Below are 72,089 nucleotides of genomic sequence, written 5' to 3'. Positions count from 1 at the left end.
TACTGGTGTAATTTGACAGCTCGAGAAGTGTTTATACACCACAGGGCATGATTAAAAAAATAGTAATTTTCACTTCCTTGTTGTTTCATGATTGTCATCATTTGATGAAACCAGCATGGCATCAAATATAATTGTGATAACCTGTATAGAAAGTGGAGTTAGATGGCTGCTGATCATGATTTGTTTCAACAGCAGGTTTAGAACAGATAGGTTGTCAAGATTCCTTCCCAAAATTGACAGAAGAGTCCCATCCCCAGTTTCAGGGATAAAGGTATAACTGTGGAGTTTAGGTTGTTCATGTAGTATATTTAAGAAATTGGGAAACGTTCCCCATTTCAGCAGTTGTGCAACAACAATAGTATTGTACTGTAGTTCCCAGTTCTGCAGTACTAGTCACTTTATATCTTAAATATACATGAAGTATCCACATTAGTATAAATGAAAGTCAGTCTTTTTCAAAATTTGAGAACATATCTTCAGAAAACTTGAGTTGTAAGCATTAAGGTACTTAAAATTAGGCGTGTAAAGTGTCAGGTTTTTAAATGGATTAAGAAATCTGAATGATAATAAATTTTAAACTTTCAAGGAAGGCAGATTAGTGAACATTAACTGTAGTGATCATTCCATAAAACTAGAAAGTAAGTTTAAATGTACAAGTTTTATTTTTTTTTTTATTTTGATATGGCTTGATTTTTAGGAATGAAATCAAGGAAGTATACAAGCTCATGAATCTTGATACTAAATTGATTTAGGTTATTCAGGTACAGAGTTTGCGAAACTGGATGTTAAAAAAACAGATTTGGGAACGTAAAATATTTTAGGAGGCCCAAAGGTCATCAAATCTGTACTGTATGTGATCAATCTTTTGAGAGTTGTTCAGTTAAAAGATGACAGATTGAACTTGAAAACAAAAGTTTCTCTAAACTATCGAAGAAATTGGCTGTTACCTGTATTTTTACCCAAAGAAAATAATTTTGCTCCTTTTTTAAAGTTGCATTCCAGCAACTGCATCTTGCTTAAGTATTAGAACTAACTGCCTTAATAGTTCCTGCATATCAGTGGGGAGGGCTGGGCAAGATTTGAGACATCACTTGACTGATAACAACTGAAAACTGCTGCAAGGCAGGTGTTCAATTGACATGGACTTTGGTTTCTTTGGGAAATTTATGAACTTATCACAAAGGTGTGTATATTGTATAAAAAAGGGGGGAGGGGGAACTGAATACTGTACTTTTGTGGTGGGAGGTTGAAGTACACATTTAAGCATGTTGATTTGAGAAACTCTTGAGTGCATTTTTAAGTTGTGGATAGGCACTGAGAATGACAATGAGAAACTGAAGAAGGTGATTTCAAATATAGAATAGTCTTGACAGGAAAATCAGTTTCCTGAAGTAACCAGTCTTTATGGCAAGAAAATGAGTGAGTAAAAGTTTTTTTTACTGCATCAGTTAGATAATAATAAATTTTTATTAGGATATATTAAGTTTTTTTAAGGTTGACTTCAGAGGGCGTTAATCCTCTGTTCTTTGCAAGTTTTGATAGGATATAGTGCTAGTCCCATGCCATTTCTGTCTAGGTTGCAGCCCACATTGTTAACAAACCATAAGCCCCCTAACTCACGCTTAGGTGAGGGGCTGTATGGATGTGTCATGAGACAGAGCTACAGCTATTTCTCCCCTGTGGGTTATAACTCTGGTCGGAGAGGCAGAGGTCATTAACCACAGATACACTGTAATGCTGTAATAGTAATTAGTTTGTATTAAGAAGATCCATTTTGTCATAAAATTTTTATTGTCAATCAGAATTATTGTTTCTACTTATATCTCAGAAATGTCACAGTGATTTCAGCAATGGCAAAAACTCCATCTTTATCTCTCTTACTAGTAGGAACCAGTATGAAGGAAGTGAAGGAAGCTTGAGGCCTGATTGTAGATAATTCTATCCATATTCTAAAACAGTACCTTGTAAACTGCCAGACCTGAATTTTCCATAATGTATTTTTCTTATTTCAGGTTAGCTACAGCTTAAAAGTTCTTTAGAGAAATAATCCACGAATTCTGAAGAAAATGGGTCCTAAAAATATAACTTTGTACCCTATAACAAAGGTTGGTGTTTCATAAACTTGCAATTAGGCTTCTGTTGGGAACTTTTAAGTGGTTTATAAATACTTTAGTTATACAGGTGGAGCCACAACTACTGATTTACAGGCTTATGATTCTGTTGAAATTCAAAGATAATGTAATTTAAAGTTAAGGTCTAGAACAGATTGAGTATTGAAATTGGGGTTTATTGGCTAAAGCCGTCAACAGTTTCAGAAAACCTTTTGAAACTTAGTTCAGTCAAATTTACCAGTAATTACTATGGAAAAATGTGATAAAGGAGGAGCTTTTAGCATTCAAAATAAACAGTATAGTATGTCATGGCACTGTATTATAAGTTAAGCCTGTCAGTGTCATTATTTTTATTTATTATTGATCATTTGCTTGTGTGTTATACAAATTAGTTTGAAATCTGGCAAGCAGCATGCAAGAGCAAGTTACTTAGAGTACTAAACAGTTTCCCTGAAAATGATTGAGCCAACGAAAATAAGAGCATACTGTTCTTGGAGAATGTTAGACTGATCAGAGATGGGTGGGACATTGTTGGTGCTAATGAATATAAATAGATTGCGAAAATGTTGAAATGGTCTTTAGCTTAGCCCAAGTAGCAATAATACAGTAATATTCATCACCACCTCCAGTGTACAGTAAGTAATAATGTCGAGAAATTACGTTCTCTCCATTTTCTGAACCATTGTAGATGGAGTTCAGAAAAATTTATTGGTGTTCAGTTGTTTATTATACCAAATATCTGAATGTTTTCAGATTGTCATGTTGTATGTCTGTATTATTTATGTTTATGTATTTGTATATTCATGAGTGAAAGTTTTCATTTTCCTTTGTAAAGGAAATGCGATTACCTTGATACTCCCTCTTAGTATTTATAACTAAAGCAATTATCCCTTCTTATCGTTGTTGGAATAGTTACGCATACGCCCACCAGTCTTACCTTTATGCTTTTTGACAGGAAGCAGGCAGAGACGGTCGAGAGCTCCGGTTTATCCGTGTTCCTTTGAGGTTGTCTTAAGTGTATATTAAGACCCAAAGGGATCTATCGGAAGAATTTGCGACCTTTTTATTGTGATGGTTGTTAGTGTTAAATTTACCGTAACTGTAATATGTGTAATTTGGATTAACCTTTAGTTTAACGTAAGTTGTTTATTGCTAGACAGCCCACGGTGATTCAGTTGTGATTCAGTTGTTGTTTATTAGTAATTTAATTAATTTGATGTGTTAAATATTCGTTTCTTGTATTAAATTGTTAAATTTTACATAGTGATTGATTCGAGACCCCTTTCCTTTTCCCCTGTGAATCAGTTAAGTAAGGCCAGTACCGAATTAGGTACGCATTATGGGTAGGAATTGCTCCCCAAGGTGATCTGCAACAGATCTATCAAGTCTCCCTAAACTAAGGGTGTTCGAGTTTTATAGTTCAGAGAGGGAGGAACAGATAAAACTCAATTGAGTGTAGTAGTCTGCATATCGAGTAATAATTTCCCACAAATAACAAGAATTCACTTGAACAATTTTTTTTTTTTAATTGGCACAGCAGCGCTGTTTTCAGTTACTTGTGCCACTAGGTATAGGATGCGTGGGGCCTAGTTATAACTTATTGTCTTTATTTTAACACCTTGTAAATTTAAAAGATCTGTGGGTCACAGAATTAGTTAACTTGTTTCTCATTTGCAGAAAATAATCTTCAGCGCTTTGAAAGCAGAACTCTGACAAGTTTTACAGACGCGAGTCTCACCTTAGAACTCCTGATGGATCTGTCGTGAAAGAGAATCGGCTTCGAGAAATAACTTCACTTCTTGTATCAGCTGTGTATAATTTGTTGAAAAAGTGATTATTCCCGTTATTACAAATCCAGCTGTTGATAATGGAAAATATACAACAGAAAAAGCAGTCATTTTATCATAAATGTTGGAGTTTATTTTGGTAAAAAGATTGATTTTTCCCGCTTTTCACCATTTAACTAGAGAGGATTAGATTAAGTGGAAGTGTTAGTTTTGAGGAAGATAAGAGTCCCTTTCAACACTTCTTACTGTAGTTTCGTATTAACTCCTGGATTCTTAGTACTGTACACTGTGTACTTCATGATGTTTCCGAATACATCTTCAACATAATTTTTTTTCTCTCATTTAATATCGGCTGTCAATTTGGTCATTGTTTCAAGATGCGCAGTTTACACCTGTGTGGTAGTTCAGTATGTTACATAGTGTATAGATTTTTCACTCTATTTCAGTCGTAATATCAGCCACCAAGTAGCCTGGTATGTTAGAGTTTGCACAGTTTTTTTTTTTTCTGTCCAATATCAACCACAAGGTAGCCTTCGATATGTCAGAATAAAATATATTTTTTTTATAAAAATAATTAATATCTATCATGTGGGTTTATATGTTATAGAATGCACAGTTTAAATTTATGAATTTACTATCAGCTATCAAAGTGTCTCAGTGTATGTTGTATTTACACAAATGTCATAACAGAGTGTAATGTCAACAGTATAAGCATGTCAGAGAATACAATATATTTTTTCACTTGCATATATTATCAGCGTAATATCAAAATTTGATATGTCAGTAGGTTTTAAGGTCCATGGTGTTTACGTAAATTTCTTTAATATAGGCTATCAAGTAACACTTGTGTTGCAGAAGATAGTTTAGTTTTTAATCTCGTTGCTATGGTATAACTGATTATACTTGAGTTATTTTATGTAGCTTAGTAGTCTAATATTACTGTAGCTATTCACAAGCTCAGTATTTTTTAGGGTAAAAGCAGTTTTTTTCCTTGAATTTCTTAGCAATTTGATGTTTGCTGTCAGGTAACAACATATTTCCGGAGACATGGTTTTCCCAAAATTTCCTGAGTTTAATATTAGGTACCGTGTGACTCGGTACTGTAAACAGTATTTCAGGATATATAGATTTTGACTTACAATGATCGTTATTTGAATATCAGGATCCCCTAGTTTATGAGGTGTCAGGCTACGTATTATGTTATGGAAATTTCCTATCAGTTTATTATCAGTTAAAAGGGTAGTATTGGAATTGGTTTAAAATCACTTGCAAAGTACTATAATTAACCCATTTTCAGATACATATTATTCAGTGATTCATTGTTTAATGCATGCTCTTGTGGGTGCAGGAATTTTCTATTCAGGTTTTTGAGGTTAGTAGGTTATAATTTCTTGCAATTTTCCTGAAGTTCATATATGATTAATAGCAAGCAGCTTGCTTGTTAGAAAGAATAGGTTTTATTGATTTTGGAAAATTTTTTGGTGGTAGTCAGTGTATAGTAGTTATGAATAGTTTGTGGCATAGAATATGCGAGGTGTTACAGTACCTCCATAGAATAGATATATTTTACTAAACTAGTAATGTTTAATGCATTTTTTCTGAATAAGTGGTAAAGATATTGTTAAATTATCTTCCTTCATGCTATGGACTTCAGTCAAAGCTTTATCTTGTTCTTTTGTGGCCTTAATCTTTAGTTATCATTGCAAATATGCAGCCATTGATACTTAAATTTAGAGATTTGGTTAACATACTGTTTATATATTAACAGATTTGGGTAACATAATTGCTGAATGTAGAGACACATTAAAGACTGAGGTATTGACATGTTTACATTTTAATGTATGAAATGGTTAAGAATTTAGAGTAACTCAGATTTCTGGGCAAATACTGTAGAGAAGTTTTTGTAATTTTCAAAAGCTATTAAAAAATGACCTTGTATTTGTACAAATGTTGCCACGATGATGAATCTTGCTGAACATTAAACATAATTTAAAGAAATATGAATACAAAGTACTGTTGAGCATCTCATCTTGAGCATTATCATCATGACATTTCTGCATATTTCAAGACACTGTTTGCATGTGAAGATTCCAAGTTGGAAGTGTTAATTTAAGGGGGTTTTGTATTTGAAGTACAGTACTGTATATGAATTAATAGTTAATCTCGAAAATACTACTTATGGGGAGATATGTCATACAAAGGTTTTATTCATACATGTATGAATTAAAGCAAACAAATAAGGGTTTGTCAGGCTTAATGTTAGCTAATTATTCTTTCTATTCTTGAAAACTAGTAAAAAATTTTCCACCAGACTACTACTGTACATATATTCCAGGTCTCTTGTAGAAGGGAGATTCAACTAGTTATGAGGATAGTAGGTATTTACTTAACCGTTATTAAAAAGGCTGTTTAACTTGACAATTCAACTCCCATGTGTCTCTTTTCTTGGAGGTCTCTCACAAATGGTTTGTGCTTCAGTGAGTGAGAGATGATAATTGGAGTAAGGTTAACTTGTCTGTACTTTGATGAATGAGTGATGAAAATTGGAGTAAGGTCGAGTCAAGGAAGACAGACAGCTAACTGAAAGAGAGAATAAATGGAATTGATGGAAAGTACAAAAAAAGATTTTAGTATATGATACTATTTTTTCTTTTGTAAATATGTGTACACTGAGAATATGTCATTGTAAAACTGTGGACGTCAGTAGCCATAACATGCACAAGAAATCTCAGGGTACAAATGAAATTTTGAATAGCATATAGAAGCAAAATTTTGACAGAAGAGTTTTCCCCTGCATTCAAGAGCTAAATCATTCTAGTCAGTACTGTATTTGCAAGTATGTTTTAACGAGGCAACATTTTACACATGTAGTTTTATTAATGGAAATGGCTTGGGAAACTTACATCTATTTCAGAATTATAGATTTAATAAAATAAAATTCTCATGCCACTATGTCTTGGAGTATGGAGGTTTTTCTTATATTAAGGTTTAAATGTTTGTATGTGGTTGCTAACACATTCCCTGCAGTTCTTATTGATTGCTGAAAAGTTATATGATCAAACCAAGATACAGTTATGGTAGCTACTATTCTTAAAAATTTAAATTTTGGATTATTGTTAAGTAATGTAATGCCAAATTGAACATGTATTTTTTTATACAAGGACTTCTGTATTTCAACTTTCTGCTCAGTTCTCTTCAAATCTGTAAACCATCATTTAGCTTGGAAGGGTAAACAAAGGCCTTTAGTAATTCATAACACAACAAAAAAAAAGGTTAAGATTTTTTTAAACATTGGTGTTGTTAATTCAAAAAAATTATATTAGCATTTCCTTGGTTATGGTATATCATGTGACCATTACAGTGTGAGTTAGAGAAATCTGGAATTTGGGACTCATAGCTATAAAAATTGTTCCCATCAGCCAATGTGTGCAGTCTATAGTAGCATAGTAGTAGTCATCATTTTCACTGCTGTTAACCACAGAAAGAGGGGATCAGGTATTTTGTGAATATGTTTTAAAAATTGTTCCTGCTCTTCCTTTTGACCCTTCCATTCGTATTGGACTTCAATCATTGTGTGCTTGAAGGTGTACACAACACTTTCAAAGGTATTTCTTCAATCTCCTGTACAAGCTTTCACAAATAAACACACCTAAAATTCATACTGTAGAAGCAGCTTTGTTCACCTTTCACTTGGCAGCAGTTCTTCTCAACCTTCACTTGGCACAAACAGTTCTGCTAAGCTTATACTTAGCAGCAGTCGCCCTGCTCAGCTTTCTTTAAGTACATCTGCTCACCTTTTACTTAGAAGAAACTGTTCTGCGCACCTTTCACTTGCAAAAGCAGTTCTGCTCAACTTTCACTGGCAATTGCAAAACTACTCAGCTTTCTCGTGCCAGAAGCAGTTATATTCACCATTTTCTAGGCAGGATCAGACTGACTAGCCTTTCACCTGCCAGATTCAGTTTTGCAAACCATTCACTTGGCAGCAGTAGCTCTGCTGTGTTTTCATGTGACAGAAGCAGTTCTGCTCACCTTTCACTTTGCCACAGTCCTTTGTTCCCTTCCAGTTGGCAGCAGCGGTTCTGCTCGCCTTCACTTGATAGAAGCAGTTCTGCTCACCTTGACTTAGCAGAAGCAGTTCTGCTCACCTTTCAGTTGAGATTGTTTTTTGCTAACTTTCACTTGCCAGCAGCAATGCTTTTCACTGATACAGATTCAGTTTTGCTAACCTTTCACTTGCCAAAACCAGTTTTGCTCACCATTTACTTTGCATAATCAGTCCTGCTAGCCTCTTATTTGGCAGCAGTAATTTTGTAGCAGTAGTGGTACTTACCTTTCACTTGACAGTAGTAGTTCAGCTCTCCTTTTACTCCAGATTCAGGTCTGCTAACCTTTCACATGGAAGAAATGGTTCTAATAACAGTTTCACTGGGTAGGGGTGGTCCTGATGATCTTTCATTTGGCAGAAGAACTTGTGCATACTTTTCACTTGTTAGGAATAGTCCTGCTCTACATCATTCAGCAGAGGCAGTTCTGCTCACTTGAACCTTCAGAAAACCTCTCTCTCTCTCTCTCTCTCTCTCTCTCTCTCTCTCTCTCTCTCTCTCTCTCTCTCTCTCTCTCTCTCTCTCTCTCTCTATATAAAATTAGTGGCCTCTATTGTTTTACTGAAGTAGTTCGGCATATTTTGTGTTGTAAAAACCTTTTTTGGTTCTGTTAAACATGATTTCACACCAAATACTTGGCCAGAGAAGTATTGCACATTAAATGTGCTGTAATAAAATTAAACTACAAACACTACATGCCATTAAGGTGCTTTTGCCATACGTTGAGATACAGGAACCAATTATTTGCCCTTCACATTTTCATACTCGAATTCTTGCTTTAAAACATTTTCACTTTCAATACTCATAGGTGTTCAGTTGTTCTATATAGTTTTTTAGGGTATGAAATTTTGATAAAATTTTGTATCAAGATGTTTGTGTCTGTGACCAAACATTTAACTAAATATTTATCAAATTTTGAACAGTTAATGTTTTGTTCCATGATATAAAAAGTAAATTTGTCATAATTTTTGAGAAGGGAAACCAGAGCAGTGTTTTTAATCATTAATTGCAAACTGGGAAGTTAAAGTTTTGAATTTTATTGCTCTTTATTCAGGGAGACAGGTTGAAGTACAGAAGTCGTCATATGTATACAGTGCTGTGCATTGTGTAATAGAAAACCTGTGGTTGAAGTACAGAAGTCTTCATATGTATATTGTACATTGTGTAAATAGAAAACCTGAAAGATTGTACAGTAGTTAGAAAATTGGGAAGATTTGAAATAAAGGACTCCTTGGAGTCAGCATTTGCAGTGCCCTGAGGAGGGAGTAGGTCTCATCAGGAGGCAACCAGTCAGTTATCAGCTTCAAAACCAATTCAAAGAGTTGTTTTCTAAGCTGACAGTTGATTGCTGAGATTGGAAAAGCTCTTTACTTCCTTTGTGTTTTCTTAGATACATTGCCATTTTCTCTTTGTTGCTGAAGAATGTCTGTCCCTCTCAGATAGAAAAGTTACTATTATGCACTAGGAGTCCAAGAGGGCAAGGGGTAAGGTTATCACTGAGAGAGGCCTTGGCTTACATTCTCTGTTAATGGCTGTGATTTGTATAGAGGCAAATGCTTGCTTGACATAGTGTTTTTTACTGTCGAAGTTTTCTGCAAAAATGTTGTATACTGTAATGGTCAAAAAAAGGCTAATTCACTTTTCTATGAATGATACGTAAGAAAATCTTTGATTTTCATTCATTTCGCCATTCGGTCTTGCTTTAAGTTTTCACATTGGAGTTTCTCCCAAGTCTTGTTATAAAAATTACTTGTATTTAATCTTGTAGAACTACGAGAAACATAAGCAAAAGGTATGTGGTTACAGTGTGTATATTTTCGAAAGTGTAAGCCATTGCGTAATTGGCTCTATAGCTGACAGGCATCTTCCCTTAGAGTCTGTGAAACCATTCAATTGTAAATGTTTGTGGATAGGGTTTTTCAATTTGTCTTCATCAGAGATCTCTATTTTCACTGTGGGTAATTTAATAAAATTATTTAGTATAGTTGCATGTAAAAGTACTTGACACGATTGACTACAGGTTTTTATTCTTTTTCTAAGAAAAATTTTCGTTTTGAAGAAATGTTTATTCTGAAGCGTTTCATTTTACTTCAGAGTTAATTGTTAGACTCCATTCTTTTTGATAACTGCTTCCTGGCCAAGTTCATGAAAATTAACAGCAGAGCAGCATTCACTAAGGTTAGAAAACTTATTTTCTTAAGCAGAACTTGTAATTTTTGTTGATGAATCAGATTGACTGGATCATATGCTGTTTTTTTTTTTACAGTAGTTTACATGAAACTTTGTTTCACAAAATTATTGTTAAGTGCTGAATATACAGTAATATATATCTTGCCAGATGTCTAAAAATATTGAAATTAAGTATATCAAAATATTTAGAAAGTTCAAAGTTATCTTTTTGGCTGAGTATATGACAAGATTTTTAATTATATTTTGGACACATGCAGCCATTTCAGAAGGGGGTACCAGCTTGGGGCTCAAACACCTTTTCGTCTTAGGCTAGCATTTTATTCTTGTATTTGACATAAAGAAGGGATTAATACCACAATCGTCATGTTTTTAGGGGATGGGTAAGAAACCTTACAAAATGATAACATTGCCAGTACAGTAATTAGACAAAAACAGGTGTACAAATACTGTGTATATCTTTAAGGAATTTTGATGGGAATGTATTCCCTAGAATGGACAGAAACCTACTAACAAGTAAGTCTTTGGTGCGTTGGAATGGGTATTATACTATCACCAGGTATCATACCAAATGACATGTTGAGAATTTCAGGGCTCTTTGAAATTTAAATGAAGGCTTAACAATATGAGATCATTCACATTAAAAACTTGGTCAAATTGGAGTGAAATCGAAGTTGTGAAGAAGTGGTTTTCATTTCCTGACAGAAGATACCCAAATACTGAATGTAAATTTGTAAATGGTTGCTTCAGTTTTTATTAATTGACTTGGGATGTTTGTAAGGTTCCTCTGAAAGGGGATTGTCAATGAAAGTGTTAAATTTGTTAACTGAACTTCATATGAAATTCGAAATGCATTTCTGTGATATATGATTATGTACTGGTGGTACTGTTTTGAGAAATTTCATGGCCTGGAGGGTGTGAAATGAGATTTGATGTAATAGCTTTGTAGATGAAATTAAGATTTAATACTGCTGTAGCTTTTCCATTGCTCCAGTTTTGTTTAGGTGGGCCTTACTCTAGACTTCATTGAAGTCATAACTGATCTTTGGTACTTTACTTTATGGCAGGTGTCGAGATGCATGAATTTTATGTTTTGCACTGACATGCAATTTACCTTTTAAGATGTTAATGGAATTGTGAGGTTTTCCAAGTTTTCTTGTGGTGTTTTTCCAGAGGTTGAAGTTTACAGTATTTATATTATAAATGCACTCAGGAACCCTACTGAAGATACCTGATTAAGGATTAAAGATATAATCTTCATAATGGTGGTTGATATTTTAATGAGGTTGTTGCTTGTGATGCTTTGTCATTCAAAGAGTTAGTTTATGGTGGTAATGTCCTGTAATGAAATATATGAATAAGATTAAAGGTGGTGGTAAGAGATTAAGAGGTTTCTGTTTCTTGATAGTAAATTTAGGTGTTCAGGAGATCTTGATGCTGTCAAGCTTCAGACTAATACGGTAGATCATGCCGGAATTTTTTACTAAGTATTGCCTTGTGATAGTATAAGAATCATAGTGTTTATCTGTGATGGTCAAGTTGTGGAATGTGTAGGTTATTGGTTTAGTTCGTGATGAGAATGTTTGGTATTCAGGAAATTAATTTGTGAAAGTTTGGTTTTCAGGGCACTAAACCCTGCTTGTCTTAGCCTAGACTTGTCTTGTTAGTGCTTCATGATAATATCAGCACTTACCATTATCATGAACACAATTGGAGTTCATGATATGAAGCTTTAAGACCAAGATATGTCAGGTAATGTTTGAAAAGAGTTTGTTGCAGAAATGTTTGTCAACTGGGATCCAGAAGTCTTTGTTCTTGCTATATGTTTGGTTTACAACGTTCGTTAGTTTTGACAGTTTTGGATTTGAAAAGTCTTTTTGTCCCTGATACTTTGACTTTTCAGGAAGACTGTTGAGCTGTACTGTAATGGTTTTTGGTTACATTACTTGTTTTTTCAGAATTTGCATTCAGGATGTTGATTGTGTGATCCTTCGGTATATAGAAAGCTTTCCTTTATGTACACTCAGGAAATCATTCTTTTTCATAACACAATACTTCATATTCAGATAGCCTTAGTTTTTTGTTTTAGTTCTCCAAAAGTGTGTTGGTTTGTGATGAATCGTCAGATAGGTCTGAAACGTCTTTGTTTGTTCATATACTTTTGCCAACATAGAGACTGTTAGACTTCATATTTTCGCAATCATGACATCAGAATTTGTCAGTTTTTTTGTAGCAAGTGTTAGTTTGTGGTGTTTTTTTTTTTTTTTTTTTTTTTTTTTTTTTTTTTTTTTTTTTGCAGGAAATCTACAGAGATTGTTAGTTTGTGTTCTATTATAATCTTATTTTGTGGTTTTTTATATTCTTATTCTGTGTATTTTTGTGCAATTTTTTTTGGGGGGGGTGGAAAGGTTTTGTTTGTGGAAAGTTTGTAATTTTAAAAGCTTGTTAGTTTATTGCTGACCTTGCTAGAAAATGTTATTTTATGACGTGCGGGCAAAAAAATTTGTAGCTCTTTTGGGGGTTTCTTATATGAATTCTTCGATTTCCTTTGGTAAAAGGTATGCTTGTAACTTTTTTTTTATAGAAGTTTGTGTTATTTGTTCAGGTGGAAGTTTGTTTGTTGGCGATGCCAATTAGGTTGAGAGATTTTCTTGTGGGTTATATGCTTATTGATTTGTCTATTCTCACCATTCTTTCTACTGAGAGTGCTCATACATCTTGAATCATTTACTCTTAAAGTTGGTTCTTTCAAGAGTTTTATTGTTTATTCTGCTACTTAATGAGTTTGTCAATTTTTACTGTACGTAATAGCTTTGCCTGGCAAGCGCGTTAGTTGCCTCAATTTTTACTGTACGTAATAGCTTTGCCTGGAAAGCGTGTTAGTTGCCTAATAAGCGTTTCTGTCTGAGATTTTGATCTTACCTAAAGTTTGTTAGTTTGGGATAGTTGTTTTTCTTGGAAGTGTGATAGTTTGAGAGATTTTTTCACCCAGAAAGTGAATGTTTAGTTTTCTGGCTTAGGAAAGTATATATGAAAGAAAAATTTTGCCTATTAAGTCTATAAATTCAAGGTGGTATTGCATAGAAATTTTTTAGTGTACTGGCTATGATGTGTAGTTTTCGACCACTTTGTTGGCATGCAAAGTTTAATATGGGAGTGGGAAGTGAGTTAGTGGAGATTTTTAGCCATAAAATGTAGGTCTGGGAGAGGTTTTTGCCTAAAGCATCTGTCAATTTAGAACTTTTTTTTCTAATAGCACTGGTTAGACAGAGTTTTAGTATTCTCATGTAAATTTTTAGAAAGCTTTGTTTTTTAAAGCGCTGGTTAGACAGTTTTAGTATTCTGTTGTAAATTTTGGTTATGAAAGGTAAGAGTTTTGGTGTTTGCCAGTAAATATTGTTTACCAAAGTTAAGTGACTTGTCAAGAGTAAGGAAGTTCAATTTTAGAGGAAATGCATGATTAGCCACCAGAACATACTGGAACCTACCTGATGTTTATCAGCAGTTGGGTATAAGCATTTTAAGGCCCTCTTTTAGCTACGGTATAATGCCTAAGTTAAGGACAATAACCTTAGCAGGAATTTTCTTGTAACCGGTACTGCTTAGTCTTGAATGTAACAGTGGTAGGCCTATCCTAAGGGTTAATCTGAGGACGCGGTTTTTTGGTGTCTTGTAACCTTTCTTTAGTAAATATATGGAATGCAATTTGAATTTCTTAGTCATGTTGCCTTGTTGCAGTGCTCAATATGAAAGGTAGATTTGCAGCCTTGTTCTGCTATGCAACACAAATAGTTTTGATCGTTGTGTATTTGATGAGGAATGTAAAATGACGATTTTCAGTCTTGTAGCCCAATACAGATAAGTAATTTCATAATATTATTTTCAAAGTTATAAAAATGGAAATTGGAAAAATTGGAGGTAACACCTAAGTTTTAAACATGCAAAGGAATGTATCAATCAGGTGCTAGACATACCTTCCTAATGACTGTACCGGGCAATGGGATGACTTTGTAAGGTGGTCTTGCTCAGAACCTAAAGTGGCCTGGTGGTCCACGTGTACAGTGAAGGCTGACGTTAGTCCAACCTGCTGTCCTGCTGGGGGAGGAAGAATGGGGCAGGAGGACAGTAGCTTTGCACGTCTCTGACCATTTACCTGACTCAATCACTTACATTGAATGGTGTTAAGCCTTGAGACGATTTATTAGGCATTTGGGTCACTTGTCTGCTTTTGGGAGGACTGTGTGTGTCTTGGTGTAATTACTTGTTTTTGTTGTATCAGAGCTTGGAGGATGACATGTCATTTTGAATAAAGTTCATTGAATTTTCTTGTTTCGGTTGCTCGTGAATTTCCTGTAATTCTCACAATCAGAAAGGCATCTGCAAAGAATATAAATACGTGTATGCATACTTAGCATATTATGTAGTAGACAGAAGTTATCTTGTGAACTGCTGATAATAAAGTTGGCATAAGTTTTAATTTGTAGATTTTCAGACTTTTGAACTGAAATGATAACAAATTTTGGTATAAGTTTTTTTTCCCAAAAATCAGTTGTATGTTTGACAGACTTTTCAGAAATTGTTTTAAGAGCTGGAATTTTAAGTACATTTGAAAATTTGATTTTTTTAAATACGTGCCAACAATATCAAAGTTACATCAAATTAACATCAAAGAATTTTAACGGAAGTCGGGCTGTTTTCCAAATTACAATTAAAATCATTGTATTGACAACTATACATGAGTAAATAACGCCAGGAAAATGTTATTGAAAGAAAGATCATATAACTAAAATCTAAATTTATTTTAAATTTAAAAGGCAGTTGTTCCTGAAGAATGAGTTTAAGTCAGTCGTATAACGTATTTCTATAAGGATAGGTATGTTACAGCAATGTTTTCTGACATTAAGACATTTTGCCGTCATATTTTATAACAGCCAGTTCTGGTGGCAAAATTGAAGTCTCCAATGTTTGTAACGGGTATGAAGACGGCATGACATCAGTTTTGTCACTGTTATTATATCCATGTTAAATTTAACGGGAAGAGCCAGAAAAGTTGTGTGAAGTCCTTTAAATTAGACCAAATTACAGTCAGTCGTTCATATTAAGAAAAGTTAATTTTCCATATAAATATCACAAAGCAAGGACAAAATAACCTTATTTAATTAACTTTAGTCAAGAATTCTGTCAGCTGTCAAGTCAGTATCACAGTGGCCTTACGTTTGCTCGAGAATATATTTACCGTAGTCAGCGTCCTTTACTTAATATCATTCGGTTTTCTGCAAGGGTGAGTGAATGCAAGACCCATTTTCTGTAAAAGACGTGAGGGAAATTCTTGATTCTGAATCCCGAGAAAACTTAGTAATGTTTTTGAAATGTATATTTGCGCCCCGTAGATTTTCTCACAGGCTTTTCATAGTAATTAAATATATCGGGATTTTGTAGCTATTATGCATTCTCGTCAGAACGAAATAATTTTTAGTAAAACTCTACGGATTATACATACCATGTTTCATCTCTGATTACGCAGTCGTCTTGTATTTGCCCAATCACGAAATGACAGCCTGTAATAGTAAACGTGAGCCAAGGCTTGTCTCAAGGGTCCTGTTACCCCTCCCGTTTGGACTTTGTGCATAACCGTTTTCTTTTACATTTGAAAGGGAATGGCATTCTTCGACATTGGGGAGAATGGGAATCCATCTGAAAAACACGAGGAGAGGGCTGTCTCCCATCTCAGCAATTAGCTGTCAGTTTAGAAAACAGCTCTTGAATTCGCTTCGAAGCTGATAACAGATTCGCTACCTCCTGCTGAGGACAGCAATGCTGGCCCCAGGCAGTAAAAAAAATGTACTTAGTCTTTTGATTTGTATAATCAATTAACCCCCCATTTAAAAATGTATTTTTATGGATTTAAATAAAAGAGCGTCCGGTTATTTGATAGTTTTTATTTCCTCATTATACACATTATACATGTTTTTATTTCCTCATTGTACATCGTTATGCATTTCAATAATGCCATGTTTCGAAATAGTCCCAGGTAGTAAAAATCTTGATTTCCATAAATTCCTCAAAATTAGAGTACATGGCACCCTTTGACGTTTGTATAATCAATTCAAACCAGTCCCACGTTCTTGTTTAGGGCCTGTATATTTCAAATTTCTTGTTGATTATTTTAAATAAAAGAGCGTCCGTTCCACGTTCTTTTAGGGCCTCGCAGACGGTTTTTTCAAACCAGTACGTTTTTATTTAGGGCCTGCAGCACAAAACAGCTTTCAAACCAATCCTACGTTCGTTATCTAGGGCCTGCAGCACAAAACAGCTTTCAAACCAATTTTACGTTCTTGTTGCTAGGCCTGCAGCACAAAACAGCTTTCAAACCAAACGTCAAAAACGTTCTTGTTCACAACAGCTTTCAAACCAATCCTACGTTCTTGTTGCTAGGCCTGCCACAGCTTTCAAACCAATTACGTTCTTGGTGACATAGCAGAAGACGGTTTTCGCCAGCCGTTAGCAGCTAACGGCTTTTCAAAAATCCACGTTCTTGTTGATTTGCAGCACAAAACAAATTACGTTCTTGTTGCCAGGGCCTGTGGCACCAAAACAGCTTTCAAACCAATCCTACGTTCTTGTTGCTAGGGCCTGCAGCACAAAACAGCTTTCAAACCAATCCTACGTTCTTGTTGCTAGGGCCTGCAGCACAAAACAGCTTTCAAACCAATCCTACGTTCTTGTTGCTAGGGCCTGCAGCACAAAACAGCTTTCAAACCAATCCTACGTTCTTGTTGCTAGGGCCTGCAGCACAAAACAGCTTTCAAACCAATCCTACGTTCTTGTTGCTAGGGCCTGCAGCAGAAGACGGTTTTCAAACCAGTCCCACGTTCTTGCTGCTAGGGTCTGCAGCACAAGACGGCTTTCAAACCAATCCCACGCTCTTGTTGCTAGGGCCTGCAGCACAAAACGGCTTTCAAACCAATCCACGTTCTTACTGCTAGGGCCTGCAGCACAAGACAGCTTTCAAACCAATCCTTAGGGCCTGCAGCAGAAGACGGTTTTCAAACCAATCCCACGTTCTTAGGGCCTGCTAGGCTTTCAAACCTGTCCCACATTCTTGCTGCTAGTACCTGCAGCAGAAGGCGGCTTTCAAACCAATCCCCACGTTCTTGCTGCTAGGACCTGCAGCACAAGACGGCTTTCAAACCAATCTGTAAGAATGGAGAAAATTAATAACATGAATAACACAAGCATTCATAAATTTCATTAACATCTAATGCAGTTATAAATGGAGAACTGACAAAGATAAGTTCCTTCTTTAAATCATCTGGTCATAGGCTAGGTTTCAATTAGTAAGAAGTTAGCTAGTTTCAATAAAAATGGTGTCGGCAAGGAGACTTATTTGATAAATGTCATGGTTCTATTCATATATATCTTAGGCATTAAATCAATAGCTTTATGGCAGAGGCATTCAAATAAATTCAACAGGAACATGGAAAGAACTAAGGCCCTCAAACCTGCACTAACGATGGTCATATTGTTACTGCGACAGCCATAGGAGCAAACTAGACAAGGTGAAAGTGATACCTGCCTGACCAGCACCACTAAAACGGCATTTGCGAATCAGGATTCGTGCAGGTTGTATCTGATGGCAAAGGTATAAACACAAGGTATGGTTAGATTTCATGGTTCCAATACAATAATCTAAACAAAATGTTCAGTTCAATTTTGTAGGCACCACTTTGTCTCAAGAAAGGCCTACAGGAGCTTGAGTTTTGCTCTGTAATAAAACCTAGCCTATTGTGTGACTACATTCTTACTGAAAGGAGATGAGCAAGGTGGTGGTTCTGTAGGGATGATAATTTCAAAAGTATCCTGAACAATTGTCTTGTAGTCCATCAACACGGGAGGTTTGGACTAAACAATTATCTGCTTGGAGTAAAATGTTTGTCGTATATTCTGACAAAATCAGAAATTAGAATAATGTTAGAAAATAAGACTACTAATTGCACTGTACAGTTGCCCTTTCTTCGTCAACTATGGTACAGACTTTGGGACACGCTGGTTCAAGTAATTGGGCAAAATGGTGCAACGATATAATGAAACCTGGGTCCCTAAATGCAAAGAATACTTAGAAATACATGGACTTTAAGAAGATTGCCTATACAGGTCAACAGGACGAAGTTTCACCAAGGTGTTTTGCGACTGAACTTGAGGTGTAACGGGGAAAATGAAAAGCTGTCCAAAACCACAAAAACTCGAACCTTCTTCAGCTAGGCTGACCCCCATAAGAGTCATGGTCTATGTGTATGAGTGCAACCAAATTCAAGTGCACAATAGACTTTTGAAAGACTTACGATAACTTGATAAACATGCATAGTAAGAAAAACTGCTACTTTGAGAAGAGAGAAACTTGTATACTGCATACCTCCAAGTCCACCTTCAAGGATACAAACGAACATGCTGGAAGCGTATTTACAAATCCAGGGAACAACTGAAACTTATAGCTTAAACGAGAACCTACTGAAAGCAAGCTATAGCAATTACCAAGACCATTACAATGAGCAGAAAACCAAACTAAACAATTAACAGATCTGTTAAAATGTGAGCCGCATGCGAGACAAAATTTGGAAACCAAGTTATTTTCACCTGTTATGACAGCCAAATAATGGCGCATGTAAAGCAATGGTTTGTTCTTCACAAAAACATTGCCGTTTGAGAAAGTGGAAAAAAAATATGAAGGCTGAGAAAGCCGTTGTGAAAATGTTTAAAACGTTCTTACTTTCCACAGATACAACCACCAGCTTTTACCGATACTTAATGCGTTTTTCATGACCTCATATGTTGCTAACATTACATGGAAAGAGAAGAGCAGTTTATTCCAGTAGAGAGAGTAACCCTGTTGTCTTGAAACTTACAAAACAACCTTCACTTCACAAACTGTCTGTTTGTAAAGTTAACTGGCCAGTTATTTTCCAAGCAGTTCAAATCTACCGTTTGGAACAAGTCGAAAGATGCTTGACATAATTCAAGATTCTTAGAATAGACTTGAAACTCACAATTCTTGCAAATAAACCTTCTGTCATGAAACAATGTTAAATATGCATTTCACGTCAGATAACGTTATAATCTAGATTGCGTAATAGGTTTTGCAACATTCTTGTCAGAACAAGTTTTATTTCTATCTATACATGGTCTCCATTTTCTCTTTCTTCCTGACTGTTCATTCTCTTCCATACATTAATTCATTTCAACTTTTCAACACCCATAGCCCTTTGGAAAACTTCTGCCTTGTCCGTCCATCATTCAAAACCCAGCCTCCGAGTCACTTATAATGAAGGACAGGTCATAGAAATGTTTATTTTTGTCATTTTGACCTTTAAATTTGTTTAACATTCTAGCACAAACTACTCATCTTTAAAATATTACCAAAATCAGCGTCCCGCTTTGAAATATAACCTCACAGACAGCGATCAATAAAAATACTTGAGAAATTTCTTGACTTTTTGACAGATGTAATTTCCAAACGTCAGCTGAGAGAAAGCGTTAAGATAAAATCCTCTCAGACGGTCATATAAAACTCATGATATATATAAACTGCTATTTTAGCACAATGATAAACCAATACAGATTTGAAACAACTAGCAAAGGTCAGCCTGACTGCTCAGCTGAACATTCCGAAGGTTTACAAAGTGATTAACCCTTTAACTTTTCTTGTAGCTCTTGGTCTGGTGAAACTACCTGAAGTGTAATCTTGTAGTACTAGATTTCTAAACAACGGGTAGCAGTTCCTCACTCCATCACAGTTTAAAAGGTTTATGGGAACAAAATAATTTGGCTCTGCAAATACTCTCTAGTATTTTAAAGGCAGGATTTACCGCGTCCCGTCTTTTAAAAGGATTCTAAAAGTCGTTGTCCATGCCTAACCTAACCCCCACCCCTAGCCCCTTGTGCCCTTGCCGCTTGTGAGTTAACACCTACGAGAAACTCTATAACCTTTCAAAAATGTCAATTTGTTAAGCAGTTTCATTCCTAATTACAATCACACTTACCAAATGTTCAGGTGCATGTCTTGGAGATTTCCTGTTACTGTGACTATCTTTGACTGTTGTCCGGGGATTACATTCCTCATTGCTGCTGTTAGTTTTAGCCAGCTAAATGCTGGCACGGTTAACTGTCAAAAAAAAAAAACATTGCAATTCAAATAACTATTTTCACAATAAGGTTGGCAACCAACTTAAAAGTAACGACCATGACTCTTTCTACAATATTAGCTGAAGTTATTTAGTCTACGTACAGTATATTATAGGTAATAACATCTTTATCTAAGGTCAATTAATGAGTGCAAATCTTCAGTAAAAGTACAAAGGCGTCTATGAAACTCATTCCCGAACATCCGCAAGTGTCTTGTGATCCCGTAGCCACTTGATATGATCGGTGGAACTCCGTGACTTAATAATTTTTAAGGTAAAACCGACGGTCAGTCTTACGGAAGACTTACCGCAAGGGCAAAAATCAAGATTGGACAGGGATATACAACGCAAGGACTCGAAAAACTTCAAGATAAACCTTTACAATACCCGATGAACCACAAACAAACTGATTTTACCTTTGCCCCAGAAAAAACTCTATGGATCACTAACAAGAGATTGCAGATTTTCGTGTTTTTCTTTTGATTAATAATATGGAAAATTTATTACTGATTTCATTCCATTTAGATATTTTCCTTTTCACTATTTCACAAAGTTTATTAACCCATTAAGAAACAAATTTCGTGATTACAAAGCGCAGATTCATGGCTGCCGTGTACTGCGAAGATCACATTTTGAGGTAGCTGTGAGACCTAGTGTCTAGAGGATGGGATGAACTACTAAGAGCTCACAGATCGACATGATTTTGGCATATGGTGAGAAATAGCAGGACGACGACTAATGGATTAGCCCAGAAAACCCAGAGAAGACATTAAAGACCTATACTAGGAAGGAATTTAGCAGAGAAAAACTAATCTGGTCACAAGCATCATAAGATGTTCCTTACCTAAATGGACCCCTATCCAATATAAAGTTCCCTGTTTGTTATAATTTTTTTTTTTTTTTTTTTACTTTTATTTCGTTTCGTTTGGACAATTTCTACTTATCTGCCCAACTTTACACGCCAAATCTATGTGAATCTAGAAATGTGATATAGGGATCTAGTTAAACTGTACTTTACTATAATATGACAATGCACAGTAGCTCTCGGCTTAATGGATGCTCCTGGGATTTGCCCTTCTCGTAATCGGGCTGATCTGCCAGATTGACAAAAGGCCCTACAGCAGAGCCTACACTTGATTATTCAAGCTATCCCCTGGCCAAAAGTCATTCCGCATAACTCCCAACCTAAGCTAACCTGTATTTATCATTCCATTGATGTGATACATTAGTAAAAAATTTCATTTCAGATAAAATCATAATGGCAGCGTAATTAATAAGTGAAGAAGTCTCCTAAATTGATGGCTGATACGTCGAAAGGCTAATGTATGATATAAAAAAAAATGCAAAATTAAAATAAAATTCATTGGCGTACTCGAACACCATATTTTTTGGGTTTATAAGTCTCAAAGTAAATCAACCATCAGGCAGAATTCACAACCAATATACAGAAATGAGAGATGAGAATGCATGTGTACTTTTTCCAGCCTCGTACGTTCATGAAAGGAAGGCAGGCAAGTCATGTGGCTGAATGAAAAACGTTACCTATTCTTGATGCCACCAGTCTTAAAATGCAACAATCCCGTGCGTGTTTCCTGCCTGAATATCAATCTTCTTAATAATGAGAGCAAATGTTCCTAAGAAACACGTTTCATAGCATCAATTTCCAGAGCGGAAACGTTAGTTTTCATTTCTTTGGAAACAGGTGGGGACAGACCCTTGACTGGCTGAAAAACACAATCATCCCTTAGCCACTTGATGAACAGTCCTATTTCCAACAGATGTTTTGTCACCAACATCAGTAATCGTATGGAAAACGAATGAACCGAATAGCCTAAATAAATCAGTCATGTTACATATTACGAATGAATAAGAAAGTTACGAAGTGTCATAATGAATATATAAAATGTTCATAATTAAGACAATGCATAATTTCATCGTATATGGAAATTTATACGAATCTCCATCCTCAAATAAGATATTCTGTCCAAATTCACATCAGGTATTGTCAGAGTGTAGAATCAGAGTGTGTTTATTTTCGGAGTCTTTCCTATCGACTTTCTTTTAGTCCACAGGATGGACTCCATTTAATAGTCCATTACGGTTTAGAAGTGTCCTGAATAACGGGTTTCCATTGCACAACTACTTCCGAGAGGACGTGTTTTCGCCGACTTCATGAATGTGTCTGAAGTATTCCCATTTTTATAAAAGTTGGAGGGGCACTTAACGGCAGAGTTTCTATAGATTCAATACATTTTTTCAGTGGTATAATGCTGATGGCAGTCTTGAATATTTGTTTCATTACTCGTTATCTCTATCACTGTTAAGACTTACAGGAATTGAGCCTCAACGCTGGCTACATTGAGCTTATTCAGGATGAGTAACGACTCCACTGCGCCCTTAAACAAGGAACAAACACTGGTAGTGTGTCAATGGCGGTTTCCTACGTTGCCAAAACTATTTTGAATACTGCATTAAGCCGTCATGGAAGGTCACAAATACGAAGAATAAAAGGTTACAAAATCAATGGTAAATCTTTATACCTGAATTAATTGCTCTCACAATCAAAACTTTCTCTTCTCCCTAAGGGGACGGGCAGTGTAGCATATAAGTCATCAAAAATGAAACTAAATAAAATACGGACTAAATAAACTACTGGCGGGGTAACTGAAGGCACCACTTTGGAAATGCAAGTAAAAAAAAAACATGTAACTTCAGCCTGACATTTAATGACCTAAATGCTGTGCAAACCCTACAGGAACTGAGGGATGTCATTGATATTTTTCAGCCCAAACATTTAGTTGAAATTCACCAAAGAAACTTCATCTCTGTTAATAAAATGAAAGTAAACTTTGTTTGATTTGACTCATTCGTCGTAACCAGAAATAAAACAAATTGAACGTTTCCAGGTTTTTGGATATGACTATGAAAAATCAGTCGTAGTATTGTTAGTGTACAGTGTTCATCATTTCGATCTGCGCTAAACTTCACTTTAAGCGTCTAGAGAAGTTTATGCCATCCGTTTTACTCTCCCTATTCATTGTTATGACATTTTAAAGAAATAATTCCAGTAAAGAAATGCTCCTGTAAATGCCAAAACATTGAGGATCAGCTATGCAAAAAAAAAAAAAAAAAGTATATTGTCCTTTAGGGCCATTCGGAGGGGGTTGTGTGCCTGGCCTAATGCAGCACTGAAAGACCTATCTCCCTTTCAGGATTCTAAAGGGCAGTTGAAAAACTGACATTGAAGACCTTTTATTGATATTTAAGCCTTTTTATAAGTCTCACAAATACTTTGCTAGAGGCCAAAGAAACAGTCCATCAATTACATTCAGTTACGAACTGCGCACTGTGAGAATTTAAAGCCCAAATTGCTTAATTCACAAGAAACAAGGATGACTTTCCTGGAGTAAAGTCAATCAAAAATGACCTAACGTCATTTCGAAAGGAAAAGACAGCGAACCGCATTACGTACCTTTGCTTTGATTGGAATAACTGCCCATGTTGCTTGTAGGTGTAACATGCATGTCATCAGTCGCGAGAAAAAGGGGAACTAAAATGTCAGTTTTTAAATAAAAAAGTCAGTACCCTTTCAGCATAGTTAATTCCAAGAGGAACTCTGAATATTTGCGATACCAGGAATCATGTGCTCAGAAGTCTGACCTCAACTTAGAATAATCTTAAGGACGGGCTTTGCGAGTGTAACCTGAAATTTCTAAATGTGTTCCCACGTTTGGGTAAGAAAAAAAAAAAAACACCTAACCGAATAAACTTCTAACAGAAATCTTTCAGGCAATTCATCTTGTGATTTACCAGTGCTCTGAAAGCTATCTGAATAAACCTAAAGCTGTGGTATGTCACAACTAAAAGCCAAATTCAAACCATTTAGACAACCCTACTGGCGCCATGATGACACTCTAGTTGCGTCGGATCGCAACACCTTCGAACTTCCCAATTCCAGTCCCATGCTGAAAGTTATTGCATTAGCAGATCAACCACCCTGATGAAAACTGGCAGATCCTCTCTCCATCCCATTACCCACTTGCAGCTCAACCCAGTCCACAGAGCTGTATAAGGGTACTGGAGCCTAACTGAAAGTTACGGGCTTGGGGAAACAGGATCCAACCACCCTACTCCACACGGAGTCGTGAACGTGCCTATTTAAAAGGAATCTATTGTATTTCGGGTCCTGGTCGTTTCGGCCGTAAGCCATTTAGGCCTTAACATCCAAACTGGCAAATGGCCGAGTAGGTGTATATATATAATACTTTGATAACCGAGGTGTACTAAACATGGCGTCCCAAGGAGCTTCAGCCATGTCTTACGGCCTAAACTTCATATGGCCTAAAGTTGACCCGGCCTAACAGGTTCACGGCCGAAAATAATACGGCCTAATCGTCCCGAACTCTTTATTTCTACAAAGAGGGTCTTAAAAATACAATCGTACTGATGCCTGCATAAGGAGAAAAGAGGGTGTAGTGATATGTAAGATATATATTTGTGCATTTAAGTGGAAAAATCTTATATCAATGCGTAAGGAAAAGGGAAAGGTGGGCACTGATAGGTATATGAGGAAATAGCATATTAACTCGTATGAAAAAGAAAAGTGTGTACCGATATCTATATAAAAGGATAACAGCATGTAACAGCACGGAAGTTTGAGGAAGGTATATTAATTTGTACGACTCTTAGGGGAAGAAATTAGCAATACGCACGTTAAAGGGAAATCGATAAAACTGCTAAGCTCGCCGAGCAAAATGTCCATGCTACAAGCTGTTGAAATTATTATTATTGTTGTTGCTGTTATGCTAACGGCCTGTTTGCCCACTTTTAATGCTTGTGCGTTTACGTGAAAAAAAATCATAAAAAGCCAGACCATACCAGGAAAGTTTGGTGTTGCAAACAAATTCTTTATAAAAAATATCGAGGTTCCTTATCACCCTGGATTCAAGAAATTCCCCAGGGCTGTTCCTGCAAAATGTAGATCGTAAGAGTATTATAGCTTTTCAACCCATAATACTTTAAATGAATATATGAAACGCTTACATATAACCTTAAAATCGACGGAACAGCTCTGGCGTTTATGTATTTGCATTCTGTTATTGAGAAAAGCCTAGATTATTTGGAATAACATTACTCTAATTGATTATGAAACTCGTAGACCTTAATATTAAACCCCAAAAAAACTGTTTCGTTACTTTTTTCAATCGTTGAAAACCTCACTGGTCAACGTTAATTTAACATGGCACAACACACGAGAGAGAGACATGAGAGAGAGAGCTGAGTTGAGTTGAATATAGAATTTTGGCCAAAGGCCAAGCACTGGGACCTACGAGGTCATTCAACGCTGAAATGGAAATTGACAGTTAAATGGCTTGGAAGGTGTAACAGGACGAAACCTCGCAGTTGTACTGTGAATCAATTGCTAGGAGAGGGTGGGAAGTATGATGAAGAAAGATAATATGAAATTGGGTACAGTAAAAGGAACGAGGGGGTTGCAGGGCGGTTGCCAGGCACGCTGCAAAGAACACTAGTAATGCCTACAGTGCACCGTGTGAGGTTCACTGAAACCCCTACGGGGGAGAGAGAGAGATTAAATATGGTAGGTCTGGTTGGTATTTGGAACCTGGACTGGCAAATTTTACCTATCTCGAGTTTTGCCATTGTAGTTTCTCCAGCAACTATAAACGAAAATGAATAGGAATATTCAAAATAACAAGGTAATGAAGTCGACGCTGAATTTGACAACGGCTGAAACGGCAAAGGGTCTATCGGATATGACGTAACATTTCTAAAAAGTTGAAAACGCACCTCAAACGTCTAATGTAAGCGCATGCAACGTTTCAGAAAATCATTAGTGAAGGAAAAATATAAAGGCGCCGACATTACGCGATATTCCAGGTTGAATCAGTTAAAGATACGAGCAAAGCACCGGTTCAAACTTAAAGTCTTGATACAAACCATAGTTCTCATTTGAAACTATACTGATGGGAATACAACGAAAATGACTTTGCACTTACAGTGGTGATATTCCTCTATGGAAAATACGTTATTTCATTCATCTGTTTCCAATACAAAACCTTGTTTAGCTCATTACCTACGCATAAAATCCATTAGGTAAAACATGTTAAGACATCCCTCATCAATGTAACACCCTTGTAACACCTGGTTTTTTTTGTGTTTCCAAATTTTACTGAAATATAGTACAACATTTGGAAAAAGGGCCCTTACCGTTTTACACCCTATAACACTAAATGAGACAACCAAGGGGAGAGGAACGAAGGTTCGCTTATAAGTATTAACTGAATCAAGATAAATTCAAATAAAAGAAACACTTGTCGACTTCAAATGCCTAACTCAAGCTCCAACTGGATGGTGGGCGTGGCTGTAGTTTCGAGCTGTAACAAAATAGCTCTAAACAGCTGGTTACATTTGGCAAAACAATAAGTATCTAGACAAATACGAACGACAGTTCACGTTTATTGATGAGTATAAGCGTTTATACTCAAGAAAAAATAAATGAATACCAGGTATGAGAAGGGCCATAAATTCGACCTATCTTTCACTGTCAACTTACCCACTGGCAACTGTTTATAATGTTAAGAATGGATAATGAAATCACTATTCAATCTTAAACTTCGCCGTTTCTTGCCATATTTGAAAGTAAATGCAATTGATAGTATTTCCTAATAGATTTTGACTTTGAAATGCTTGAAATTTACTAACTACGACCAACCCTCACTCCTGATTAAGTGGCATCACCCAATCACTGGTCGATCTTGAAGGAGCACTGTGAATCTTCCCCACCAGAGACATGAAAGGTCCATATTGAATAAAACCTTCAGCCAGGAACTACCACCAGGTGTTACCCAGATATACTCCGAATAATTAACACAAAAGGTATATTTACTTACCGAATACTTTAAACTACAACACTGGATAAGAATCTTGAGAATGAGTGGCTTAGAAAAAAAATCGGCGATTTTCCTTCACGGGTGTCTAAAAACTGCTTTGAACAGTTAAAGGTATTCACTAAGGCTAGCCAATCATAGACCTCCACTAGGTATTCTCTAGGGCTAGCCAATCACAGACCTCCACTGTGTCCTACTCAGTATCGCCACCTCTCATTGGGCGAGATATTTTTTTTTTTTTTTTCAACGTCACCACCTTCAGTGTAAAATGGGACGTGAACTGCCATTTAAAAATACGTAAATATAGGAATAAATACTAAACATTAATGATGAGATATATCTATACGAAAAGAGAAAATGATAAAATGGGAAAAATGAGATGAAAATTATACTGAAGTCATACCAAAGGCAAGTATGTGGTACAGACAAAATCTAGACTGTACCTTGAACAACATACCTACTGTATAATTATGTGCGAACCTTTTCGATCTGAGGTGTGGGTTCCAGATTCTTGTGAACACCGGGCTACAGGGACCCATTTCAAACCACTTTTGTTAACAAACCTAAAAATCTAAAATGCAAAATAACAATAATGAATCGTGAAAATCGTTATGACACCATCTACAATGACGTGACTTTAATGGGGTGGACGTTTATATACGAGTATTAACGTATAAATGAAGAAAAATAAAATTAATACGAGATATTTACACGCAATAGTGTTGGGCCTTTAACATTCGACCTGCATTCCTGTCAACTGCATTTCCACTGCTTTGATATTCAGTGTTTTACAGAACTGATATAAAGAAATAACCCTTTAATTTGCCATGATTGAAACTAAACGCTTGCGGTGGGATTTTTAAAATACTTTTTCACCTTGCAATACTTGAAATTTACTGGCTAAAACCACTTGTAGCCCTCACAAAAGCCATCTTAACCAGATAATCACTACTCAGTCTCTAGGGAGCACTGTGAATCTTCCCCCTCAAATATAGGCCTAGCCAGGTATACTAAATTCGCCTTTAGCCAGGCAAATACCTCCAGATATTAACTAATTAACACAAAAGGGAAATTTACTTACAAAATGTTGCAGGCCACAACCACGGATAGTAATCTTGACAAATAAGCTGGAAAAATCGTCTGTTTTCCAGCGCTGCTGTCTAAGAACTGCCTAAGGACTGTCAACGGGCGAAGATATTCTCTAGACCAATCAGAGACCCCTCCATGTCCTGCTTGAGTATCGCCTTTTCTCATTGGCGCCGAGGTTTTTAAAAGCCATTTATTTTAACAAGGTTGGTACCTTCATTATCAATTGTACATACGAATTGCCCTTACAAATGCGTAAGTACGGATATGGCTTTTAAAAATTAATTAGCAGATATATCTTCGGAAAGAGGAAACGATAAAATGGTTGATTTTTTTAAAAACAAACAGGGGTCATAATAACAAAGGCAAGTAATTGGTACAACCAAAATCTACTGTCACTTAGATAGGCGTACATGCAATACCATTTCATTTTGACACTGGTTGCTATTTCATTGCACACCAAGACTACAGAAATTACTTTTAAAAGCTTAGTTTAAATTAAAACTTCACTTCTTTCCACTGCAAAATGTCATTCGTTATGCAGTATAATAATGGCAACAGTAATAAAAAATCGTGGTTTGCAAATAGTTATGACACCGCTTAAACCTTCTTAAGAGCATTCACAACTATCTTTGCATATATTAGTTACATACCTCAACAAAGTACAGGTTGTGATAGTTAAGGTAGTTATACAAACATATACAAATTACACGTACCAAATTAATAAGTTTTAGATATTACAAAACTTAATGAAAGTATCTCACTCGTTCATTTCAATATTCACGGTTAAATGAAAGTATTTCACTCGTTCATTTCAATATTCACGGTTAAATGAAAGTATCTCACTCGTTCATTTCAATATTCACGGTTGGTATATTTCTAACATTCAAATTTTTCCTAATTACCCATATTGGTACGGGCTGTCCTGATGCACGAAGACGTGTTGGCGGTATATGGGTAACTCAATCTAATTCATCATTGCCCATGGGAATTTATGATCGCACTTTATTAACAAGAAAATGACAATGGACAACAAATCTTCTTTATACACATATTTGAAAATCTAGAAAACTACGGCATATGCACACAAAGTTTTTTTTTTTTTTTTTTTTTTTTTGAGCAAAAAGCCGACAGTCTTAGTATATCAAAATTATTCTCTTGGCCTATTTAGTTTTTTTTTTTTAACATTGAAGATTACTAGTGTTTGAAACTTTAACGTAACACTCTTATTAATTATGTTCAAAGTATATCTTTCGCGTAATACTACCGTAGTTCATCAATATATCATTATTTCCATATATGTAAGTCTGCCTTCTATAAGATTACCCAAGAACTTAAATTTTTTATATTTTTAATTTAAATTTTTTAAAAATTGTGTTCATACAAAACTAAAGTATTTTAAGACTTACGCTACCAGAGTACCTTGGAAATGTTTCCGTCTGAATGGAGCGAAGTGCTTTCACAAACAATGATCACCCACCACGGCCCATTAGTTTGGGAACTTATATGGTGAGCCCTTTGGTAAAATAGTAAACGTGATCTGATGCTTCGGACCTACGCCACCATCAAGTTACCGGTATTCCACTGTGCCAGATAGATTCTGTGCTTCTGAACTCTTAACCTAAACTATAAGTTTGTCTGATGTATAAAAACCAGGATGAAGGGTTTGCTAAATTCGAACTTCTTGGGTATGCCGATACTAGCAACAAGGCCAGACTCTGAATAAAGAGGTCGGGGCAATCTCTGGGGTGGCTTAAAACCCAGTGCTAATGCCTTTATATAAAAATACCAGGTGTGGTGCAATTGTCGTACTGTTGTGCTTTATTATTAACAAAATGGCTTTACAGACATATATCTAACCCACTGAACAAAATCATTTTTCAATTTTTGACTACTAATTGTAAAAACAAAAAGGTTACCAAAAGAGAGGATTACTTCGACTTTTATTAAGCTTCTTAACAAAATTACTTTTTGTACCCACAGCTTGACCTTCTACCACGGGCTCTCTCGAACTTCCTGCCCTTGCTGCGGACGTATGGCTTAGCGTGACTGTGAGGCAAACCTGGAGCACGACCGAAGTGCTTGACAGCTTCTCTAGCCTTACGGCGACCTGCAAGAAAAAATTAATACCTGTATGATTTTGTTTTCACAAGCATATCATTGCAAACTGCTGTTGGAATGTAATAGTTGTAACACCATCCCCTTTGAACGACTATACTTCTAATAGGAGAGCCATTTTTATCACTTATCAGAACAACAACCACTGCAAATTTTAATTTTGCTTTAGTTTGCTTTGACCTTACAGTAGTAGAATATGAATTTGTCTTTTCAGCAATGAATTTCATTTTACAGGGGTCAGGAAGGCCAACCATCTGTAATGTAAACTGTAACTGCTACTAAAACATTGTACTGCTGAACCTCTGCTAACAAATTGCAGTTTTAAAAAAAAAAAAAAAAAAAAAAAATTGAGGGCCCCCCTTTTTTTTAGTACTTCAGAACTTAAAAAAACTTGTCCCCCCCCAATCACCCCAAGTAACTATGGACTAAGGTACCCATTGCTACAACAACAAAATGTATACTGAAAATTCAGCTTATTACATTATACTGTTTAATACTCATCCTTTCTCGGCATACTTCTTGTTGGTCTACTATGGGCGTTATGTTATTTAACCATATAATTTTAGAAAAGAACTGGATAAAAAAAAAAAAAAAAATTTGAAGGAGAAATCTTGACGGAACCTTCTACCTAGCCTGTGGCAATGGAGCAAAGAAAATTCTGATGCTTGAAAGGAAAATGCTTGTGAATTTTCATTTTTTAATGAAGAGCCAGTCAAATATCGTGACAGTCAAAGTTCTAATAGCATAAGGCCAAAAATGTAAGAACTTTTGCAAAGGCAAGAATAATTATCGCAGACTCCTACTGACGTGCAAGAACATATAAAGGCTACTGTTATCCTCATTATTAAAGTGCATCAAGTTTTGATAATTCAACCTTAAAATATGTTTACATATGTTAAAAGGCAAGAGAAAAATTCAAAATATATAACACTATATATGATTACAAAATATTTGGCAAAAATTGATTACAGGATAAAGGATTCAACTTGAAAAAAAGTCTTACATTTCTCAGCTATTGGTATATTCAATGTTGACTCACACTGATGCACTTTGGCTACAAATATGTATCTATTCGTTATAAGTATGACCACAAAACTTACTTTTTATTTTTATTATATACCCTTTGACAGAGAATAAGAATGTAATATAGAATTTAGGCAAGGCCAAGCACTGGGACCTATAAGGTGATTCAGCACAGGACAGGAAATTGATAGCATGGTGGTTTGCAAGATGTAACAGGAAGAAAACCTCACAGTTGCACAATGAATCAACTATTAGGAGCAGGTGAAAAGTCAGATGGAATAAAGAGAATGTGAATGGAGGTAGAGCAAAAGGAATGAAAAAGGTGTATACCTTTTGATGCACCTGAGTAGCTTGAATTCTGTTACTGATTTTTCCAGCTGTTCAATTATTTGCCATCAGGGACACAAGCTACATTTAACCTTGCCCACATAGCTTACCTGCCAAATTTGACAGGTAACCCTAGACCTGTCATCCAAATTCAATACTCATTTATCAAACTTAATTGCAACAACAGTCTACTTTCCTGTCTGAAAACACATTACTGTAGGGAAATGAAAAAAAAAAATAACCAGACCACTGACATAATCCTAGTTCTCACAGGGGGCTGGCCACTTTGAGGATGACACAGAAACATGTCACATTACATATTTCATATTTTCCATAATGTCAGAATATAAAAATGAAAAACTGATCTGCAAAAGCTGGGAAACAACATAACCTAGATGGTTAAATAAGCTAGGTATACCTCAGTTTAACCAGACCACTGAGCTGATTAACAGATCTAGGGCTGGCTTGAAGGATTAGATTTATGTGGCTAAGAACCAATTGGTTACCTAGCAACAGGACCTAGAGCTTATCGCAGAATCCAAACCTCATTATAACAAGAAATGAATTTCTATCACCATAAGAAAATTTCTCCAGTTCTTCATTGGTTGGTCAGAGACTTGAACGCGGGCCCAGCAGTGCTAGCCAAGAATGATACCAACCCATCCAAAAAGGAACTAACCTAGATGGTAACTCCTGATTTCACAAATGATTCAAATCTTCCAAACTTGTCTTCATGAGCTGCAGCTACCACAGCTGCCTAATTCCTCCACACATGTCCAAAACAATTTCAATCTTTAAAACCTTATTATTGTGGTTTCAAGACAACATAACAGTTCTATCATATTACCTTGGATGAGGACAGTGTTCTTGCCTAAGGGAGCACGACGGGCCAATACATCGAAGGTGATAATTTCTCCACCAGCCTTCTCAATTCTGGCACGAGCCCTGGCAGTCACTCGCAAAGCACATACCTTTGGAATAAACATGAGGAATATCATCATATTTTGCAACATTATTTTGATGCTAACAAGTACAGGAAATCCATCTGTAAATTGTACCCAAATTAGTTATACCAGATTCTGAAAAATCACAATATCTTTAATTTCCAAAGTAACAAATTACTGTACTAAAGGGTTCAATGACTGCCCACTTATGATTTGTAATACAGTAGTTTTATGTTACTTTTGGAAAAGGAAAAATATTTCATGTAGTACTGAAGTAGTTTTCCTTTCACCCGCATATCACATGGGCCAAACAAGTCATGCAAAGTACATCATGAACTTACAGTTAGCTTGGGAACTGTGAACAGTCGAAGATCATCAGTGATAGTTCCCACAACAACGAAGATTCGCCCTTCACGGCGTGGCTTCTTAGAATGACCTACCAGGCGAGCCAACGACAACTGGGGCCTGTTAATTTTGGACATGAAGAGACGCTTCAAAATAATCTTGTTGAACTTTGCGTCTGTTCGGCGAGCCAAAAAGCGATAGAGCTGAAAAACAAAAAACAGTAAACTGTATTTGAAAGTAAAAACAAACAAAATTGACATATATATATGATCCTACATGTATTATATAGCTAAAACTCCAAAATAAGCCATACAACCTATTTCATCTACACTAAAATTAAGCCTTAAACAAACCCTTTACAATACAGAGACAAGGTTATGACAGACTACATATTCTTTGGAGATTATCACCACCTGCTCAACGTCAATTAGAGGGCTCTTGATTTTTTTTTTTTTGTGTTCTATATTAATTCTAATTTTTAGCATTACTAATAGCTCATAATTACTAATATGTTTCCTAGGATGAGTGCATAATTGACAAAAAAAAAATTGTCAACAAACAAACATGGTGTAAAATAAAAGTGCTTGCCCTTACAGATGGAACAAAGATGTTGGTAAGGATACTTATGAAATTTATCCTAACACTAATTCTACTAAGTAAGAATAATGTGGCAGTAACAACAGTAAACAGGATGACAGCAGGTTCATTAAAATCATCTAGTACAAAATTTTCCAACCAACATAAATCTGAATAATGCATTATATTAAGCAGTACCGCTGCTAATCTACTTTCAATCTTTCTAAACTGCCTTTTGCACTGATAATAAAGTTCTAATATAATCTTTCATTTACTGACATTAATTCCCGTCTCTCTTTCATCCTTCATTTTCTAGCATATCTCCTCCAGTTTATAGCTTGTGGTTAATTTCCTCCAATTATTTCATAAATCCTTCCATTCCTCAAGCATCACCTGTGACATTACTAGTCTTCAAGTATAGGCTATATTACAGTATTGGGTATCTGCTCACATCTGATGAGTCAAGGGGACTATAATACAGTATTCTAATCTCTGTTGACTTTATTTATCTCTGACAAGTACCAGATGACTATCTGCCAAAAAACAAGGCCTTTTATGCTACACATTTTATTACAAATCTTTCTGCTGTATTTTCCATTCTTTGATTCTTTTATCAGTTTAAAATGTCCAAATTACATTTTCTAAATGTAGTTTTGTACTGCCTCCCCCAAATGCAATATTTCTTTTACTTTCCATAATTACATCAACTACTTTCAGATGAACCCTATATTCCTTTGTTACTCCTCAAGTCTCATTTCACCAAGAACAGTGCCTGTATTATGCTTTCCTAAATTCATGACTACTACAAGTTTTTTTCCTTAAAACTTCTTTCATTACCTCTGTACTTAATGTATGGCTGACAACAGTTTAATACAGGGTTACTGACTTTTACAATGAAAATTTTGTATGCTTGAATAAGAATCTTGTATAGAATATATAGAAGAGTTTTGATATACTCAAGCATTCCATTTATCCCCCGCGTATAACTGCACATGCTATGTAAAACAAGGCAGCAAAATCAAGGGATACAAACACTTACAGATAACTGAAAAAGTAAATCACTAATGGATAATATAAAAATCAAATGGAAGCATATTCAAGGATCTGAATCCCACAAAAAATAAATTTAATTTTTCAAATTTTAAATTGAAGTGATGTGTCTGCTTTAAAACAAAAAATTCTGCAATCTACCAGATTATAAGAGAGAATTGTTGATGGTGATGACCACAATGATTACAACAGGAAGAAAACAAAAAATAAACAAAAAATAAATAAAAAACAATCCCCCCTCCCCCTAGGGTCACACCTGAATTAATCTGGGGTAGGTTACAATATTCAGAATCCTGGGCCAAAAACAAGTATACACCTACTAAAGGAATAGCTACAATAGGAATACTGTACTCACTTTTTCACCCTCATAGCTGTTAATTACTAATCAAGAATTACAATGGTTATGAGGCAATATGAAGATCAAAATACTTTCATACATGAAGTACTGTACCTTTCAATTTTTCCATCCTAATTTCAATTATTGTTACTATTTTTAAACGAACAATTAGCTAATTTTTTTTGCCACTTGCACCTGCTGGGTTTTATATATCATTGATGTTACTAGTTAAAAGGTTGCAATGGAGGCATCATCGTATGTTCCATGGTCCAGCAAGTGATGGAAATGACAGGTACTTTGTAATTTATGCCTTTGTTTATTTCTTCTCCTAACCATTAACGTATATTTTACCTTCATGCCTTATCTCATTAATGAATTGTACCAAAAGTTGTTTATTGTCAGGGATTTAATAATCTTGTTTCTCATGGGGTTCATATGGAATTCATGGACCGGATATGAAGGAATTGTATCCAACTACAGTAGCTGTTTGAAAGACTATAAAATGAGGAAGCATAGCCTGATGATTATCACTAAAGGTATACCAAAGGCATTAAGCAAAGTGATTTAACTGAAGGTGTTAATTATACAGGCACTGCACTTCAATATACTGTGCTGTAAAAAGGCCGAAACAAATGATAAGAAGTTCAAGAGGTAAACAAGCTGTCTAGTTTTAGAAAAAGTTGGAGTTGTACTGATCATACATAGGAATTTTAAAATCCCGAGATGGCTCTTGTTCATTATGAGGAGGTTTCAAGTCACTACAGGACAGTATTTCCATAAATGTACAAAGCTAATAGAAATTAGCTGTGAACAAAGTAGATGGAATTTTGATGTTAATGGATTCTTTGCGTGCGAATTTATAATAGAGGGGTGCTACAGGGGATATAAACTTTTCCATGGATTTTACATAAAAAGTGGTTAGAGATGGAAAAGGTTTAGACTAGAGAAGCAATAGAAAACTTGATACACTTAGAATACACAGATGGTGCCATTTGAATCAACAGAACACAGGTGTACAAAGCTTGCATGACAGAATGCCTAAATTATCTAGAGATGACACAAGATGAAACTTAAAATGGATGCAATGAGAAAAGAGTATGCACAATAGGATGATATACCACAAGCTGGAAAGGGTATAGACAAGACATAAAAGCCTTATTCTTTAATATTTAGAAAAAGCTAATCACTGATCAAATTGAAATTCATAGTCATGTCTATCCATAAGGAGGCTGAATAATATTTTAAATTTAAGACTGACATTGCCTAAGAAAGTAAGATTATACACTAATCTAAGATCTGGATTCCTATAAGAAAAAGAATCTTGGTGTAACAACGAATCTACAATATTTTGTCCAGTAGTATTAGAAGTCACATGGCAGGATAGTAAGAAATACTACGCTGGAAATTTCCAAAGTAACTTATAACTATTCTTTGTACTACCCAAGGGAGAATATAATAGTATGCTGCAAGATGAGGAAAGATGTGGGTGGCTGAACTGCACAGACAACCTCTGCACTGAGCTGCTGGAAGAGGTGATCATTCACCATCACCAAAAAAAGGAGAATGGCAGGAAATTCAAATAGTTGCACAGTACTATATTATTATAAAAAGTAACTGTAGTGAAATGTACAGTATGAACCGAAGCTAAAGACTGAAAAGCACAGTACAAAAAGGAGCCACAGCAAGAGTGAAGCGCACTCCCAAGTTTATTGCATAGTGCAAGTGCCAATTATTCTAAGTGACACACAAAAATACTTGACCATTGTTAACAACACACTTCACCTAATGAACTGGATGACAGCTACAATGCAGCCTTTGCACCAAATTGTACACATGCATAAACATTATCTTTGTTAATGGTTCTGCCATTTTTACTTCTTGCACATAATCATGCTATAAATTCAGAATCGCAATACTAACTAATCAAATGCCAATCTGTGTACTGTAACATCTATTGACTAATGAGAGAGATGAATAATTTGGTTAAATCATCCCTTTTAGTTTTCTCTTGGCCAAATGCCTCTCTCAACCTCTATACTGATGCTCAGGGTGTGATGATTAATAATATTATGCCCAACAAGCGAGACTGTACTGTGTAATGGTGTTCAAATATAAAAAGAAAAAATTAGCTACTTTCTTAATATTATATTGAAGATGGAAGATGACTGCAATTCCAAAATGGCATATTAGATAATCACCAGAACTTTTTAGAACAGTGTATGTCACGTTGCATAATGGTAACTAATAAATGTTAAAACAGTTCTTAGCTGCTGAGTTACAATAAAACTATTTTTCAACAGGAAAATGTACTAAAATTTTTCCCTAAGAGTACCATCTGATAAAGGCCTTTCGTGTAGGTTGAATAGCATATCAAGAATTTACAGTATAGTATACTATCTGAAAAATAAAGTAGCAAATTCATCCTGATATTTGATGGAGGCACTAATGATTAGCAATATGGCTACAGTAAAACTATGTATGCAATGTGGTGGTGTCACCACATACATGAAGTTATATTATTAGGTTAGCCCTGGGCACAAGTTATTGCAGACTTGAAAGTTCAAGTGTACAAGCCAGGGCCTCAGTTATGCCTTGCAAAGTACACTATATCGTTTTATTTATTGAGAAAATAAGTTTCTGTTGCGTCAAGATCACTGGTTGAAATTTGATGTCCAGGTTGCTTCTCAACTCCACACCTAATATTGCAAACTAAACTAACCTAGGGCACAGGGCAGGCCCAGGAGGACTGTCTTGCCCCTGGACCCTCCATCTAACATAACCCTAGTGTCACTTTGAAAATGTTAATCTCAACCTGAACTCACATACATATCATAGGGATGTGAGATACACAACTGTATTTCTTTTTTTATTTATTGCTACTTAAAAATCCAGTTTCCCACAACTGTGGTTCTAAATACCATTCAATTTGTGGGATCCAATATTGCTACCACCATTAACTTGCTACTGAAGTAAACATCAGATTACATTCAACAAAGGAAAACACTTCATGTGAAATTTTCATTTCAGTTAAAAAAAAAAAATAAAAAGGTGAAGCCAGTTGTATAGGGCAATGCCTGAATTCCAAAATTCCACTTGATTGGTGAAAACAGAACAAAAGCACCAATCAGGTTACATACCCTCCATATACCCATACTTTGAAATGAAAATAAGACATTTAAGGGCTGTACGCAAAGGGGACACGGCTTAACGGGATGGGGGCTCCCCAGGTAAGGGCACTGTGTCCTAGGTTAGGTAAAGGTAGGTCTAGTTACGTCATATTTCCTCTGAAATGCCTACTATTTATGGGGTAACCTAGGCATGACAATGTGACTTTCTGCACTGGCTCTGATATTCAAACACATTAGCCATCCTACACCACATGAGAGAGAGAGAGAGAGAGAGAGAGAGAGAGAGAGAGAGAGAGAGAGAGAGAGAATCATTCCAAAGGTTTGCTTTTGATCGTCTGCCATCTCAAGTATGTCTTGATATGACTTCCTACAGTCTTCAACAAGATGTAGCCAGTGCCAGACCACATGTCCAAAATGAAACTTACAACAAATAGCCTACATGCATACTCTTTGGTCAAGCTTGGTGAACACTGGGGCAAGGCATGTAAATAATTTGATGTATAATGCAAGTTTAGAGGTTAGGTCATGGACATATGATTAGGTTAGTATTTTGTGTAAGTGTAAGCTTAAAATGAACAGCCAACATACACATGCTTGCGTAAAGTTTACGTGGTCCCTAATTACTTCATTCTGAAGTAGTTTCATAAAAAAAAAAAAATTTTGCAGGTCTCTGGAATGTGATGCTGAAACTGAACCAACTGCCCTACAACAGTATACCAATCATTGTTCCTGTTTAAAGTCTCTAAACCTACAGCTCACCACCCAGTTACTGGAAAGCCTAGCCTAGACAAGATTTCATCCCTATCGTGAATTAAGCCAGTTATCAGTTTTCTGATTTACCCCTGTATATTTCATGCTGTTCATTTGGCTTTTCATGTGGCAAACCTTTCATTTGTGTTCATTAACAACACCTAGGCTAGCCCAAGTTACAGGAGCACCAATATGCAGTAAATGTGCCTCGCTGTCGAACTTCTCAGTTCCAGAGGTCCTTTATTACTCACGGCGTTGGACTGTGGAACCTCCTCCCACAGTATGTCATGCAATTGGAACTTCAGAGGTTCAAGCGAAAATGCAACACATAACCACCCTAACACTTTTCGGTAATTCTATGGCAATTGACGTTTTCCTATGTTATTTTACTTGCTTTACAAGAAATTAAAGTCATATTCTGTTGGCCGGCTGTAATTAAACTGTAATTGACCTTTGAAGACTACACTACTGACAGAGCAGATCTAAGCCGGCATTCTGCAATGAGGCCCCCACCCCCCCCTCCAGAGCTAATATGGCAAAATTGTAACCAGTAAACACCCCTAAAAATACCAACCTGACGTATCGTAGGGGTGTTTACTGGTTACAATTTTGCCTTATTAGCTATGGAGGGGGGTGGTGGGCTTGCCGCAAGATGCCAGCTTAGGCCTACCCCGCTTTAGGTAATTAAAGTCATGTAGTCTTCAAAGGTCAGTTACAGTTCAGTTACAGCTGGCCGACAAAATATTACTTTAAATTCTTGTAAAGCAAGTAAAATAACATAGAAAAACGTCAATTGCCATAGTCTAATTGGTTATTTTTCGTTAGACTCCAGCCACCTCCCGCTTTATAATTTATATTTTTCTTGGGTAAATCACATCAAAACAAAAAATTTCTTCTCAATACATAACCTTCGCAAATGCCTAATAGCAGAGAAAAATAAGGACTTGTAAGGTAAGACAGTACCAGCCCCCGGCCCCCTCCATAACTAATACGGCAAAATTGTAACCAGTAAACACCCCTAGTTTACGTTAGGTTGGTATTTTTAGGTTCTTTTACTACCTTATCATTTCCTGGCCATTTCTGCATGAAAAATCCAAAATGGTATTTCATGCAAAAATGGCTAGCTGGCACCTTTGGAAATGGCTGGCTGGAGTCTTCCGAAAAATTACCGTCTAATTCACCGCGGACAGCCGGCTTAGAATTACCCACTTTTCTCCTTGCATTTTCATACATTTTCATCTATTTACTTTTTTCATTAAGTGGTATCGCTTCTTTTGGGTGCCTTTGGCTAAGCAGTGTTTCTAAGTATTAGCTCTGCATGAACTGTATGGAACGGTTCCGTGAATAAGAGACATTCGGGAGCCACACGCTCAAGAAGGGACTGGCTAAAGTAATCTAAAATAAAAGGAACCTTACTAACCTAACCTAATCTAGTAAGTCATGCTACTTAACCAGGAGCCAACAAACCGCCCCCCCAAAAACCCCCGGGTGAAAGAAACCGACTTTTACCAAAGTTCCCCTACAGCGTAACACTGGGCATGCACGACAGCAAAACTATAACCAGTTCTAGTGACATAAAATAACAGTAAATTCTTGATGGTAAAAACCAAAATACTATAGAAAAGTTAATAACCAAATTACTATAGAAAAGTCAATTCCCAAGGTAATACCCGACGCGAAGCTAATACCTAGTTCTAACTAATCACAGTATAAAATATGCTCACGGAGTTTCATATACCTGTTTTAAGAGGAGTATCAGTGTATAGTTAAATAGTAAACAATAGTGGAAACTAAGTGTGGTCTTAAACCATGACTCGGCATGCAGCGTATCGGCAATGTTGGTCGTCTCAGCACCGTCGAGGCATAACAGATTCCATATGTTAACACCAATAAATTAAAACTGTTTTCACAATTTTGTGACATAAAACCCACATGCAACTGTAAATGACCTCCAAACACTACAAGAAAATAACGCGTGACACTAACCTTCACCAAAAGCCTCAGGTAAATATCCTGAGACTTAGGGGCCCGCCTGACGACTTTCCGGTCGTGTTTATGATTTATATCCTTTCCCTGAAAATAATCGAAACCATTAGTGATGCACTGCGGTAGCATAAGAATCTCGTGTCAACAGAATTATCACATTCGATATACGATGATCGATATACACGAAGATTAAAATTTTCAAAGTCACCAGACATCATACCATGGCGAGTAGGGTTTCTGAAGGAAGAAGAAAGGCATTGTGGGTCTTGTGTACATCTGTTTACCCGAACACTTTTTCAATCATTTTTTAAAATTAAAATGCAGTCTAGTCTATTATATATACATTATAAAATATTAATCATATATATCCATAAGTTATTTTGTAATGATGTATTTCATACAGTCACATAATATAAAATAACGGTAAGAATACTATTTTTTAAAGATGTATATATTACTCTTCTTCTTCTCCAGAAAGACGTTTTACTTCGCAGCAATGAAATGACACAATGGTTCGATTGTATTGTTCCTCCTCATGGCCCTATAACTCAAAGGATTTATAAATTAAATATGTGGAATTGTTGACCATTTTCCGTACATATCATATGAAGCAAATTGCAAACGCTAAAAGAGTCAAGACAGCAATAAATATACTGCCAGTTAACGGAAGGGTCCGACCCAGATGTTGCTTCCTTGGGGGCAGGCAGTTATCTCCGAACTTGAGAAATTATTGTTTCTTCTCGGTTCGTTGATGAATATGGTAATTATCGTCTTTCTTTGGATCTCGGAGAGGATATTTTGAAGTTCGTGGAGGAAGCTGGTTTTCTTGAATTTATATTTACCATTTTATCAATTTCTTGGAAATTTTATGTTTTTCATTCCATTGAGCCCAAATTATTTATTAATGGCGATGATGACCATAGGTATTGCAATGCTGATTTGTATGAGGTCAATGAAACACCCGAAGAGAAGTCCTTAAGACTCAAGACCCAGTTCACGCCTGCCAGTCGGGTTTAAACAGGGAGTCCTTCAACTGTCCTCCTGCCCCGTGCAGCATAGCGCATGCCCGTCGCTAATAAATAATAATAATAATAATAATAATAATAATAATAATAATAATAATAATAATAATAATAATAATAATAACTGAGGAAGAGACCCAGTTCCTGCGAACAGTTAAAATTTACGATAGTTTCTTAAAGACTCATGTAAATGATAAAATTCATACATAAGAAGAAAGATATGAGAATTAAACAGATTAAATGACACCTTGGAAGAACAAGTGTACAACTGAGTATCGATTTGACCTATCGTAACTTGAGCTAATTTCACCTACCGTAACTTAACCTATACCCTAAAATAACATAATGATCCTTCCCTAGCTAGGGTATGACTACCAGTTGCAAACCACTTGGTTCCTCCATTGTGCAATCGACCCAAATACTATGCATTATGCTTAATAAAGAAATGGACATTTCAAAGCATAATTGAAGGGAAAATGTCAAAGCTGAGTTCAAGTATTACCAAAAACTACGAGATGGAACACATAGTTATCCAGGTTATGAAAAATAAAAAAAGTTAGTTATAACTTACGGTAGGTAATGAAATAAAGACGAACTAACAAAGCATACAAGGTCAAAACTTATTTTCAAATAATATTGGAACAGCACTGTAGTAGCTCAGTGATATTGCCAGCTAATTTCCACTTTATTAGTCTCAAGTAAATTCCTGCTTAAATCATTGATAGGTTTTCACTAGCATACGAAATCACTTTCCCTCTGAGCCAGGGATAGGTCTACCTGCTGAGTCATCGGTAGCCACTGCCTTTTACTCCCAGGAACAATGATAATAATTATACAAATAATATGTTTTAAAGAAAGAAAACTGTAAATGAGAGCGTACAATTTATGAAGTGTGTAGTTTTGGGAAATGAATTGCTAAAATATTTTGTTTGGAAGATATGACAAGACGAGGAAATGAAACTGAGTAAATGCAAGGGTTATGAATACTGAAGCTCACAGGCAGTTGGCAAATTCAAGGAATTTAAGAGATAAGTAGTGGAATGGAATAAATAATAAGAGTGGTTAACTTGTACACTGGAAATAAAAAGAAAACAGAGGAAAGTACTTAATAGTAGGCGATGTCCATTGCTGTTATGAGTGTAAGTAAACTGTTTGCTTTTAGCCAAACTGAGCTGTTGAGATTAAGAAATTTCATTTTTTTCTTTGTGGAAGGCTAAACAATTAAAGAACTTGAATAGGAAAATAAATTGACAAGAAATATTTTTCATTAAGAATTTAAAACCTGGGAGAGGATAAATGTCATAAAATTTCGGACAATAGAAAAAAAATACTCTAAAATCTAAATCAAAGAATAGGAGGAGCTGTTACATATCCATTATCAATTTCTACCAACCAAGCAAAATGAAATCGTAAAAAAAAATATCAATTTGACGACTGACGTTAACGGAATCTGGTTCGCCTGTTGGCATGTAACTTTTAATTGGCGTAAATGTGGACATTTTACCAGAAAATCACATTCCCGAATCGTATGCTGTGATGACCGACTGAATTATTGCCACATAGGCCCAGGCCCGCCCCGGCAGTTTGTGAAGTAATAGTGATAAACGCCCTACGAAACCATCACCATCATCCTACTTCCACCATGAATAACTGAAGGAGGAGACTCGGGAGAACAAAGTCTCGCCAGGGGTCGTCAGTAGTGCATCCGTTATTCATTAATTCATCGCCACCATGTTCCTCGTGGGTCTTACGGGAGGGATTGCCACCGGGAAGAGCACTGTGAGCTCGATGATGAAAGACATGGGCGTTCCCGTTGTAGATGCTGACCTAATTGCCAGGCAAAGTATGTGGTTCCCCTGCTGCTAGGGTGCTTATTTTAGCCGTCGTCCTGGCTTGTGTTGTTCTAATAGGCTTGTAGGATGTATTTCTGGTGATCTTACGGTGGCCTACTTTAATTTCTTTCCGAATAGAGTAGGAACCATATGTACTATTGTTCTGACCTACATACTATATAGGCTAGTCTGTTCCTACATATTTTTATTAGGCTACTGCAAACCACACGTTTTTGTGTTTCTTCCCCTTCCTCTGTAAATTGTTTTTTTTTTAGGGGTGAACCAAAAATGCGTTCATTGGAAGGGTCGAGAATGCATAAACTTCAAGATTAGCAGTGGGAGAAATACGTTTCATGTCTGTAGTTGATATCAAACACAAAACACGTAATGGTATAAAAGACAAAGATGTTGCTAAACTAACCGATAGAACTAATCAATAGCTGTACATGGGGTATTTGGAAATTGATGTTTCCTATAGCATTTTGGTTGCTTTTCAGGAATTTACTGTTATTTTTTGTCGGTTGACTGTAATTAACCTGTACTTAACCTCAGAAATTGCATGCTGGCCATCCTGGGAAGCTATTATGCACGTGCAGTGTTATAGAGGAGCCCCCAGCTTAAGTAACACAGTCTACTAGGTTAGGGTGCGTTAGGTTAGTATAGTTCCTTTTATTATAGGTTTTCCTTAGCAAGTCCTTTCTTAAACCTATGGCTCCCTAATGACTTGTGCAGGTGTCAAACTATTCCATAACAACAACATGGCAGTCTGATCTTTCACCCAACATTTTCCCCCACCCAGAACCCCGTGTTCCCAAGGAGTTCCCAACCATGTTGGGTAGACAGCATGTGAGGTTAATAATAATTGACTGACAATAAACACTACCACCTCCTTCATCAGCAACACTAAAAACATAAGAAAAATCAATTTCCAAGGTAGTAGTCCATGCAGAGCTGTTATTTAGATTTACCAACTAACCTAACCTTGGGCAGTAGACTTCAAGATTAGCAGTGGGAGAAATACGTGTTTCATGTATGTAAATGATACCAAGAGGAAAACGCATAACGGTATAAAAACAAAGATGTCGCTAAACTAACCTAACTTAGGGCACTGGGTCCTTACCTGGGTTAGTGAGCTCAGCCCCCAACTAGACAAATATTCGTCGTAACCTGACCTTGAGTCTCATAAATCATGACAATAAAATACAGAAATTAATCTCAATGTAACATTGCACGCAGCATATTTGTTACCTTATGGTGGGGAATCACTTTTTGTCTATATCCCAGTAAATCAAGCAATTTAAGAAAGACATTTGTCATTGGAAGGGCGTAAGATTTTTTTGGCTGGATAAATAGGTGATTTAGTCTTGGTTTTGCATGTAAAATGCATGATTAAGTTAGTAACTTCACCATGAGGAAATCATACACATCTGTTAAACTGAATTTGTTTGGTGTTGGTCTTTAGCATAAGAATTTATGAAAATGATAGGTAGTTATTACATAACAAATAGGATAACGGAAAAGCTGGTATAAGTGCTTAGGTCCTACAAGAGTCTAATAATGTCCAAGAGCCTATGGAGCAGAATGCCTTAAAAAAAGTGAGAATGCAAAATGATGCAAACTTCGTAATTTTATCTAATGCACAGTTTATCGTTCACTTGCCCCCTATATTCACAATGAAAAAATGCCTAAATGATGATTATTCAAGCTGTTCTGATATTGAAATCAGTGTTGGTGAGGAATTAACATATCATAGCATTTTTGTATTTCCTGGATACACAGTAGTGGTCCCAAGGTAGCTCAGGCTGGGTTACTTGCTTAGCAAAGGTTTCCAAAAAGCAAGTTTAGGCTAGCCTAGCCTAATGATTAGAAATTGCTCTTGCCAAGGAAGGTGCCCCAAGTAGTTTATAAGCTGTTTGTTAATGTTATACTGTATCGGTTTCTTGTTTTGTGGGAAACAGTTTTTTTGTTGACTTTTATTCTACATTCAAAAGAAATGTCTCTTCAAATCTCTGATTAAAAGTTTTAACAGATTTGTACGTAAGTTCATATTTTGGTATCACTCACCAAAAAAACTTTATAGTCTTTTGATCCTAATTCTTTAGAATCATTTTTATCTAATACATTAGGTCTGTACTGACAAAATGTAAATTTTAACACCACCATAAATACTAATATCTTAGAGGCTATGGCTCATAGACCACATAGGGGGGTGCACTGTAGGCATTACTAAAAGTTCTTTGCAGCGTCCCTTCAGCCCCTAGATGGAACCCCCTTTCATTCGTTTTACTGTACCTCCATTCATATTATCTTTCTTCCATCTTGCTATCCACCCTCTCCTAACAATTATTTCAGTGAAACTGTGAGGTTTTCCTCCCACTACACCTTTCAAACCTACCCACTCTCAATTTCCTTTCCAGCGCTGAGTGACCTCATAGGTCCCAGTGCTCAGCCTTTGGTCTAAACTCTATATTCCACTCCTGTGGCTCATAGATATTGTTTATTAATAATACCAATGAATATGGAAGTGTAGATGCATTGTAATATAGTTGATGTTAATAATTAGAATGTCTCTGCAAATCAGCTTTCCTATTGAAGGTTTTCATATATGTTTAGTTCCTATCACTGTATTATTGAAAACCTCATGACTGTCAATCATATGAACTGGGATGTTGTCAAGGAACAGGGTAAGTGAATATGAAATCAGTTCCATTCATATTTCATTTAGGTTTATGAAAGAACCTAATCACTCTGGAATCTCTGTACACGTTACTAGTATCTATTTTTAGCATGTTTCCAAGTGGCATTCAACTGCAATTGAAGGTTCTTTGAAGCATCCTGTCAGGGCCTAGCTGTTGCTTTAATGCCTGTTGGTCTGTTACTTTAAATTTTGTTATTTTCAGCTCTTCCCAGTACTAACAAGAAATCCTTTGGGCAAGCGTTACCCTAGTGAGGAAATGATTTGAAGGTCTTGTCAAACAAATTCAGGCTAAAAATGAAAAACTAAAAACTTATTCCAGTATCATGTACAAAGAATGGGAAGGTAATTTCCCTTTTAAGTTAAGCCCTCTATCTTAGATTATTGATAACCTGCATTTGCCAGTTATTTTTCTTCAATGAGAGCTAGCAGTAAAGATTCTCAGGGCCCTTAGGTTATCTAGCCCAAGCGTCACGGAAAAAGAAAGATGAAGCAGGGTTTGAATTGGTGTTTATCCATTGAAGAAGCCAAGGTATATTAGCAGTATCAAGGCTTGGTGTAAGACCATGTTTAGTTTTCATGACCTCAAGGTATTGCGAATAGGTGATGTGGGTTAGCTGGTTATTATTACTGTAATAATATGTAGTTTCACAAGACTGCCCTGTCACGTTTTTAGGCTCCCAGGGCTTGCCTAAATAGGATTTGTTCTGTAGAGAGAGATGAAATTTAGATTAAGGTAAACCTGAAAAAACTGAGGAGTTAGGTTTAGAAAGACCAAAGCGATCATATGAAAAGCAAAAGACATGCTGTGGCCTTTTTGTACTGGTACCCCATTATGTGATGTGACTTGAATGCAGTGCAGTATCATTAAGAAAATATTCTGAGGGCAGTGGTCATTAAAGATTAAAGATACAAACAACGTTATGATTAGCTCTTATGTAAACTTATAGCTATCATGAAGTGTCTTACTGTACTCCAAAGAGTGCTGTGTAGTTCTTTAGACATTTAAAGGCACTTAAAATGTTATGAGTTTTTTGTTGATTTGATTAATATAATGGTTATTTACAGCTGAAAAGTAACATTGTATAGAATAATATGTAATATCTTCAAGAGGGAAAACTTTTTCTTTTCCAGTTGTGGAGCCAGGGAAAAGGGCATGGAAGAAGATACGTGAAGTGTTTGGAGATGAAGTCTTTCTTGATTCAGGTATGTTATGAAAATTAGGGGAGACTTTACCAAGAAATGTTTACCAGTGTTTCCTAATATGGCACATTTTCAGGTGTAAGTTGTAGCACACACTGGTTCTTGGTTAGTTTTCCCATATTGTCATAATGCAAAACTGGTTGTGTTTGTCTTGTGTTTGTATGGAGGATGTAGAAATGGCCATATTCTTTGTTGAATGTTTTTTCCCTCTCATATTCTATACCTTTTTTTCTAGCTCTAGCTTGACTTTAAGTGTCGTATTGCATAGATCCACTTTCTTATTTCTTTTCATTATGCATTTTCATGTAGGATGTGCATAGGATTAATTGGAGAAATTTATTATGATAATGCTTTTACATTTCCAGGTGAAATTGACAGGACAAAGTTGGGCGCTATTGTCTTTTCTGATGCTCAGAAACGGCGTGCATTGAATAAAATTACTCACCCAGATATTTATTCTGAAATAAGGGGCCAAGTTCTTAAGCATTTACTAAGAGGTAAGTATACTTAGTTTTTTATATTTTAAGGGAGGGTTTTTATCATATTTTACTCTGTCAAAACTCACAACACTTAGTTGTATGTGCATATGCTACCTAAGTAATGTACAGTAGTTGCATACTTAGTGGTGCTATTTGCTGAGGCTCACGTGGTGATGCATATGGATGTGTGTGAATGTGGAACTACTCTCAAGGCCTCTAACCAAAATGAATATGTAGGATCAGTTGCAGGATTTACTACAAGATGGAATATATTTACTATATATCATCTGATTCATGGAAAATCCTAATTTATAACAGTGATTCCTAGTCATGGGTTGCTAAGTTTTTGTGAAGAGTTATAAAATTTTTATTATTATATCTTAAGTATTTCTGATGGATAGTCTTCATCCTTATCAAATTTTGCTGTGAAATTTGCTATCCACAGGAAATGTATTCAACAGTAAGTCTTTCAGTTTCTTCCCTGAAGAAGGTTTTTGTAGTTGATGTTTTTATTATCTGAAAGCCTGATCTTCCAAGCATCTGTTAAGTTGAGGTGTTACCGTATTTAAAAAAAACATTTATTAGAGTAGATCAGATTACTGTACATTTCATGGTAGAAGATTTGAAATTTGTGCCCAGACAGGAGCAGAAAGTTTTGGACAATACCTGAACCATTTGTTGGTGAAGGTACCATTTCAGAAAGATATCAGCTGAAATCTGAGGTGTTAACCCTATTTTTGTTGGGAATTTGACTTTGTCACCTTTTGAGAACTTTGTCATTCTTACTGTCATGAAGTAGGTCGCCTTGAGCTGCAGATTACATAATTTCAATGGTGCATTTACATGTTCAGAGAAGGGCAGGAAAGGATAAGTTGATTGGATAGCTTTTGGATGGCATCCTTGTGGCGTGGGTTGCAAAGCATTTCTTTGGTAGCAGTTGCTTGGCACTTTTTATTTTGGGAAACACCATATCCTCAAAGGAGGTGTTGTCTAGGGGCTTATGGCAACAGTGGAGGGATAAGGATGTAAGAAAGTACACCTCCAGTACTTTTGTTTATAGATGAGTTGGTCAGAGTATAGGAGCTAACCTCATCTTCAAAGATTAGAATGCTGGAGTATGAATAAGGTAAATGCCTACTTCACCCTGCTGTAAATAGAAGTCTATGTATTTCAGACTTCTTAAGAGCAGTACGGTAACTAAATTGGCAAAAGTACCACTGTAGCATACCGGAGAGATCAAGGAGGGTACCAATACCTCTCTTGTGTCAGGTGGTCTATTTGACTCCCTCATGGGCTGACTGGTACCTAGTGGATATTTTGCAGTTAGTGGGAGGTTGATGGGAGAGTGGGCTTTTTCTGCACCTGTGGCCTTTAATGTTCATTGTTCTCATTTCAACATAATAACAGTGATGATTGACAGTTCTAGCTTTCTAGTAGCTAAAATAGTTATCAAGTAAGAGAAGGCTTTACAGTTCAAAGAATTCCTTCAAGGCTGTAGGCCATAGTTTTACTGCATTAGATGGCTGACTCTTGCAGATACCATCTTTGCATCAGTTAACAGCTCCATCACACTACTGTTGTATTAAGGGCAGTTAAATAATTGGGGGCGGTGTTCATTGAGGATTTTATGTGTGTCATTGTCAACTGGACTTAGCTTGAATTATTTCCAATGATTCCCATTTTGGAGGTGTACCCAAATTGTTAACATTGACAAGGCCTCTTCCATTTGATAGTTGAGTATGTCACCTTTGATAGTTTTATGACTTGTGCATTTACAGGTAAAGTACAAGGTGGTATTTTCGATTAGAGGACATTCTTCAGTTGGCTGCCTTTTGATTACTATCCCCCTACTTGTAAAGGCTCAAAATGTTACTGTATATGCACCAAGGTGCAGTACATGAATTTTTTTACTTCCAAATAGTGCACTTTTTTTCTTTACATTATTGTGTTGCTTCTTCAGTTCCAGAACTGGAGCAGAAAAATTGTACTATGGGATGGCTGCCCTTTTTTTATTTTTCTTAAAAATTGTTTTATAGTGTCATAAGTGGGGGTTTCCCCTGTAAGGGGTTTGTGCCATCAGTGCACCTCATGCAGTGCACTGTAGGCATTAATTAAGGTTTTTGCAGCGTCCCATTGACCCCAGGCACCAACCCCTTTCATTTCTTGTACTGTACCTCTGTTCATATTCTCTTTCTTCCATCTTACTTTCTCCCTCCCTTTCCTAACAATCTATTCATAGTGGAACTGCGAGGTTTTCTTTCTGTTACACCTTTAAAACCTTTTTACTCTCAGTTTCCCTTTCAGTGCTGAATTACCTCATAGGTCTCAGTGCTTGTCCTTTGGCCTAAATATTATATTCTATTCCATTCCAATATAAGTAGGGGTTTGAGTCTCAAAAGCACTTTTGGACAGAGATCAGCCATCTTTTAAGCAAACTTTCCATTCCATCCATAAGCCTATGTACTCAATACAGCAGTCAAAATAGTTTCGGTTTAGCTGTTGGGTAGTGGTTTGAAATTGCATTCTGAGTTCTGAGCCTATGTACTCAATACAGCAGTCAAATAGTTTCAGTTTAGCTGTTGGGTAGTGGTTTGAAATTGTATTCTGAGTTCACACCAACTACAGGTAATTTTAAACGAATACAAACTTTAGTGAGCCAAGGTTTAATGAAGTAGAGTAGATTTTTAGATAACTGCTAGCCATATATGTGGGGAGGTGCTTTGCTGGTTACATTTTAGATCTGTGGTATTTGTTGAGCAAAATGAACTCTAGATCCAAGATCTGGAGCAAGAAGTCATTTCCTTTCTCAAAAAAACTCATGTTTTGGCATGAAATAGTATACAAAGCTATATTTGATATATTTATATGCCCCTGTATCAGGGTGTCACTTACACTAAGTTTTGTGTCTTGCTGCAGATGGTACTGAAGGTTCTCTGCAGTGCCTCTTTAGCCTCAGCTCTATTTTTCACTGCCTTTTATTTTTCACTAGTTGTCTATGGTATCTTTTTAATTACCTGTCCAGCTTCTTTAGCATTCCTTTGCTCTAGTTCTCACCTCTTTGGACAGGTGGTAAGAGAGTCTAGAAGTGTAGCTCCATGTTCTTGTTAAGCTAATTTATGATATTGACATGTGATTTTAATTATAGTATCGATTTCAGATATATCTCATAAATGTCAATGCAGTGTCTGATTAAGTGTATACAGTAGTATATTTATCTTTAAGTGAAAAATAAATGAAAATATTGAGTAAATAATATACTACAAAGTAAGTAATAATAGACATATGAAAGCATAGTAGGAGAAGAACAGAGAAACACAATTTGTAAACAATTTACTTTAGAAATGTCAAGTGTGCAGATACACAAGTTGAGGCAAAGTAGACATCTGGGAACCAGGTTGTAGGACTTTGTAGTGGCTTAGGTCATAGTTGAGCTCATCCCCACCTCACTTGTTCATAGCAGGTTATAATTTTCATGTAAACAAAATAAGGGGGAGGAGTGAGTGTAAATGTAAAAGCAAGGACAGTGATGGACCTAAAAGCTTGCAAAAGGGCTCATTAATGGCAACAATTCTTTTGCATTTCTTTCATAGTGCCTCCTTGTATGGTTACAAACCAAAAGTTGACAGATTTTAATCATCTGAAACAAAATTTAATTACCTCTCTGAAAATAGATACATGCTAGGTTTAAGTATGCATTGTAGTTGTAGATTTTCATTAGTGATTGGGCTTCTTAACTTCTAAGGAATTTGATTTGGCTTCTTGAAGTGACTTGATTTTTGTATTTTATTTTCAGGAGAGCAGTTTGTCGTTCTAGATCTTCCACTTTTGTATGAGAGCAATAAGGTTTCTAATTATTTGTATAAGACAATAGTTGTCTCATGGTAAGTTGCTACATTTTGCATTATGCCTTTTAAATACAGGACACTACTGTAATTAATGCTTAATGTCATTGTTACTATTTTTTTTATAACTGATTAACCTCAGCACTGTGTTAATAGGATTTTATTACCTGTGTGAATATTTTCATGCTTCTCAATAGTTCACAGTTATGAAATACACTAACATAGTATAACTTTGGGAGTATTCAGTATCTGTGTTTTGGAATAATAAAGGACCTCCAACCTTCCCTTTGATGAAAAAAATACAGTTACAGTTTGGTGTAGTGAAGACAATGCATTATACTTTTCAGTGATGATGAAATGCAGTTAGAGCGGCTTTTAGAAAGAAACCAGTACACAGAGAAGGAGGCCATTGCTCGCATTGAAGCCCAGATGCCTCTGGAGAGAAAATGCCTGTTAGCAGACATCATCATTGAGAATTCTGGATCAATAGCAGAGACAAGGTACCTTTTTTTTCACAATAGGGTTTTATAATATTAAAGGTTTAGTTTTGGTTCATATTTTCCCCTAGTCCGTTAATTTATGTAGAAGTATTTTTATGCATTTACAGCACATCTAACAATGAGCATTAATTGTAATTTATGTCTTTGTATGATTTATGCTTTGCATTCATTTGATTATGCAGTAAATCATCCTATACCTTTGCTGCCAGTTAGAATCGTAGAAATTTTACTTTTGCCTATTTGCTCCAACTTTGATAACAAGACTCTTCCATATTTCTTTAAATTTGTTCTTTTAACAAGCAGACTGTAAATAATTTTTGCACCAATGTAGTACAGTACGTCTCAGTGTATTAAGGATGCAGTTAGTGGTCTCTGAATATTAGCTGTTGTCCACCTGCTGAAGGATTTTATGCTTTATATTCTTTAAGCTACATTCTTGTCTTTAGACTGAATAGTAATTATTGTAAATTAACATAGTCATCTCTCTATTACTTTATTTTTCCTGTTATGTGTTTATTGAAGGGGTGAACCTGCTTTTTTCCACATTCCTGACATTTTATACTTACCAGCATGGGAATGCCAGCTTGTCTCTGTTCATTGCAATGAGACTGCTAATCAATAATGGGCTGACTTGGTGAACTTAAGATGACCGTATACTGTCTCTGCAGCAGTCACAGCATGATTTTTAGACATAATAAAGAAAAAGATTTTTCAAGGTTATGCAATGACCCAAGTTTCACATCCTTAGCTAATGCTGTCTGAAGGATGGATTTTATATGCTTAATACAGAGAAAGGTTCTAGATCTTGAAGCTAGCTTGGGAAGGACTTTTAACTGTGATCATTGGTTGGGTCACACTTAATCTATTTAGCTATTTTTTTGCAGATGAGGAGTTTCATCGTTTCTTACAGTGAACTTTTTGAGATATGTAAAATGAGTTTGTATTCATAGAGTAAAATATTTAGAAACCTATGACAAGGTTTCCTAAACAGGCTTTATCTATGAAATACTAGCTGGCATAGATGCTCTGCCATTTCCATTCTGTGATTCAGGATCAGGGTTGCAACGGGGTTTGTTTGTTGTGTATGTAAAATGTAATCAGACTTGTCTTTCCTTCATCAGAGGGGTTTCTAGTTTATCAATCGTAGTCATATTTCTTGTATGTTTCTCTGTGTTAAGCCCATTTATGTATAATGAAATAGAGATACTACCCTACATACGAACGAGTTACGTTCTGAACAGCCATTTGTATCTTGAATTGTTTGTAAGTTGGCCTTCACGCCTATTTCAGTACAGTATGACATTAAGTCTATACAGTACAGTACAGTACAGACTACCCCTGTTATTGTCAGGGGATTCATACCACAACCCCCATGAATAGCTAAAATCCACGAATACTTGACACCCCTCAAAAAATGCTTATAACTGCCTATTTTGATAGTTCATACACCAAAAAACCTCTCAAAAAATGCTTATAACTGCCTATTTTGATAGTTCATACACCAAAAATCTCCTCTAAAAATGCTTATACCAGAGTGTTTTAATAGTTTTATCACAAAAAATGCATTTAGTCACGAAAATGATATGAAATTATAGTAATTAGTGAATATTTATGAAAAATACCACAAATAGGCGACTTTTCCACAAATAATGTATATACAGTATATGTTCCACAGACAAATCAACAAATAGGTGAAGCCGCTAATCTGGAACCGATAATAGGCCGGGGTCCACTGCACTGTACGCTTTTTCATTCCAAGTCACAATACAGTACTATACACTGTATATACAGTACTGTATTGTATAGAGTACAGTAGTTTATTAATACAAATGATACATAAAACCTAAATAAATTGTGCTGAAAACTTATGGGTGTGTTACAGAACTCCCTCTAGGAGGAAGCCATAACGGGTTCTTTTATTTTAATCTCAAATCCAGTGACAAAAACACAAATCAGTAGGTGCGAGGAAAAACCAGAAAGACACATAGGCAAAAATTTCACAATATTTATTGCACAGTAAATGCACAAACACTGATGGCTCACAAAAAGTAATAAATTGATAAATTACAAAATACCATCAAATAACTCCAAGAGTCACCTATAACTAAAGCTAAACCCTACTCATAGTGAAGAAACCAAATCTTAATCTTAATAAGGACCCAAAAATTACCCACCACGCTAGCCTATTACTAAATAGAAAGGAAAGAAGTGGAAGGACATACAAAAGAAATAATAATCCTACCTAAGATATAAAAATCTAAACCTTAATATTAATTTATACACTCATGACACTCAGTCTGTAATATACCTTGAACAATTTTCATAATAAATAAATATAAACACACACTTGAAGACTATACTGTAATTACACCTGTTTAAGGTGTAGCTGAAGATCCAATGTTTTGGTACGTTGACACAGACCAGTACTAATACAGATGAGTCTATATACCGCTCAACAAAAACTGCCACAGAACGTCACTCTCATCAGAAGAACTGCCCTTCAAAACAGTTGGTGGATACTAACACTTGAGTCTACAGCTCACGCCAAATATACAGAGGATGTTCCTCTTACCTGAGAGAAGACACCCTACTTGCTCCAACAAGGCCACTCTGGTGCTGATACAGTGGATACATCCATAAAAGACGAAAAAGGCTCTCGAGCCCAGATGTACACACAATTGCCAACGTCCAGATTAAGCCAGTAGGTCACTTTAATCACAGTTGCACGTCGTACTCCACATGTAGCTCCATATACATAACTGCCTTTCACATTAAGAAGCAGCTCAATAACAGCAGATTGTTGTTCTCCAAGCACAAGCGAGAAATCTTCACAATAGGAAGATATGTACATATAATCCACTACAGCAGACAGATCAGCAGCTCCAGAGTCTTCAATGGCCTTGAACTAGACTCTCGAGAATACTTTAGGAGAGCCACAAGTCACCTCTCCTTACAACACTCCCAGTCACAACAAAGAAAAATAAACAGAGTTACAAATTTGGCAAGGAAGCAAAAACACTGAGGAAGGCCGCACTTAAAACTGCACTCAATAGATGGCGCCACAAAAACTTAAGCGTTTTCAGCCAAAGCAAATTAACCCTACATTTAACCAAAATATAAATTAACATAAAACCAACAGCAAAATACCTAACTTAACTTAGTTTTACAAAATTGCAAACAATAGAAAAATTAAAGCCATCAGTGCGAAAAGGCAAAACAATGAGAATTTACTTTAAAATTACGTTACTGCCTGACAGGGTGGGAAAGGGGAGTGCTCTGAACACAATTTTAAATTTACGATCACGTTAGTTCATATCTCTGAATGTTCATAACTTTAATGTTCGTAAGCAGGGTAGTGTCTGTGTTTAACAAGGGATTTCAAGAAAACATTAACACAGGTGCTAATGCCAAAATATTCAAGTCTGTCTTTGATTAATGGAATTTTCCATGCTTTAATTTTCCCTGACAGGGAAACAGTATTGCAAAGGAGTAAATATAATTAAACTTGTTTTTGGGGGTCTTAACAGCTCCTGAAAAGGCTGTTAGTGCCTATGGCATGTTTTGCGTTGCCCATTGTGAGAAGTACTAAGGTCCTTCACAGTGTCTTCACTATTCTGTACCTTTTGGCGGATTAGTGCTCTCAGTGCACCTCAAGCAGTGCACTTAAGGCATTACACATAAGGTTCTTTGCAGCATCCCCTTGGCTTCAACCTCTTTCATTCCTTGTACTACCTCCTTTTATATTATCTTTCCTCCATCTTACTTTCCCCATTTTCCTAACAATTGTTTCATAGTGCAAATGTGAGGTTTTCCTCCTGTTAAAACCTTATGACAGTACTCAATTTCCCTTTTGGTGCTGAATGATCTCATAGGTCCTAGTGTATAGCCTTTGACCTAAATTTCATATTCCATTCCACTGTTCTGTAAATTTCGTAAGCACTCTTATGTGTTTGTCAGTTCCAGTGACCTGATCTTTCCCAAAGTTTAAGGACTAGTTTTTACATCTGAGAACAATTCCTTGAGCTGAGGAAAGTGTTGGAATTTGATTTAGTAGTTTGTTAAATTACATTGTTATGATAAGCAACACCTCAACTTATGGACTTCATTATAATGATCATTTCATTTTATGTTACCATGGAGATATAATACATTTTTAAACGTGTCTCTTAAACTGAATGTTGAGCGTCAAATGCAGGTTAGTTTAGCCTTGGAACTATGTGGAATTGCGGTTAGCTGTAAGAGATCTAGCAAATGTTTATATTGCAGGCTATAATATCTGGAAGACAGCCTCCCAAAGCCTCTTGTTACATTGAGGTGCTACTGTAATACTGCAATAAAAGGCTGCTGACTGAGTGATAAATTTGACTCCCCTTTAACATACGTGCGTGAGGGGATCAAAAATATATATAGAGCTCCTGCAGTCTCACAGATTTACCAGTTTATTTGCTCAAAGAAACACAAACGAAGAAAAGTAGACAATGTGATAAATGGGGATTTGTAACCCTCCACTATACAATTTGTTAACCAGGTCAGTTTAATTGGTCTGAAAATGACTGGAATTGACTGTTGAAGAGGTTGATGTGTTGAGAGATGTTATGTATTGTTTTTAATTGTTAGGTTTCAGATTAAGAGACTTACCTTTAGGTTGCAAGTAAAAAAAAGTCATGATGATCAAAAATTACTATTTATTTGTTTGCATGATTTCACAAACTATGTACTATATAACTTTTTCTGTAATGTAAAATGTAGCTTGGGCTAACATTTTGTCATGTTTTTGTGTAAAATGTAGTTTTGACTGACATTCAGTATTTTTATTTTGACCAGGAAACAAGTGGAGGGAATCATCAAGTTACTGCGTTCATCCAAACATCACATTTATAATCGTGTCCTGTACGGAGGCTTTTTTATAGCACTTTTAGCTGGGATTCTGGTGTTGGTGTATTGGTTGTGTATAAGATGATTTGTATAAGAGATATATTTTTTGAAGAGATTACTGAAATATTTCAGCAGGAGACAAGTTACGTAATTGAAATTGCACATTTAGTAGGTCACGTCACTGAGAAAACGTGTGCTGTACTTCCTTGTTCAACATTTTAGCTACAGTATATTTTTAGAGTGATAGTCTTTTAGTTGAGAATAGTAGTGTTTTAGAAATCTTTTAGAAATATAAAGCTATTATTCATTGTGGATGATGAAAGTTTCTTAATTCATAAGAGTTTTAAATTTTTATTACATTTTTTTACTCTGTACAGGTGAAGTGTCTTGTGTACATATCATGTAAAGTATTCTATGAAGGCTATTCGAAAATATCTATTTCGGATTAATAAAACCTTTAAATCATTAACTCTGTTTTTATTGTAATGTAGAATCATTACCTAATGTACTGTACATACTTAGCTCAATCCAAGTTTTTATTACCAAGATAGTTAAATTATTTGATCAATATTACAATTTCTTTATATAAATGTTCTTTCTATGAGCACAAAAAGCAAATTTGTGTGCACCAGTTGATATTAATTACAGTAATACTGTAGTGTGTTTTTATTTACTGATGGTAGTGAATTAATGAAATGAAAGCTAGCTGGAAGATTACTGACTTCAATCACAATAGGGTCAAACTACTGTACAGTATACTCTCAATTTTAAAGATTCAGATTTTGTTGTCAGTATTTAGAAAATCCTGAGCATGTTTCATATCTGAAGACAAAGTCCCTCACTCTCTATAGGTTGCCATACATTTTGGGTCTTGGAAACGGGAATAATTGTCCATTTAGAGAATTCCAAAAAGAAAGTATTCAATTTTTCATTGTGAGCTTGAGTGTTTTGTTGATTTGATTCCAGAGCCCCTGAAATAGCTGAGATCCTGTCAGTCATTTGGGTCAGTCCTCTGAAGAGCTGTAACTTACTGTAAAGTGTACAAGAAATCCCATGTACAGAGTGTCTTATCTTGTGGATAAAAAAACTCAGGGACCCATTGAAAAAGTTGAGCCTCTACAGGACGAAGTAATGTAACAAACCAACTAGCTCTTGGAGGGCTTTTAAAAACTGTTAAGGTTTAGACCATAGCTCTATTAAAAGGAACAGTCTTATGTCACTCTGTGGACCATTTTTTCTGGAATCTGCCTAAATCAAATGGTTATCCTGATAAGCATGGACAGAGAACTTGAGTGTCTGAAGCTTTACTAACGTCACTGTAGCCAAGGAAAACCCAGGTATGTTTTTGCAAGTTCCCTTAAGAAGGAAAAGCTTATTTTTAACTTTTGTTAATTGTCCTCCTTTTGGAGGGTTCTTTTTATGCTGTTTTGAAGAAGGAATATTAATCATTCATAGTTATTCGTAGAGAAACTTAGTATGTCTGGGAATGGTATCATATTTTAGGTTGATATGAGGTATTTAACATGCAGTTGTGAGGCCTTTTGATGGGAAACTGTTTGCATCCTATTAACCAAAATGTAACATAACCCACAAGCCAGAATCTTACATAAAATACTCTTATTATTTTTCAGTCCTTGCACTTCAAGTGATTTGTCTATGCAAGGAAATCTGGAAAAATCATAATGAAATGCCCTTTGTAAAATTCTTTCTTCTAAGACAGGCTAATCAGTCTGATAGACCTAGGTACAGCACTTTCCCCTTACCCACACCTACACTGGATAGTCCGGAGTATTCTCTCCATCTCCTCTTTTTTAACTTATACATCCAACAACTTTGAACATGTTAGACACTATCCTTACCGGGAAAGGCAGGGTAGTCACTGAGATGCTGATGAGAAGAAACTTTTACATTTGTGGCGTTCAGGAGGTAAGGTATAAATTTTGGTGGAGAGAAGACAAAAAGTAGTAGGCACACTGGTCAGAGATAAAATGGGTAAACTTGACTGAAGAGAGTTGAATAAATTAGTGAATAATGATCAAAGTGAAGGTGATTCATGTAATCTTTGTGTACTTACAATTAGGAAGGTGACAGGAAAAGTGAAAATGAAAGAAAGGTTATCAGATGCAGTGATAGGAATGGCATAGTTAGAGAAGTTGTTGGTAGAAAGAGACTATGGTATTGCATAAGTTTTGAGGTTATTACAGGAATATACAAACAGCCAGGTAGTAAGATATCAAGAGAGAGGAGTTCTTTAACTCCTCCAAAGTAGAGGATTAAAGCTGATTAACACAATGTTTAAGAATTCTACAAAGTTGATAACATGTCGGTGTGGATATGGTGAATTCACATAGATTTTACTTTAAGTATAGGTGACATCTAATAAAAGTATTACACTGTTATATCGGGTGAGGCACGCTTAATACTACATAGGCTGCTAAAAAGTTATTTAGTAGTCAGGGATGAAAGAGTAAAGTGTAAGAGACAGTCAAGATAATAAAAAAAATGTAGAAAAGAAACATTAAACAAGTATCGGCAAATAAAGTATCAAATGGTGTTTGGTTTAAACCGATACGAGAAAGCATACAAAAGGCAGCGGAAGTGTTCAGTGCAGCATCAAAGAAGTAATACAGTATAGTAAAAAAATGTGAAATCAAGCTGTACACAGGGTAATTAAAAAGAAGACAGCCTTCACTCTTACACAGAGGACAGGTAGGAAGAGGAGACATATATACAGTATAGGAAGAAGAGGAGGAGGCTATCAGATAGGTGCTAAGGGCAAATAAGAGGAGACAATCAATGTCTCAACACAGTAAAAGGAAAAGAGAAAATATACTGGATATTGAAGTGACTAAGAAAAGAAGGTAAAGATGTAAGAAGATGAAAATGGAGAAGTTAAAGTTTAAGTGAAAGAGATATTGGAATAATTGGAGCAGTATGGCTGTTTGAAAATTTTTTTCAATTAAGAGAATGTTATAATGAAGGGATCAGTACAAATTGCATCAGATGAAGACTTTAAAGGTCCACTGGATAGGTGAAAAATGGAAACGCTCCAAGCTCAAATGGGAGATCCAGTCATCAGCAAGTTTACCAAAATGTACTGTATGTAAACCTGACAAAAGAAAAGAGTGAGAATGGGTAAGATCCTTACAATAATTATGTACAAATTAAAAGAATGTGCACTGAATGGAGAGAATTATAAAGAAATAAGATTGCTGAAGCATATTATGAGAATATTTGGGAAGATGCTGGAGGATAGGCAGAGAAAAATAGTTGAAAGCAGTCATGTCAGTTGGACTTCATGCCAGAGAGGCCAACAACAAAAGCAGTCTTTATGATGTGTCAACCATGGGAAAACTACTTTGCAAAAGTATTTTTGGCTCTTAAGAAAGTATTTACCAGCATACAAAGACAATTTGAAGGGCATTACAAAGGCAGAGGTTAATGGGAAAACTAGTAGTGTTATGCTACCAGAAAACATGGTTTAGAGTGAAGTCAGTGGCAGGTGCATCAGAAGAGTTTAAAGCAAATGTTTGTGTCCTTGCTGTTGATTGTAGCACAAAGAAATGTAAGGAATGCCCTGGGAGATGCTATATGCAGATGACTTACTACTAACTGCTGAATCTGGGAGAAGGTCGTGTAAATGTTTAATCATAAAGGTGGGAGAGTGGGATTTAGCAGGGAGAACTGAAAATTAATGTAAGCAAAACAAAGCCTACTGTAGTTGGGAAGGAAGCAAAGGAAAAGGTACAATAATTAAAGTGGTCATAATGGTATTTGGTTTTGGGGTGAACTATACTGTGCACCACATGTAACAGATGGTGACGAGAGATTTTTGAGATGACAAAAGATACTTGGTGTAAGAGATTTTCAGTCCCTGAATTGTGTGCTTTTATCAGTTTTTACTGGTCAGTTTTTTTATAGTATATTTACCAATGCTTTATGCTTGTTTTGGCTTTTCTTTTTAAGTCTACAAGCTGGGAAGAGGGATGTAAAGAACCACATAGTAGTGTACAAGGTAGAGACAACAGAAAATAATAATAATAATAATAATGATAATAATAATAATAATAATAATAATAATAATAATAATAAATAATAATAATATCCTTTATTTCATCTCAGGGCCATAACATGAAATATACAAAGTAGAGGCATTACAGTACACACAGTCTAGATACACGAGGTAAAATGATAAAAATGATAATTAGCAATATCCACGCAGTTGCTGAAGTAGAAAAATTATAATTAGCAATATCCACGCAGTTGCTGAAGTAGTTGTAAAAATAGTATTCATAATAATGGTAATGACAGTGCTGATATCGAGAATAATAGTAAAATAATATTAAAAACGATAACAGTTAAAGAACAGATTGCATACAATTAATTTTCAGCTAGAGACCTAAGGTGGGTTACAGGAGTCTGGTCCAGAGGGCTAAATACGAAAAGTGGAAAAAGCAAATCTCAGTATAATATAATAATAATAATCATGGTAATAATTATATAAAATGATAATAATTATAATAATAATGCGTCGACGACAAGGCCAACGACGAAGACGAGATCGACGAGGTCGACGATGAAAACGACGACGACGACGACGAGGTCGACGATGACGAGGTCTACAACGACGACGAGATCGACGAGGTCGACGACGACGAGGTCAAGGACGACGAAATCGACAACGACGACGACGGCGAGGTCGACGACGAGAACTACAACGAGGTCGACGACGGCGGCCTCGAGGACGACTTCGAGGACGACCTCGAGGGCGACTTCGAGGACGACCATGAGGTCGACTTCGAGGACGGGATTGACGACCTCGAGGTCAACTTCGAGGGCGACTTCGAGGACGCCTTTGAGGATGAGCTCAAGGATGACCTCGAGGACGACCTTGAGATGAACTTCGGGGACGAGCGACAACGAGGAAGACTTTGAGAATAACCTCTAGGACGAATTCGAGGACGAGCTTTAGGACGACCTCGAGGACGACTTCGAGGATGAGCTCGAGGACGGCTTCGAGGATGACTTCGAGCACGACCTCGAGGTCGACGTCGTGGACGACTTCGAGGTTGACTTCAAGGACGACCTCGAGGTCGACTTCGAGGACGACCTCGATGTCGACTTCGAGGACGACCTCGAGGTCGACTTCGAGGACGACCTCGATGTCGACTTCGAGGACAACCTCTCACTCCTAGCTCTCTCCTGAATATTTCTAGCATCGTATCTTGTGCCGATGCGTCGCCAGACATGCATTGCTCTGGACTCTATTGATGTAAAGTAAGTTTCATCACTGAAGATTACATTTTTCCAGCCATCGATATCGTAAACAACATGTTGCAGAGCAAAGCCCAGACGAGTGTCACGATGCCATTCCTTCAACTCCTCTTTGACCGCCGGAACATGGCACCTGATCCCATTCTCCCTCAGTCGCTGTCTGGTTGTCTGTGGAACCGTTATTTAAGGGGCACAATGAACTGTAAAGTCGGAATACAGAGGGCATGAAGAAAGTAGGGTTGCTGCAGCCAGTATAAATTGGAAAAAGATAGCTAGGCTACTGGTAAATAAACATATCCCATATTTGGAAAGAAAGCAAAGACACGGCATTCTTAAATTAGTTCTGCACAGTACTTTTAACATCCGCACTCACAGACTTGGTATCTGGGACCTAATTGCTGCCACACCAAAGTTCTAAAGTCTTTTCCAAGTTTTGTGAGCATTGGGTTTTGGGATGAACCTGCTAGCCAACACCTTTGGCTTTCACAGATGGTCATCCATTCAAGTACTGACCAGACTGATTATTGCTTAATTTTGCTAATGATGGAGTGACCAGCAGAGTAGCAGATGTTCTAACTGCTTGGCAAGTGAGTATATTGCAAGGACATTATTATTATTATTATTATTATTATTATTATTATTATTATTATTATTATTCCAAATTAACTAGCATTCGCGTTGAGCAAGCCGACAAGGCCACAACCTTGCAAATGAAGCCCCTACAGAGTAGATGTTCATCGACAAAAAAGGACCATAAAAAATGAAAAAAACAAAGGCAGATTAATATTTCCACACACAAACAAAAAATGAAAGTCAGAAAAACTAAAGGCAGTATTATATGGTACTGAAAGAATGTTGCAACCTCTTAAACTCTTGAGCATCAGCATCAATAATGATGTATACTTTCTTGCACTGAGGTACTAAGTCCTTGCAGAGTGAGAATGCTCTTTCCTTTGCAATTCACAATTGTTCATTTTTTCTTTCATGCAGGCAATTGTTAAGGCTCTTTTTAAAATTAATTATTTGATACTTTTCTGGTATTTTAAGAACTTTTAAGGTTCATTTTCTTTGCAAATTGCTGTCAATTATATCATTTGATTCTGTGACTTTTTTAAAGCTACTAAGGGCACTTCACCTTGTTAGGTTCATTTTTCTGGACCTTTTTAGAGCTAATCGAACTCTTTCACCTAATAAAGTTTCCTCTTCTGGTTGTTTATGTGGTCTTTTTCTGACGCTTTTAAGTACTATTAAAGTTATTTTCTTTAACAGAATTCATTCGTTTACTGTTATCTATTTGTTCTTTTCTGGCAGTGTTTCAAGAATTATTATAGATGTTTCTAAATTTTTTTTTTATTTCTTTGTTCTTTTCTTGACACTGTTTTAGGGTGCATTGAGGTTATTTTCCTGTACAGAATTCTCTCTTTTCTGGGGCCTTTAATGATCGCATTTATCATCCAAAGTTCTCTTATTTATTTTAGTTTATTTTTTCTGACACTGTTTTATGATCATCGCTTTCAATAGCAGTGTGACGCAAAAGCCTCTGGAATATTGCGTCATTCATGTCTTCTTGTGCTTTATCTTCCACAAATCCCTGGTCAGCTCCAGATTTTCTTCTCATAGTTCTCACCCAAGTAGGCCTAGGTCTTCCAACTCTTTCTGGTTGCTACAGGAGCCCAGCTGACATTGTCATGTACTATTCACCCCCGCCCCACCCGGTGGATTATACGAAAGGATGTGTTTAAGCCATCTACTTTTCATCATTGCCTCATTTACATATGGAACTCCCGTAGTTTTCCACATGGTATCATATCTACCCACTCCCCGTAGGGCGGTAGCGCAGTTAGTGCGTGCACCTCGTGCTGTGCACTGTAGGCATTACTTAAGGATCTTTGCAGCGTCCCCTCGGGCCCTAGCTGCAACCGCTTTCATTCCTTTAGGTGTACCTCCTTTCATATTCTTTCTTCCGTCTTACTTTCCAACCTCTCCTTTCAATTAATCGTAGTGCAACTGCGAGGTTTTCCCCCTGTTACAATTCTCAAACCTTTTTACTGTCAATTTTCTTTTCAGCGCTGAATGACCTCATAGGTCCCAGTGCTTGGCTTTTGGCCGAAATTCTATATTCTATTCTTTTCTATATCCTATCCATATGGAATTTCCGTAGTTTTCCATATGGTATCATATCTATCCATGTGTTGCCATCTGAGCGTATTATTCTTCTTGACGCTCTCATTCTTAATTCGACAAAATCATTTAGAGATAGTTTCATTGTCATACCAAGATTCATGTACGTATTGCAATACGGATCGTACTAATTAAAGAATAACCTCACTTTCATATGCAGTTATGCTCAATTTGATTTCCTACTCTCATCCATCCTGTCCAATATTTAATTTGCTTCTTTTTAGTCTCACTAAATTCCAACTCAAGAAACCTGTAATAAATATCGTTGTTCCTGAGTCACTGACAAACCGTTCTCCATCTTCTGTATTTCATACCTTCGCGCATGCTCTGTCGTCATCACTCTCGTTTTTCTCAGATTCGTCTCAGCTGTTGAGCCGTTCTCTCCCATAAATTTTTCCTCTATTGTTATTTATTCATCGTTTTATTCTGGGACCGTTTTGGGAGCCTGTAAGACTTTTTTTACCTTAAAGACATTTCCTTTTACTCCTAAGTTATTTTCTCTTTCTTCAACCCTTGAGACTAATAAGGCTATTTTCCTTTACAGAATCTTCTTCTTTATCATTTATTCGCCCTGGTTTTTGGCGTTGTTTTTGTGGCTGTTTGTTGTGTTGTTACTTAGCACAACATAGGTGGAGGAAACAGGGAGAAAAAATTCGTCTGGAAAGACACCATTGTCTGGAAATAGCTCGTCCATTCTTGGTTCGTTCTTTTTCTTAATTTTATTTTCACTAACTTGATTGAGGTTTACAGTTATTAGTTTTAGATTTCGTGAGAGAGAGAGAGAGAGAGAGAGAGAGAGAGAGAGAGAGAGAGAGAGAGAGAGAGAGAGAGAGAGAGAGTTTTTGGAAGAGAAAGAGATAAGATCAGGCTAAAAGAAAGAAAATATGGTGGTCAAAATTGTCAAAGTTACCCAATTTGTTTCATAAAAAGAAAAAACGATTCTAAGTCCAACTTGAATCATCAGTGTTTCTTTGATGCAGGCTATGCTTTGACATTGTCCCACCTCTGTATCTTACTGTTTGATATGTGACAGGAATTAGTCACTTTGTGACAGACAGAGAGAGATGGATGAGATATCAAAAGCTGCTTGATTTGCTGGAAAGGAAACTACATGTTTCCACTCATTTCGAGACACTAAGAATTTATCTCTCATTAATATCTGTGTCGTAACTCCATTCACTGTCGCAAGCAGGATGACGACTGCATATTTCGGGAAAAGGGCGCGAAATTAGTATATATAATTATGAGCAAACTAGAGATGGGTTTGAGATGTTTGGCGCCAGATGTCATTCCGAGCCGATGACGCACGCCCCTCCGAAATAGAAACGGCGTTTTCTGGCACGTCTCTTAAGTTGGGGGCGTTGGAGGCAGGGTGGGGGATCCATGGGGGAGGACTGAGAAGAGAGAGGAAGTTTCTCCCTTCTTTCTGCGGATGCCTCCTTTCCTCCCCATCTCAAAACGAGTACCCACCCCTCTACCTATCCATGCCATTATGCCCAGTGCCCCATCACCCCTACCCATGTCTTTCCACGGGAACCCGCGCCCTCTCGCACAACTGGGCCAAAAAGACGAACGCGAGCGAGGAAGGTCCCGATGAATAAGCCACAGCGAGATCAGTGGCTGAGTTAGTGCAGGTGTGCCAGGTACGCCGTTTGGTGGAAAAGGCTTGTTTTTGTATTTTGGAAGAGTTTGAGATACATTTATTCTACGTTCTACGTGATTATTAGCGTGAGTAGATAAAAAAAAAATTATTTCCTTTTTTTTTTACCTGGTTTGGTTTGTACCGTTAAACTGACTTGAAATTAAAAACCAAATTTTGGCCACAACCCTGTTTATGGTACATGATCATGGTTAGTCAACACTGACTTGATTTTCTTAATTTTGAAAACAAACAGGCATAGATTAGCAAACAATTTTCCACAATTTTATCAAAGGTAAACAAAAACTCTGACGAATAACACAGAAATGAGGGGTGGCGTCTAATGCACAGTATTAGTAAACAACTGTTGATAGAAAAGAGAGTACTCGCTAAAATAGCGCAGTATTCACCTTCCTTAACAATGAATACTGTTTGATTCTGGTATTCCTAATATCTTTAATAAAAATTTCATTATAAATTTGATAATTGATCAATAGCGATGATAAGAAGGCTTCTTTAATCAGCCAAAGTTGATTTTCATCTGTTTTCTTTCGCTGTAGCACATGACAATAACTTCTCATTCTTAGGAAATTAAAAACCTATTTGGAATTCTCTGCTCGCTTTTGTTTTTCATTCTTGGTTAAGCCCTACCCTTCTTCCCTTCCTTGTTTACTGAAGGCCTGTGTTAGAGAAAGGAAAGTGAATTTCATTCCTACCGTTTATGTTATGAGCAATAACTTCTCTCCTTCATGCGACTAACTTTCAGAACTTTGCTAGGCAACGTGAGCCAAGCACGTAACCAGTATTAAGCCTAGGTATTTGCGCGGGCCTAATAGTAAGAATGAGCCCACTTTACTTTTCATACAGTGTGCAAAAGGAACACGCCAAAGAAAAAAAGATTCAGACATTTAAATTTCATATGATCTTAGGATTGTTGACGCAACTTCGAGCTCTTGTTAGCTATTGTTTTTATTGACGTAAACAGATTTTTATTTACTTGCTCATTTGTTTTTTGTAGAGGGGCAAGATACGGTCAGCCTAACGCTTTTGTCCAGACCGAGGTCTACAGAAAGGGGAAGGGGTAGGTGATAAAGAAGGAATTTTACACACACACTATATATAATATATATGTGTATATATATATATATATATATATATATAAAACCATTTTCTCTAATAGAAAAAGTGTACAGAGAAAAGCAGCACGATAATCATTTCAACTTTCACACTTTAGCTACTGAAGCTTGGATGAACCCTATGTACAGAAAACTTCCGCAACATCATCATCTTCATGAACTGACACAGAAGGATCCGCAGAAACTTATCGAGCCCCTTGTACACACCGCTTTTTTTTTTTTACTGGGCACCAGAGAGCAAGAGCCCATGTTGGCATAAAGCCAGCTTAATCTAGATCAACAGCAGCAACATCAGTGCGACATTGACCTTTGTCTTCCAAGCTCTCTTTTGCTTTTAGGAAATTAAGGCCCTTCTTTTCCAATACCTCTTTTACTGCATTTATCAATCCTCTTGCAAGGCTTGCTCTCCTCTCCTCTCCTAACATTTCCAAATTATGCGCTCTTTTCATTAACTTACACACACACACACGAACATAATCATAAAGTTGGTGGAAGTTCATAAGTCTGATTTTTTATTCATTTATTTTCGTCCTAAAGTGACTACGGTCCTCATGGTTTTGTTTTCATTGGTTTTCATATAGGTATCCTGCTTAGGGCGGTGCGGGATCCAGTGTAGAGGTTCTTTAACGTATGTCCGATTAAGCTCAGCCAAGGTACGCTGTCTAATGAGAGTGTCTCAGCACGTCCTGAATACTTTTTAAATCCCCTAGATCTGGTTCATCATTCTTGGAGAGTGAGAGAGAGAGAGAATATATGGTTAACTTACTTGAAACCATTTTTCTTGACGAGTATATGTATCTAACTATGCTCGTTCTTGTATAGCAAACATTCACAATACTGGTTTATTTGATAATTCAAAGGCGTTATCACTTTATATTCAGACTCTGCTACTTTTATCAGTCTTATTTTTCGTATCATTATATACGCCAGACAAGTCAGAAACTTTATAATCACAACAATAAAACTGTTTTGCGCTGAACAGTGCTGTAAATCAATTATTGAAAAAGAAGAATTTATTTTCATCCCAGCAGCAGCTATTCCCAATTCAGTTTCCAACCTAACGGTTGATGCCTGGGAGAATGAAATTGTTACGTGAATTCCTCTTCATTTGCTTCGATGGGACTGAATTCGAATTTCACGGCAACCAGCGAGCTTTTACGCCAATGACTCACTCTTCTAGCAACGTTAATTAATTGACCTAGCCACACAAAAACAAAAAATCAGAAAAAAACTGACCACAATTGAGTACATTGGCAATAGTAGGGATAGTATAGTACACTCTTTGGTACTGAGAATTTATGTGGTTGCGCGTGGTCTGTGATGGTGCAGCTGACTCAGTTTTGTTTACTCTGTGATTCAAATTCCTTTAGAGACGATGTAAGAGAGAATCGATATTTTTTATCGCTGTAATCGAGAAAGTGACTGTTCGTGTGTTTATTTAATGAGTTTGGGTTTTGCTGATTTCGTTTTAATGGGTTTATAAGTGATGAAACCGTTACAGATTCAAATAAGCGAACTCTTTTCAACGATTAGGCTACAAGTTCCATGTCTTGCTCTTCTGGTAAGGTGCAATGACCATTTTATGGTCACGTTTGCACGTATTCCCTGATCCCTGGCTAATGATTATGGTTTAGTTTAATAACCAACAAATATTCCATGGACTACACAAATCATCTACAAAGAATTGGGCCTTGGAAATGTAAGAAAAACTAGCCCAGATGATGTTGAAGAATCCACAAGCTTGTGTTGAACCTAGGCCTATATTGACCTAGCCTATCAACTGCAAAGAAAGTCAAAGCCCAAATTATAAGTTCGAAAAAGGCTTGCAGTCAGAAGTCAAGGTCACGGGCATGGTGGGAACTTTAGGCGAAGGACATAGGCTAAAATCATGAATGAGAAAGGTAGGTGAGATGAGGTCATGTCATGTTATTGTTGGCGACATAGCCTATTATTATTATTATTATATTATTATATCACTTGGTGCTCTAGCCACCCTGGTTTTCCTTAATTAAAAAGTTCCATATCATTAGCCTAACCTTCATTAGGGTCTCTACATAAGGCATAATACACCGGCTGTAGTGTGGCGTAGGCTACTTAATACTGCAAGTGAATCCTAAATAACGTCGTTGGCACATGGCATGTTATGTCATCAGAAAGATTAATGCTCATTTACATGACATAAAAAATTACATCATTTAATGACCACGCATACCCTTAACCCATTTTTTGTAAGTGATGGAACGTTGTGGAATGTGCATAAGATTCAATCAAAGGCAATTACGACAACCTTCATCAAGATAACTAGTATCTTGATGTCTCTGTAAACTTGCTCAGTGTCAGTGGATTAAATTCCAATGTTATTTATTATACGACTTATTCCCTCTGAAAAGGTTAAGATAGAATCGTAACATTATTCTAAGTGGTCACTAGTCGTGCTCGGTACCTTGGCCTAGCATGAACTGTAGGTAGGCTAATGCGGTCCTGGTCGTTTCGGCCGTAAGTCACTTAGGCCGTAACATCCAAAACAGTGTAAGACGTTATGTTTATGGTATTTACCATTATTATTTCATGTTTTACGTACATCCCCAAGGGGCTGGTACTAAACACGGCGCCCATTTTGCACGTAAACGTGCCTGCGGCCTAAATGACTTGCCGCCGAAACGACCCGAATGCTGTAGACCTGCGCAAGAAATAGTTTTTTTTTTTTTTTTGCGTAAGTTGACTTTTTTAACTTTGAATTTGCTACTTGTCTTTGGTCAAGACAGTCCAGGTCGGATAAAAATCGAGTTACAGCGTAATAAGGTTGAATGAAAAGATCTATGCAGAAACAATAGAACGACGCTATCGAATACTCAGACGTCTACCGTCACCGTCAGCTTTATAGAGAGAGAGAAAAAAATGTAGTACAGAAAATAGCAGTAAGACAATTATTTGGTTCTGATTTGATTTTATGATCTCAGTGTCTGTGGATCTTTTGTGCCAGCGACAGATGTCGCAGTTGTAGGGTAGATTCCAAGAATTATCTGGTGAATGGAAGACTCTCTTCTGCTGATGTTTATATGTTCTTTGCAATTGTAATGCCTGATAAATTTCACTTGATGGAAAGGATCGACTATCCGAATTCTTTAAAGTAAGGAAAGGACGGTGATTATTTTGTCATTTATTTCCGGACCTGTAGTTCAGAACGACATTCTCTCGCTCTCTCTTTTTTCTCTCTCTCTATTCACACCACATATATGCGTGTATGTGTGTGTGTGGAGTATCCATGGAGCCAACCTTTTTATTGGAAACACCTTGATGTTGGTGCACAGTATATATATGCGCGCGCGCGCGCGCGTGTATTGAGAGAGAGAGAGAGAGAGAGAGAGAGAGAGAGAGAGAGAGAGAGAGAGAGAGAGCGAGCGAGCGAGCGAGCGAGGAATGTGTTTGGGCGTAAATCATTATTTATGTTTATTTCTTGACCAACTATTTATGTTTATTTCTTGACCAACTGATTTTTACGTGGGTGTCTAATTTGATCCTTAGGTAGATTTGTGAGGAACTTATGGTTTGTTCAAAACGTTATCCAGTTGATCATACCAACTCCATTAGAGTACGAAGTTGGTGATGGACAGCCCCAAAAAAAGTTAATGGTTAGGACTAAAAACCTAATGGACGGGGAGAGGGGAGCTAACGGAAGCTAAACACTTTCATTTAAGTCTTAGTGCATTTTGTTTATGCGTTTTTTGTATGTATAACACGTGGTTACCGTCTTGCTAAGTCATTGTATATTTTACAAGGCTCCCTGAGTATTGTAGAAGACGCAGTACGTTACGTCAGGGAGTAATTCGAATGGCGTTATTAATTTGAAATCACGATTAGATATAGGCTGTTTTTCATGTTTTATGCTATTTTGTTGTGCATAGTAATTGGTGGAGTGAAGTTAGGCTGATAATAGTGGTTCTTCTATTCATTTGTCACAGTTTCAGATTTGGTTTAGTGCAGCCGATCTCAATAGCACTAGTCTCACTCCAACTAGAATCCCATGTTTTGCAAAGGCTGGTGGATTAAATAAATTATTGAATTCGTAGTGGTTTGCCTTCATCAAAAATGCAGTTGGAGTGGGTCGTCTTTCATTGTATTTTAAGCGTTCGTTCGTTTGTTTGTTATTTTAAGGCCTTAGAAATTCGGTGAAAGTTTTAAAAGACGCTGAGATAAGCTATATTGTCATCACTCATATGTCTTGCGCGTTCGTAAGCGTCTACTCGCAAATCAAGAAGTAGAATATTTTGAAGCATCATGCAGTCTCCTACAGACATTCTATGCTCCAATAGCCCACCAGTTTTCTTGTCAGTATTGGCTATCGATGCAAATCTTGGCGGCAGCATTCTTCAAAAAAAGAATAATAATAAGTGCTTGCTTAACGATCTAGGGTATTCGTTGCCAAAATAGTTTCCTGTTTAAGGTGGGTAGAGAGCCAGACAT

General features: G+C 36.4%; 2 protein-coding genes and 1 long non-coding RNA gene across 3 annotated transcripts; 1 reads left to right on the top strand and 2 right to left on the bottom strand.

The window, feature by feature from the left end:
- Positions 1 to 20,218: 20,218 nt before the first annotated feature.
- Positions 20,219 to 28,835, bottom strand: LOC136830047 (uncharacterized). Its single transcript, XR_010850541.1, has 3 exons — positions 28,359 to 28,835; positions 27,735 to 27,840; positions 20,219 to 20,350 (listed from the first exon to the last, which is right to left on the bottom strand). It is a non-coding gene; the product is annotated as an uncharacterized lncRNA (long non-coding RNA).
- Positions 28,836 to 30,294: 1,459 nt separating this feature from the next.
- On the bottom strand, positions 30,295 to 41,280 carry RpL18 (ribosomal protein L18). Its single transcript, XM_067089493.1, has 5 exons — positions 41,168 to 41,280; positions 40,948 to 41,034; positions 33,117 to 33,323; positions 32,679 to 32,802; positions 30,295 to 30,473 (listed from the first exon to the last, which is right to left on the bottom strand). Exons 1-5 carry the CDS (start codon positions 41,168 to 41,170, stop codon positions 30,328 to 30,330), a joined length of 567 nt encoding a protein of 188 aa, XP_066945594.1. The 5' UTR covers positions 41,171 to 41,280; the 3' UTR covers positions 30,295 to 30,327.
- A 2,092-nt stretch (positions 41,281 to 43,372) lies between these two features.
- Dpck (Dephospho-CoA kinase) lies at positions 43,373 to 57,864 on the top strand. The gene is made up of 6 exons (XM_067089492.1): positions 43,373 to 43,812; positions 47,631 to 47,702; positions 48,065 to 48,196; positions 51,972 to 52,059; positions 52,368 to 52,520; positions 57,345 to 57,864. The coding sequence occupies exons 1-6, from the start codon at positions 43,701 to 43,703 to the stop codon at positions 57,478 to 57,480; spliced, it is 693 nt and encodes a 230-aa protein (XP_066945593.1). The 5' UTR covers positions 43,373 to 43,700; the 3' UTR covers positions 57,481 to 57,864.
- The last annotated feature ends 14,225 nt before the right edge of the window (positions 57,865 to 72,089 follow it).

Source organism: Macrobrachium rosenbergii, chromosome 46, assembly GCF_040412425.1.
Source record: "Macrobrachium rosenbergii isolate ZJJX-2024 chromosome 46, ASM4041242v1, whole genome shotgun sequence".
Taxonomy (NCBI): Eukaryota; Metazoa; Arthropoda; class Malacostraca; order Decapoda; family Palaemonidae; genus Macrobrachium; species Macrobrachium rosenbergii.
The sequence above is the reverse complement of the archived record's forward strand: the minus strand, read 5'-3'. Positions and strand labels throughout refer to the sequence as shown.

Excerpts from the sequence above, each read along its gene's own strand:
- RpL18 (XM_067089493.1), bottom strand. Across the intron at positions 32,803-33,116 it reads TCACAGTTCCCAAGCTAACT|GTATGTGCTTTGCGAGTGAC; the intron begins GTAAGTTCATGA and ends TTTATTCCAAAG. Across the intron at positions 30,474-32,678 it reads GAACACTGTCCTCATCCAAG|GTCGCCGTAAGGCTAGAGAA; the intron begins GTAATATGATAG and ends TTTTTCTTGCAG.
- Dpck (XM_067089492.1), top strand. The coding sequence starts at position 43,701 with ATGTTCCTCGTGGGTCTTACGGGAGGGATTGCCACCGGGAAGAGCACT. Across the intron at positions 43,813-47,630 it reads TGACCTAATTGCCAGGCAAA|TTGTGGAGCCAGGGAAAAGG; the intron begins GTATGTGGTTCC and ends TTTCTTTTCCAG. Across the intron at positions 52,521-57,344 it reads GGATCAATAGCAGAGACAAG|GAAACAAGTGGAGGGAATCA; the intron begins GTACCTTTTTTT and ends TATTTTGACCAG.